The sequence below is a fragment of the Cinclus cinclus genome, chromosome Z, assembly GCF_963662255.1.
Source record: "Cinclus cinclus chromosome Z, bCinCin1.1, whole genome shotgun sequence".
In the NCBI taxonomy this organism is placed as follows: domain Eukaryota; kingdom Metazoa; phylum Chordata; class Aves; order Passeriformes; family Cinclidae; genus Cinclus; species Cinclus cinclus.
Genome location: NC_085084.1, coordinates 3998309 through 4067062, shown reverse-complemented (window position 1 = coordinate 4067062; position 68754 = coordinate 3998309). Strand labels below are relative to the sequence as shown.

Sequence of the window (68754 nt, the reverse complement as noted above, 5' to 3'; positions counted from 1 at the left end):
CAGGAGACCTCCTGAGAAAAGAGAGTGTCCTGGCTGCGGGGGTCCCACAGCAGCCCCAAGTTTCCCAGGGGTCCTGCCAAGCTGTCCTGGTTTGAAGGACAGGTGTTTGCCAAGGAAAGCAGAAGCTTCCCCTTGGACTGAAAGAAAATGTGATTCTTCCGATTATTATAATTTTGGAATTAAGAGAGCTCTCCGGCAAAGATATGGGGGTAGGAATAACAGTTCTTTACTAGTATATTTAACAAGACTAACAAGAACAACAAGAGCTATGAAATTAGCCACAAACAGAACAGTAACTCAGTCCCAGTGTTTTTTGGCTGCAGGCACCTTTTCCCTGAGCTGCAGTTCCCGGTGCTGGGGGCGGGCAGGTCCCGCAGAGCCGCAGGAGGGCTGGGGGTGATGGCAGAGCTGTCCCAGGGGGAGAGAGAGATGGAGAGAGAGAGCTCTCCGCTCACGGTGTCGGTCCCGGTGCTCGGTAGAGTGCTGGATGGTGGTAGTTCACAGCGAGAAGACAGCCGGGCAGGGTCCGATGGTGGTTTCCCGACGCAGGGATGGGACACCGGCGGCGATCGTCCTTCTCATCCGAACTCCATGGGGAAAATGGGCCGAGACCCAGCCTTCCGCTTCCTCTTCTGGCTGTTTGAATCTCGCGGGGTTTCACTCTTCCCTCCCGTCCCCTCCCCCTTGTCACCAGGGCCCAGTCAACAGGTATCTTAGCTTGACAATGGGGAAAATTCCACAGAGGAAAAAAAAAGAAAGAACTAACCCTCAACATTATCCACCCCGAATTTTCCCCTACCATCATGCCAAATCAAATTAAAAATCTTCAAATTATAGACATCCATACAGTTACAGATACAGGCACAGTATTGTAGGTAGTTCACCCTAAAACAAGGTCTCCTTGGGGGATGCATCTGGTCTTTCCATCCCTTTGCATGATCCACCAGGTACACCCTGGCCCTTGAGCAAAAACCACCCCCCGAATTGGATTGTCTTTGCTGGAGGCAGGGTTCACCCAAACAGTTTTTCCTAGCATACCTCTCATATGCACCACTGGAACCTTGTCCCCATCTGGTGTTCTCAAGGGCTCAGACTGGGCAGGGCCTGCTCGATTAGTGGAACCTCGGGTGTTCACTAACCATGTGGCCTTTGGTAGATTAATCTCCCAGTTTTTGAAAGTCCCCCCACCCAGTGCCTTCAAGGTGGTTTTAAGCAGCCCATTGCACCGTTCCACTTTCCCAGCCGCTGGTGCGTGATAAGGAATGTGGTACACCCACTCGATGCCGTGTTCTCTGGCCCAGGTGCTTATGAGGCTGTTCTTGAAATGAGTCCCATTGTCTGACTCAATTCTCTCAGGGGTACCATGTCTCCAAAGGACTTGTTTTTCCAGGCCCAGGATGGTGTTGCGGGCAGTGGCATGAGGCACAGGGTAGGTCTCCAACCATCCAGTGGTGGCTTCTACCATGGTCAGCACGTAGCGCTTGCCTTGGCGTGTCTGAGGCAGTGTGATGTAGTCAATCTGCCAGGCCTCCCCATACTTATATTTGGACCACCGCCCCCCATACCAGAGGGGCTTCACTCGCTTGGCTTGCTTGATGGCAGCACACGTCTCACAGTCATGGATAACCTGGGAAATACTGTCCATGGTGAGATCCACCCCTCGGTCTCGTGCCCACTTATAGGTAGCATCTCTGCCTTGGTGACCTGAGGCATCGTGGGCCCATCGAGCCAGGAACAACTCTCCCTTGTGTTGCCAGTCTAAGTCTATCTGTGACACCTCTATCCTTGCAGCCTGATCTACTTGCTCATTGTGTTGGTGCTCCTCATTAGCCCGACTCTTGGGGACATGGGCATCTACATGACGGACCTTTACGGGTAGCTTCTCTACCCGACTGGCAATGTCTTTCCACTCATCAGCAGCCCAGATTGGTTTTCCCCTACGTTGCCAGTTAGCTTTTTTCCATCTTTCTAGCCAGCCCCACAGAGCATTGGCTACCATCCATGAATCAGTGGAAAGGTAAAGCTTTGGCCACTTCTCTCTTTCAGCAATGTCCAGGGCCAGCTGAACGGCTTTGAGTTCAGCAAGTTGACTTGATCCACCTTCTCCTTCAGTAGCTTGTGCAACCTGTCGTGTGGGGCTCCATACGGCTGCTTTCCACTTCCGGTTCATCCCCACGATGCGACAGGAACCGTCAGTGAAAAGAGCGTAGCGAGTTTCATCTGCTGCCAGTTGGTTGTATGGTGGGGCTTCATCAGCCCGGGTCACTTGTTCTTGCTCCTCTTCATCGGCAAGACCAAAATTTTCACCTTCTGGCCAGTTTGTAATTATTTCCAAAATCCCAGGGCGATTTGGGTTTCCGATACGGGCGCGCTGTGTGATGAGGGCAATCCACTTGCTCCATGTGGCATCGGTGGCGTGGTGGGTAGAGGGGACCTTCCCTTTAAACATCCACCCCAGCACTGGTAGTCGGGGTGCCAGGAGGAGCTGTGCTTCTGTGCCAATCACTTCTGAGGCAGCTTGAACTCCTTCATAAGCAGCCAAGATCTCCTTCTCTGTTGGGGTGTAGTTGGCTTCAGACCCTCTGTAACTTCGGCTCCAGAATCCCAGAGGTCGGCCTCGGGTCTCACCAGGTACCTTCTGCCAAAGGCTCCAGGACAAGCCCTTGTTCCCAGCTGCAGAGTAGAGCACATTCTTCACCTCTGGTCCCGTCCTGACTGGGCCGAGGGCTACAGCATGAGCCATCTCCTGCTTGATCTGGGCAAAGGCTTGCTGCTGCTCAGGGCCCCAGTGGAATTCGTTCTTCTTCCGGGTGACCAGGTAGAGAGGGCTGACGATCTGGCTGTACTCAGGAATGTGCATTCTCCAAAAGCCTATGGCACCTAGGAAAGCTTGTGTTTCCTTCTTGTTGGTTGGTGGAGACATCGCGGTGATCTTATTGATGACCTCAGTGGGGATTTGGCGCCGCCCGTCTTGCCACTTTACTCCCAGGAACTGGATCTCTCGGGCAGGACCTTTGACTTTGCTCCTCTTGATGGCAAAAGTGGCTCCCAGCAGAATCTGGATGATCTTTTCTCCTTTCTCAAATACTTCCATTGCCGTGTTCCCCCACACAATGATGTCATCAATGTATTGCAGATGTTCTGGAGCTTCACCCTTTTCCAGTGCAGCCTGGATCAGTCCATGGCAGATGGTGGGGCTGTGTTTCCACCCCCGGGGCAGTCGGTTCCAGGTGTACTGCACGCCCCTCCAGGTGAAAGCAAATTGAGGCCTGCACTCTGCTGCCAGAGGAATGGAGAAAAATGCATTGGCAATGTCAGTGGTGGCGTACCACTTTGCTGCCTTGGACTCCAGCTCGTACTGGAGTTCCAGCATGTCCGGCACGGCAGCGCTCAGCGGTGGAGTCACTTCATTCAATGCACGGTAGTCCACAGTCAATCTCCATTCTCCATCAGACTTGCGCACAGGCCAGATGGGGCTGTTGAAGGGTGAGTGGGTTCTGCTGACCACCCCTTGGCCCTCCAGCTCACGGATCATCTTGTGGATGGGGATCACGGCATCTCGATTTGTCCTGTACTGCCGGTGGTGCACTGTGGAGGTGGCAATTGGCACTTGCTGCTCCTTCACCTTCAGGAGTCCCACTACAGATGGGTTCTCTGACAGTCCAAGCAAGGTGTTCAATTGCTTAATGTTTTCTGCCTCTACAGCAGCTATTCCAAAAGCCCACCTGAGTCCTTTTGGGTCTTTGTAATAGCCATTCCTCAGGAAGTCTATGCCTAGAATACACGGTGCCTCTGGGCCAGTCACAATTGGATGCTTCTGCCACTCTTTCCCAGTCAGGCTCACCTCAGCCTCCAGCAAAGTCAATTCCTGTGATCCCCCTGTCACCCCAGCAATAGAAACAGGCTCTTCCCCAACATGTTCTGATGGTATTAGGGTGACCTGTGAACCAGTGTCAACTAATGCCCTATGTTTTTGTGGCTCTGATGTGCCAGGCCATGGGATCCACACCGTCCAAAAGACCCGGTTTTCCCGTGCCTCTCCCTGGCTAGAGGCAGGGCCCCTCTAGCACTGGTTATTATTTCCTTCCTGGGCATACATGTTGGAGGTTCCCTCAAGGGGATCTGACAAATCATCCTCCCTTTTGTAATACCCTGCATCTTGGTTATGGGAAGTTGAGGCTACCTTCACTTTAGTGGAGCTCCTTTGGTTAGTGTTTCCCTCCTTGAGTTGACGCACCTGCGCTGCCAGGGCAGAAGTGGGTTTCCCATCCCACCTCCTCATGTCTTCCCCATGGTCACGCAGAAAGAACCACAGGTCCGCTCGTGGGGTGTATCCTCTCTCCCTAGCTGGGGGACGTTGGGCTTTAACTCTGGGATCTGTGACTCGCACTGGTGCTGCATTGACCTTCCTCATCTCCTCCCTCACCCCTCTTATCTCCTCCTTGAACTCCTCTCTGAGTTCCCTAATCACGGCAGAGACCTGAGCCTGCATTGGGCCATTCATTATACTCTCAAAATTTCTGAGCTTATCGGCAACAGAACCCACTGTCTCGTGGTTGGTGTCAGCATTAATGGCTGCAATGAATGTGGTGTATTGAGATGGCCCCAGGTGTGCCAGATTCCACAACATCTGCCCTGTGCACCTGACCTTGTCGGGGTCATTGTCATGTTGTCCACCCCTCCCAAAGAGTACTTCCAGTATTGCTACTTCTCTCAGCTGTTGGATCCCCTCCTCAGCGGTTTTCCAGCGCATTCTATGGTGGTGCTCCTGCATTCTCTCTCTATGGACAAACCTCTCTCTTACACTCATTAAAAGCCGCTCCCAGAGGGAAAGGGGGCCTCGTTCCCTTACGAATATGTGATCCACACCTGAGTCCTGGGTTAGGGGTCCCAAATTCCTTGCCTCAGTACCATCCAGCTGCACACCTGTACCCATAAGGTCCCAGACCCGCAGTAACCACGTTGTAAAAGCCTCACGGCCCCTTCATACAACATCTTTACGCAGAGTACGGAGACTCTCGTATGACAGGGACTCTGTGACGATCTCAACCTCTGGCTCCCCTGCTGGTTGTGAGGGCCCTGCTTTCTGATCATTATTATCTAGGTGCTTTGTTTTCACCTTAGACTTTCTAGTTTCCACGGGGGCAACTGCTGCTGGCTGTGAGTGCCCTTGCAGTTCAGCTGGAGCCTGGAGAGATGTAACATTTGTGGGTTCCACTGCTGCACCATCAGGTTCTCCCTCTTTAAGGCAGAGGGAGAGTTTCTCAAGAGCTGGGGAAAGGTACTCCTTCAGCATTTGGCCCATCTCCTTCACTAGAAACCCCACCCACTCTGGATGGTTCCTTTCTGAGGTGAGCTCTGGGGCAGAATCAGGCTCAGGGGCAACATCCTTAACCTCTGGGGCAGAATCTTTAGTCTCTGGGGCAGAATCCTTAGTCTCTGGGGCAGGGGCAGGGTCAGTCTCTGGGGCAGAGTCCTTAGTCTCTGGGGCAGAGCCAGGCTCTGGGGCAGGGCCAGGCTCTGGGGCAGGATCCCTATTCCTTGGGGGACGTATCAGGGTTGTCATCCAAGTCAATCTCCCCTCATCTCGGAATGTTAAATAGAACAGGTTTACAAGGCCTATTAGCAATGTCAGCCACTGTATGACATCATTACTGCTTAGAAGAGATTTGAACCCCTCAAAAGCTGGTGGAGCAGACCCAAAAAACTGTGTAAGGGGTTGGGACAAAATTTTCCCTGGTGTCATATCCTCACAGTATGTACCATTATTAAAGTAGCCCCAAAAACATACAGTTAGAGTGTGATAGCTCCGAATCCATGTGCCCACCTTCCAGAGGAAGTTAAAAATCCATGAATTTCTCACGTTATCAGCCCACAAAAGGAACTGGATAATAGTTACAGCAGCCTGAGTTATAGGACCCATGTTCAAGTAAGGGATTGCAAATGGGAGAGATAAAGCTGTGGCCACATGGAGCCCAAACCACGGTAAGCTGGACAACATGATGCCACCTAACACAAAACTGAGGTAACTCAAGAACTGTTATTCCTTTTTCACCCTTTTCTCTCAATGCCCTCGGGCCCCACGTTGGGTGGCCAAAATCTGTCCTGGTTTGAAGGACAGGTGTTTGCCAAGGAAAGCAGAAGCTTCCCCTTGGACTGAAAGAAAATGTGATTCTTCCGATTATTATAATTTTGGAATTAAGAGAGCTCTCAGGCAAAGACATGGGGGTAGGAATAACAGTTCTTTACTAGTATATTTAACAAGACAAACAAGAACAACAAGAGCTATGAAATTACCCACAAACAGAACAGTAACTCAGTCCCAGTGTTTTTTGGCTGCAGGCACCTTTTCCCTGAGCTGCAGTTCCCAGTGCTGGGGGCGGGCAGGTCCCGCAGAGCCGCAGGAGGGCTGGGGGTGATGGCAGAGCTGTCCCAGGGGGAGAGAGAGATGGAGAGAGAGAGCTCTCCGCTCACGGTGTCGGTCCCGGTGCTCAGTAGAGTGCTGGATGGTGGTAGTTCACAGCGAGAAGACAGCCGGGCAGGGTCCGATGGTGGTTTCCCGACGCAGGGATGGGACACCGGCGGCGATCGTCCTTCTCGTCCGAACTCCGCGGGGGAAATGGGCCGAGACCCAGCCTTCCGCTTCCTCTTCTGGCTGTTTGAATCTCGCGGGGTTTCACTCTTCCCTCCCGTCCCCTCCCCCTTGTCACCAGGGCCCAGTCAACAGGTATCTTAGCATGACAATGGGGGAAATTCCACAGAGGGAAAAAAAAGAAAGAACTAACCCTCAACACAAGCCCAGCATGTCCAGGAAAGAGGGTCCCATGCGGGTCCAGGGCCATACTGCTGCTGCCCCACCCTGCAGGAGCAGCAGCCAAGGGGCCAACACTTGCCCCTTCCCCACCCACCTTGTCTGTGGGGAAGCCACCACAGCCCAGGGAAACCCTATCCCTGTCCTCTGCCAGCAGCTGTCCCTGTCCCCAGAGCCCCAGAGTCCTCCATCCCAGCCTGCCCGTCCCCCCACCCCTCCGTTCCTATTGCAGAGCCCTGGAGTGGGCAGGGACAGCTCAGGAGCCAGGTTTGTTCTCCTACAATAGGAGTTTATTAACAGACATTGTAATTAACAAACCATCCTAGCAACAGACAAACACAAAAATATTAATAACAATAAAGTGTTTACAGTAAACAAAAAATATGGAAGACCATAAATAAAAAATACTTATAGCAAAAAACAAAACAAAACCATTTGTAACAATAAACAAACGCAAAACCAATCTTAACTCTAAATACCTTCCCAAACACATCCTAACAAACAAGAGCAAGCCGAGGCGCATCCCTGGCCAAGGGAACTCTTCCTACAGTTGTTCCCCGGTGGGATGCATGGATGGATGGATGGATGGATGGATGGATGGATGGATGGATGGATGGTCACAGGTCCCGCCCGCGGACCAAGAGCTCCCGCCGGCCGCGCCGGCTCTGCCCGCGGAATTTGCGCAGCTCCTCCTTGAACGCCGGGTGCGCCATGGGCCGATAGTCCCGGGGCTCGCAGTGGCTCTGCAACGCACGGCTCCGTCAGCCCCATTGCAGGGAAGGGGCTCAGAGCCAGAACTGCCCCTCCCCACTGCCGTGCGCCCCCCTCAGCTCCTGCCAGCGAGGGGACACCGGGAGGGGACTCACCGGGAACTGGAAGAAGAACTCGCGGTACCCCCCGTTCAAGACATAGAGCTCAGGGTACTGCAGCTGCGGGTACTCGTGGCAGGACCGATCCCTCTCCCGCAGGAACTTGCACCTGTGACTCAGGGAAAGGCCACGGGATCAGCCCCGTGCGGGGATCCAGGCGTGCCTGGGGGACGGGCAGACCCCAAAGTGCCCTCCCCCCACCGAGGCATCGCTCACATTTTGGGGCCCCTTTCAACAGAGAACTCGCAGTGGAAGATGACGATCACCCTCTTGCTGCTGTCCAGCGCCACACTGGGCTGCTCCAGCAGGAATTCCTCCACATCCCGCTGCAGCGGCAGGTTGACAGCACCCTGGGGACGGACACACGAGGCACCTTTCTCCACTCTGCCTCCCATTTCATTTTCTGCAGGGACCCACGGACGCTGCCCCACAGCCTCCCCCACTGTCATGCTCCTCTTTCCAGCTGGGAATCAACCTTTTAGGGAGTGTCTTGACACTCCCCTTGGGGCTGCTCTGTCCCTCTGGGCAGCTCTGTACCCTTCCTGAGGGGCTGCTCAAGCTCTCTGGAGGCTCAGAGTACCTCTGGTGAGGCTGCTTTACTCCTCTCTGGGAGCTCTATATCTTTGCTTCATCTCTCAGAGGGTACTCAACAAATCCCGGGCGATCCTGAACCCCTTGCTGGCGTTATGCTCAACCCCTCGTGGCGGTTCCTCCCGTTCCTCCCAGTCCCAGGAGCACAGAGGGCGGGGGGAGCGTGGAGTTCTGACCGTGATGTGGCCCCCCTCGTATTCGTAGGGGTACCGGCAGTCCACCACGATGCTGCTCTCGAGGAAGCTGCTGAAGTGCCCCGTCAGCACTGCCACCAGCTGCGGGGGGAACAAGTCACCAAGGGGGGACACACGGGGGCAGGTGGGGGGTGGAGTAGGCAGGCAGCCCCTTGGGGGGCCTGGAAAAGGGTCACTGTCCCCTTACCGTGCCAGGGGAGATGTACTTCAGGCTTGGGTCCTTCCCTTCCACCGTCGGCAGGAGGTGAGGCTGGAGGAGAGAGGATGCGGGGTCATCCCTGTCCTAGGGACACGTCCTGGGGGTGGCACCTGTCCCCCCAGCCCAGGAGCTCCCAGTGGTCAGTTCTGCACCCGCAGGAGGGGAAAGGGCAGATACATGTGGCCGTGGCATTGGCATGGACCCAGAGGAGCAGTGATGGGGCTCTTTATCCAGTGCAGGGACTGCATGCTGGGCAGTCACAGCCCTGTGTCCCCAGCCAAGGGCCACCAGCTGGCTTTGGGCTCTTGCAGGGCTCCAGTGATGGTCCCTGTTCCCAATAATGCAGCCCTGCCCCATCCTCGTGGCTCTACCATGGAGAAGTCCCCAATGAGCTCCTGCTCATCGCTGGCCAGCACTTTCTCCATCTCCTCAAGCTGGGCGGATCTGGAAGGCTCCAGCCCCACTCCCTGTGGAGACACACACAGCCCCAGATGACATCAGAGGCTCTGGAACAGCAGGGACGTGGCCCAGTGCTGCTGGACAGGCTGGTCCCACTCCTCCCCTTCCCCATCACCCACCAACTGCACCGAGGCCTCCTGGTCAGGACTGCCAGACACCCTCTTCTGCTTCTTAGCCTTGACAGGGGTGCCCCTGTGCGAGGGCTGTCCCCGCTTCAGGACGGGCCTGGGGACACTGCCGGGCAGCCAGGACGAGCGGAAGAGCTGCCGGCACTGGCTGCGCTTCCCCGCACGCTGTGGGGAGAGCCCGTGCTGCTGCCTGGGCTGTTGGGAGCCCCCAGCAGCAGGGCTGGTGCTGCTCACCAACCAGCCCCCACCTCAGGGACCTTGGGCCCCTTTGGAGACCCCGAGAGGGGACTGTGGGGCTCCATCCTATGCCAAAGGCTGCCACATACCAGCTTTGCCTCCTCCTTCTTCATCACTGGCGTGGTCAGCCCGTTCTCCATCCCCTGGCACATGGTGGCATCGCTCTGCCAGAGCACCAGCTGGGGGGACTTGGGGGAGAAGCAGAGGAGATGGTGAAGGGGACAAGTCCTGTCAGCTGCTTTCCACCCCCAGGCAGGGATGGATCCCGTACCCAAGCTCCATCCACCTCCCAGTGCATTCCAGGCTTGCAGTCAGGGTGTCCCAATGACCTCCCAGCCCGCCCATCTCCCACATCCGCAGGCCCCCACCCATGGGGAGGTTGTGGCGGCAGCTCCAACGCGTCCAGCCGCAGGATCAGCCATTCTTGGTGCCCTCCCGAGCCCTCCAGTCTCTCACCAGCAGTTCTGGTGTGCGGGAAGGGCTCTTGGCAAGAAGGTTCCTCCTGGCAGCCCCATGGCCGGCGGGCAGCCGGTCCCGCTGGCCCGGCCTCTGCAGCTTTTTGGGGCCAAAGCCCTCCTGCAGCGGGGGAAGACACGGGATCAGCACCCCTCTGCCCCCTCCCTGACCCCCAGGTCCCGCTGCCCCCTCATCCTCGGGCTCCGTCTGGCGCTGCTGCACTCTGTCCCTGCGCACCTGGAGCTGGGAGATGTCCTTCAGGACCGGTCTGGCTTCCAGCTGACACTTCTGTGGGACAGCCAGGGGGTGAGAGGTGCTGCACAGGTGCGGGATCCCTGCCCCCGCTGCTGGCTCCATCTTCCTCGTCCCTGCTCGTCCCGGGACTCGGCAGGATCCTGCACAGCCTCCAGCACCTACCGGCAAGGAGTGCATCCTCGGGCCAAGGAGCTTCCTGCTGCAAGAGGAGGGAAAGGAAAGGGTGGAATGAAAGCGCTGTGTCCCAGCCCTCTGCCACTGTCACCTCTGTCCCCTACGTCCTCAGGGTGGGGTAACAGCTCCCCGGGGCAGCCACAGCTCCCCAAAGGAACCTGGGGCAGGTACTGAACGAACACCAATGGCCTGAGTGGGACCCCAGGAGGGGCACGGGGACAGCCTGGCTCTTGGGTCTGGGACAGGGACAGCCTGAGCACGGGGACAGCCTAGCATTCGTGTCCTGCCGCAAGGACACAGCCCCTCCACTTACTCTTTGAGACGTCTCCCAGAGTTCGGCATCATTTTCTGGAAGCTGTGGGGAGAGCAGAGATGAGCTTTATGGGGGGATGGCATCCGCATCCCTGCCCAAGCAGCCCAGGTTGTCACCTCCCAGACACAGACTGGGGGACACAGCCGGGCTTAGACCGAGCCCTGCTGCTCAGGAGAGGCAGGGCCAGGGCCAGGGCCAGGGCCAGGAGGTGTCCCCGGGGGACACGGGGATGGGGCCACTCACTTTTCCCTCACGGCTGCGGAGCTCTGCTGTGTGGGGGAGTCCGGTGCCAGTGCTGCGGGAACAAGGGACAGGGATAGCCGCGGTGTGGGGATCGGGGAGCTGGCCGCAGCCCAGGACACCGGGCAGGATGGGTCCGTGCAGGGAGGCCCCCAGCAGGCGGGTGGCAGCGCCGTCGGGAGCAGCGGTCCCGCATGGAATGCTGCGCGTCACCCCGAGCAGGGTCCCCAGCGGAGCGGCTCCTGGCCGAGCCCCAGGGACCGCAGGCACGGGCTCCTGCCCATCACTCCCCAAAAAGCCTCGAGCCCCTCGGACCCCCCTCCCACACCTTCGGCACGACCCCAGAGCCAGCAGCGGTTGGGGACGGCTGTGGGGCGGAGCAGCCGCAGTCCCTCACCTGGATCCGTGGGCTGCGAGGACACCGAGTCCCCGGGGCAGTCCGAGGCCAGCGGCTCCGGGGACAGCGTGTGCCACAGCCGCGGGAGGGGCAGCGCCCCGCGTCCCCTCTGAGGGGTGTCCTGGTACCTGCGGGCGGACAAGTGTCGGTGACACGGGGCAGTGTCCGTGGCCCGGGTGCCCCTTCTTGGCCCGGCGAGGCGGGGGCAGGAGCTGAAGGAGGGATCCCAAAAAGCGTCCTTTGGCACGAGCCCCGGACAAAGGCACCCCGGCCACCCCCGTCACCTGTCCGGGACCGCCGGGTCAGCCCTATCCAGTGACAGCGGCGTGAGCGCGGCTGTGCCCGGGGAGGGCAGAGGGGAGATGGCCGCCAGCCCGCGGCCACCGCGCAGTGACATGGCCCGGGCAGGGACCGAGAGAGCGAGCTCCGGCAAGTAACCGGGGACGGGGGACAAGAGACGGCAAGAAGTAAGAGGTGCAAAGAGATGGCAGTGAGAGGCGGGAGTTGATAAAAGGCGATAAGAGGCGATAAAAGGTGACAAAAAGTGATAAAAGGTGGCCGGAGGCGACAGGAGGCGAGCAGAGGTGACAGGTGCCACCCGCGCCGCTCCCGCTTAGAGCAGTAACAGGAATAACAACACCAGCGGCAGCCGCAGCCAATGGGAGGCCGCGGCGCGCACGAGGCGACTCCCCCAGCCAATGGGAGGTCGCAGTGGGCGCGAGGGCCAAAGAGAGGCGCGCGAGGCGCTTGGGGGCGGAGCCGCAGACGAGGGGGCGGTTTCAGAGGCGAAAGGGGGCGTGTCCAGCAGAAAAAGGGCGTGGCCAGCAGGAAAAGGGCGTGTCCAGCGCTGCCCTCACGACGGGCGGGGCCGCGCCCTGTCAGTGCAGGGGACACTCGGTCCCTCCCGTGTCTCCTGCAGCGCGACAAACTTGTGCCCTAATGCCACCCTCACAACCCCGACTGCCACATGCAGCCACAAGAACGCAAGCTTGAAATCTTGGACCTTCTTAATAGCGGACTTTCTTTTTTTAAAGGCGGCTGTGCATGGCCTGCTCTGTGTACCAGCCAGAAAACTCTTATTTCTGTATTAAACGTAACCAAAATCAGTTAATTGTGCTTAAAGCTGCTTGATTCCTTTGCTCTTGCAAGCACGCCCTTGAGTCCCTAGTGTTTATTTCCCCTGTGCTTCCAGCCTGCCTCAGTTTCCTCATGGATGCGCCAGAAGTGTTGGAATTTTAAGAGAGCTAAGTAGAGACCTGGGTGGGGGGGGGGGGGGGGGCGGAAATCACAGTCTGGAACTAATCTCGCTTTTCTCCCACTTGGAGATCAAGCGTGCCGAAGGAGCCCAGCCCCACGGGTGTTTGGAGTCCAAACTTCACGGGTGTTTGGAAGGCGCTGTTCCACTGCTGAGAGCCAGCAGCTCTGACACAGCCCTGCAAAAAGCACCAGTTCCTCCTGCTAACAGCAAATTCTATGTATTTTTACGTGTGTATATATATATATATATATATATATATATATATACACACATTTATATATAGAACAGGAATTCTGAGAAAGCTCTGTGCCACTCTAGTGACATTTTATGCTGTTCAAGTATTGTCAACTGCTGCCTTAAAACATTTGAAGAGCTGAAAGGGGATTTGACACAGAATGAAGTTGCAGATGATTTTAGCAAAGATCCTCAGTTTAGCCATTTTGTGGAGTCATTTCTTCTGCTCTTCTGAGTGGCGATTTGTATTGCTGTTTTCTGCTTTATCTGCTCAGTTTTGGGGCAGGTTAAGTGGCCTTCCTTGTATGCCACAGCCCCTTTATTGCTGACCTCCACAACCTTTTCTTTAATTGAGGGCACACCTCTTGGCCCATGTGTGTGTGCAGATGCCCCTTCCAACAGCTTGAAAATAGGATTATTGATGGGCAGCTTGGGAGGGAGCAGGACACGGGTGTGGGGACCAGGAGGCGCAAATGGGGAGCCAGGAGGATTTGGGGGATATTTTTTGGGTTCTCTCGCGGGGCCAAACCAAAGCAAAGGCAAGGCCCAACACAAATATCCAGGCCACTGTCACCTGGCTGGGGAAGGGGGCGCATAGAAAAGCCCCTCTAGGGAGCGGATCAGGAATGTGGGAAGGTGGAGGGGAGGATGGAAGGATGACTGAAGCACTTGGCACTGGGTGGCCACTTGCCAGGGTCAGAATGGGGGACCCTTGTGTTAAGGACACCCACCCCTTCCAGACCCCACAGCCATGGGGATCCCACAGAGCTCTGTCCCCCAGAAAATTATTGCCACAGCCCTGGGGGTCCTGCAAAGACCAGAAGCACCCCCCTCTCATGAGGGTGACATGGCTTTGGGGGTCCCAGGCAGAGGGATGAGGTGTTACTGGCCTGGGGGTCCTGATGAGCACAGCCACACTCACAAGGGGCGTCAATACCTTGGGGATCCCATGGACAGGGGGGCTTAATGACTACAGGAGGGTTTCAGAACATGAGGGAATAATGCTCCTGAGTGTCTTGATGTACCCTAACCCCCAAATGGGGGCTGCCACACTTTCTGGGAGTCCTGCTGGGAGGAATGAGTGTCCCAGCTCAGAGGGGAATGCTGCAAAGTTCAGGAGACCTCCTGAGAAAAGAGAGTGTCCTGGCTGCGGGGGTCCCACAGCAGCCCCAAGTTTCCCAGGGGTCCTGCCAAGCTGTCCTGGTTTGAAGGACAGGTGTTTGCCAAGGAAAGCAGAAGCTTCCCCTTGGACTGAAAGAAAATGTGATTCTTCCGATTATTATAATTTTGGAATTAAGAGAGCTCTCCGGCAAAGATATGGGGGTAGGAATAACAGTTCTTTACTAGTATATTTAACAAGACTAACAAGAACAACAAGAGCTATGAAATTAGCCACAAACAGAACAGTAACTCAGTCCCAGTGTTTTTTGGCTGCAGGCACCTTTTCCCTGAGCTGCAGTTCCCGGTGCTGGGGGCGGGCAGGTCCCGCAGAGCCGCAGGAGGGCTGGGGGTGATGGCAGAGCTGTCCCAGGGGGAGAGAGAGATGGAGAGAGAGAGCTCTCCGCTCACGGTGTCGGTCCCGGTGCTCGGTAGAGTGCTGGATGGTGGTAGTTCACAGCGAGAAGACAGCCGGGCAGGGTCCGATGGTGGTTTCCCGACGCAGGGATGGGACACCGGCGGCGATCGTCCTTCTCATCCGAACTCCATGGGGAAAATGGGCCGAGACCCAGCCTTCCGCTTCCTCTTCTGGCTGTTTGAATCTCGCGGGGTTTCACTCTTCCCTCCCGTCCCCTCCCCCTTGTCACCAGGGCCCAGTCAACAGGTATCTTAGCTTGACAATGGGGAAAATTCCACAGAGGAAAAAAAAAGAAAGAACTAACCCTCAACATTATCCACCCCGAATTTTCCCCTACCATCATGCCAAATCAAATTAAAAATCTTCAAATTATAGACATCCATACAGTTACAGATACAGGCACAGTATTGTAGGTAGTTCACCCTAAAACAAGGTCTCCTTGGGGGATGCATCTGGTCTTTCCATCCCTTTGCATGATCCACCAGGTACACCCTGGCCCTTGAGCAAAAACCACCCCCCGAATTGGATTGTCTTTGCTGGAGGCAGGGTTCACCCAAACAGTTTTTCCTAGCATACCTCTCATATGCACCACTGGAACCTTGTCCCCATCTGGTGTTCTCAAGGGCTCAGACTGGGCAGGGCCTGCTCGATTAGTGGAACCTCGGGTGTTCACTAACCATGTGGCCTTTGGTAGATTAATCTCCCAGTTTTTGAAAGTCCCCCCACCCAGTGCCTTCAAGGTGGTTTTAAGCAGCCCATTGCACCGTTCCACTTTCCCAGCCGCTGGTGCGTGATAAGGAATGTGGTACACCCACTCGATGCCGTGTTCTCTGGCCCAGGTGCTTATGAGGCTGTTCTTGAAATGAGTCCCATTGTCTGACTCAATTCTCTCAGGGGTACCATGTCTCCAAAGGACTTGTTTTTCCAGGCCCAGGATGGTGTTGCGGGCAGTGGCATGAGGCACAGGGTAGGTCTCCAACCATCCAGTGGTGGCTTCTACCATGGTCAGCACGTAGCGCTTGCCTTGGCGTGTCTGAGGCAGTGTGATGTAGTCAATCTGCCAGGCCTCCCCATACTTATATTTGGACCACCGCCCCCCATACCAGAGGGGCTTCACTCGCTTGGCTTGCTTGATGGCAGCACACGTCTCACAGTCATGGATAACCTGGGAAATACTGTCCATGGTGAGATCCACCCCTCGGTCTCGTGCCCACTTATAGGTAGCATCTCTGCCTTGGTGACCTGAGGCATCGTGGGCCCATCGAGCCAGGAACAACTCTCCCTTGTGTTGCCAGTCTAAGTCTATCTGTGACACCTCTATCCTTGCAGCCTGATCTACTTGCTCATTGTGTTGGTGCTCCTCATTAGCCCGACTCTTGGGGACATGGGCATCTACATGACGGACCTTTACGGGTAGCTTCTCTACCCGACTGGCAATGTCTTTCCACTCATCAGCAGCCCAGATTGGTTTTCCCCTACGTTGCCAGTTAGCTTTTTTCCATCTTTCTAGCCAGCCCCACAGAGCATTGGCTACCATCCATGAATCAGTGGAAAGGTAAAGCTTTGGCCACTTCTCTCTTTCAGCAATGTCCAGGGCCAGCTGAACGGCTTTGAGTTCAGCAAGTTGACTTGATCCACCTTCTCCTTCAGTAGCTTGTGCAACCTGTCGTGTGGGGCTCCATACGGCTGCTTTCCACTTCCGGTTCATCCCCACGATGCGACAGGAACCGTCAGTGAAAAGAGCGTAGCGAGTTTCATCTGCTGCCAGTTGGTTGTATGGTGGGGCTTCATCAGCCCGGGTCACTTGTTCTTGCTCCTCTTCATCGGCAAGACCAAAATTTTCACCTTCTGGCCAGTTTGTAATTATTTCCAAAATCCCAGGGCGATTTGGGTTTCCGATACGGGCGCGCTGTGTGATGAGGGCAATCCACTTGCTCCATGTGGCATCGGTGGCGTGGTGGGTAGAGGGGACCTTCCCTTTAAACATCCACCCCAGCACTGGTAGTCGGGGTGCCAGGAGGAGCTGTGCTTCTGTGCCAATCACTTCTGAGGCAGCTTGAACTCCTTCATAAGCAGCCAAGATCTCCTTCTCTGTTGGGGTGTAGTTGGCTTCAGACCCTCTGTAACTTCGGCTCCAGAATCCCAGAGGTCGGCCTCGGGTCTCACCAGGTACCTTCTGCCAAAGGCTCCAGGACAAGCCCTTGTTCCCAGCTGCAGAGTAGAGCACATTCTTCACCTCTGGTCCCGTCCTGACTGGGCCGAGGGCTACAGCATGAGCCATCTCCTGCTTGATCTGGGCAAAGGTTTGCTGCTGCTCAGGGCCCCAGTGGAATTCGTTCTTCTTCCGGGTGACCAGGTAGAGAGGGCTGACGATCTGGCTGTACTCAGGAATGTGCATTCTCCAAAAGCCTATGGCACCTAGGAAAGCTTGTGTTTCCTTCTTGTTGGTTGGTGGAGACATCGCGGTGATCTTATTGATGACCTCAGTGGGGATTTGGCGCCGCCCGTCTTGCCACTTTACTCCCAGGACCTGGATCTCTCGGGCAGGACCTTTGACTTTGCTCCTCTTGATGGCAAAACCGGCTCCCAGCAGAATCTGGATGATCTTTTCTCCTTTCTCAAATACTTCCATTGCCGTGTTCCCCCACACAATGATGTCATCAATGTATTGCAGATGTTCTGGAGCTTCACCCTTTTCCAGTGCAGCCTGGATCAGTCCATGGCAGATGGTGGGGCTGTGTTTCCACCCCCGGGGCAGTCGGTTCCAGGTGTACTGCACGCCCCTCCAGGTGAAAGCAAATTGAGGCCTGCACTCTGCTGCCAGAGGAATGGAGAAAAATGCATTGGCAATGTCAGTGGTGGCGTACCACTTTGCTGCCTTGGACTCCAGCTCGTACTGGAGTTCCAGCATGTCCGGCACGGCAGCGCTCAGCGGTGGAGTCACTTCATTCAATGCACGGTAGTCCACAGTCAATCTCCATTCTCCATCAGACTTGCGCACAGGCCAGATGGGGCTGTTGAAGGGTGAGTGGGTTCTGCTGACCACCCCTTGGCCCTCCAGCTCACGGATCATCTTGTGGATGGGGATCACGGCATCTCGATTTGTCCTGTACTGCCGGTGGTGCACTGTGGAGGTGGCAATTGGCACTTGCTGCTCCTTCACCTTCAGGAGTCCCACTACAGATGGGTTCTCTGACAGTCCAAGCAAGGTGTTCAATTGCTTAATGTTTTCTGCCTCTACAGCAGCTATTCCAAAAGCCCACCTGAGTCCTTTTGGGTCTTTGTAATAGCCATTCCTCAGGAAGTCTATGCCTAGAATACACGGTGCCTCTGGGCCAGTCACAATTGGATGCTTCTGCCACTCTTTCCCAGTCAGGCTCACCTCAGCCTCCAGCAAAGTCAATTCCTGTGATCCCCCTGTCACCCCAGCAATAGAAACAGGCTCTTCCCCAACATGTTCTGATGGTATTAGGGTGACCTGTGAACCAGTGTCAACTAATGCCCTATGTTTTTGTGGCTCTGATGTGCCAGGCCATGGGATCCACACCGTCCAAAAGACCCGGTTTTCCCGTGCCTCTCCCTGGCTAGAGGCAGGGCCCCTCTAGCACTGGTTATTATTTCCTTCCTGGGCATACATGTTGGAGGTTCCCTCAAGGGGATCTGACAAATCATCCTCCCTTTTGTAATACCCTGCATCTTGGTTATGGGAAGTTGAGGCTACCTTCACTTTAGTGGAGCTCCTTTGGTTAGTGTTTCCCTCCTTGAGTTGACGCACCTGCGCTGCCAGGGCAGAAGTGGGTTTCCCATCCCACCTCCTCATGTCTTCCCCATGGTCACGCAGAAAGAACCACAGGTCCGCTCGTGGGGTGTATCCTCTCTCCCTAGCTGGGGGACGTTGGGCTTTAACTCTGGGATCTGTGACTCGCACTGGTGCTGCATTGACCTTCCTCATCTCCTCCCTCACCCCTCTTATCTCCTCCTTGAACTCCTCTCTGAGTTCCCTAATCACGGCAGAGACCTGAGCCTGCATTGGGCCATTCATTATACTCTCAAAATTTCTGAGCTTATCGGCAACAGAACCCACTGTCTCGTGGTTGGTGTCAGCATTAATGGCTGCAATGAATGTGGTGTATTGAGATGGCCCCAGGTGTGCCAGATTCCACAACATCTGCCCTGTGCACCTGACCTTGTCGGGGTCATTGTCATGTTGTCCACCCCTCCCAAAGAGTACTTCCAGTATTGCTACTTCTCTCAGCTGTTGGATCCCCTCCTCAGCGGTTTTCCAGCGCATTCTATGGTGGTGCTCCTGCATTCTCTCTCTATGGACAAACCTCTCTCTTACACTCATTAAAAGCCGCTCCCAGAGGGAAAGGGGGCCTCGTTCCCTTACGAATATGTGATCCACACCTGAGTCCTGGGTTAGGGGTCCCAAATTCCTTGCCTCAGTACCATCCAGCTGCACACCTGTACCCATAAGGTCCCAGACCCGCAGTAACCACGTTGTAAAAGCCTCACGGCCCCTTCGTACAACATCTTTACGCAGAGTACGGAGACTCTCGTATGACAGGGACTCTGTGACGATCTCAACCTCTGGCTCCCCTGCTGGTTGTGAGGGCCCTGCTTTCTGATCATTATTATCTAGGTGCTTTGTTTTCACCTTAGACTTTCTAGTTTCCACGGGGGCAACTGCTGCTGGCTGTGAGTGCCCTTGCAGTTCAGCTGGAGCCTGGAGAGATGTAACATTTGTGGGTTCCACTGCTGCACCATCAGGTTCTCCCTCTTTAAGGCAGAGGGAGAGTTTCTCAAGAGCTGGGGAAAGGTACTCCTTCAGCATTTGGCCCATCTCCTTCACTAGAAACCCCACCCACTCTGGATGGTTCCTTTCTGAGGTGAGCTCTGGGGCAGAATCAGGCTCAGGGGCAACATCCTTAACCTCTGGGGCAGAATCTTTAGTCTCTGGGGCAGAATCCTTAGTCTCTGGGGCAGGGGCAGGGTCAGTCTCTGGGGCAGAGTCCTTAGTCTCTGGGGCAGAGCCAGGCTCTGGGGCAGGGCCAGGCTCTGGGGCAGGATCCCTATTCCTTGGGGGACGTATCAGGGTTGTCATCCAAGTCAATCTCCCCTCATCTCGGAATGTTAAATAGAACAGGTTTACAAGGCCTATTAGCAATGTCAGCCACTGTATGACATCATTACTGCTTAGAAGAGATTTGAACCCCTCAAAAGCTGGTGGAGCAGACCCAAAAAACTGTGTAAGGGGTTGGGACAAAATTTTCCCTGGTGTCATATCCTCACAGTATGTACCATTATTAAAGTAGCCCCAAAAACATACAGTTAGAGTGTGATAGCTCCGAATCCATGTGCCCACCTTCCAGAGGAAGTTAAAAATCCATGAATTTCTCACGTTATCAGCCCACAAAAGGAACTGGATAATAGTTACAGCAGCCTGAGTTATAGGACCCATGTTCAAGTAAGGGATTGCAAATGGGAGAGATAAAGCTGTGGCCACATGGAGCCCAAACCACGGTAAGCTGGACAACATGATGCCACCTAACACAAAACTGAGGTAACTCAAGAACTGTTATTCCTTTTTCACCCTTTTCTCTCAATGCCCTCGGGCCCCACGTTGGGTGGCCAAAATCTGTCCTGGTTTGAAGGACAGGTGTTTGCCAAGGAAAGCAGAAGCTTCCCCTTGGACTGAAAGAAAATGTGATTCTTCCGATTATTATAATTTTGGAATTAAGAGAGCTCTCAGGCAAAGACATGGGGGTAGGAATAACAGTTCTTTACTAGTATATTTAACAAGACAAACAAGAACAACAAGAGCTATGAAATTACCCACAAACAGAACAGTAACTCAGTCCCAGTGTTTTTTGGCTGCAGGCACCTTTTCCCTGAGCTGCAGTTCCCAGTGCTGGGGGCGGGCAGGTCCCGCAGAGCCGCAGGAGGGCTGGGGGTGATGGCAGAGCTGTCCCAGGGGGAGAGAGAGATGGAGAGAGAGAGCTCTCCGCTCACGGTGTCGGTCCCGGTGCTCAGTAGAGTGCTGGATGGTGGTAGTTCACAGCGAGAAGACAGCCGGGCAGGGTCCGATGGTGGTTTCCCGACGCAGGGATGGGACACCGGCGGCGATCGTCCTTCTCGTCCGAACTCCGCGGGGGAAATGGGCCGAGACCCAGCCTTCCGCTTCCTCTTCTGGCTGTTTGAATCTCGCGGGGTTTCACTCTTCCCTCCCGTCCCCTCCCCCTTGTCACCAGGGCCCAGTCAACAGGTATCTTAGCATGACAATGGGGGAAATTCCACAGAGGGAAAAAAAAGAAAGAACTAACCCTCAACACAAGCCCAGCATGTCCAGGAAAGAGGGTCCCATGCGGGTCCAGGGCCATACTGCTGCTGCCCCACCCTGCAGGAGCAGCAGCCAAGGGGCCAACACTTGCCCCTTCCCCACCCACCTTGTCTGTGGGGAAGCCACCACAGCCCAGGGAAACCCTATCCCTGTCCTCTGCCAGCAGCTGTCCCTGTCCCCAGAGCCCCAGAGTCCTCCATCCCAGCCTGCCCGTCCCCCCACCCCTCCGTTCCTATTGCAGAGCCCTGGAGTGGGCAGGGACAGCTCAGGAGCCAGGTTTGTTCTCCTACAATAGGAGTTTATTAACAGACATTGTAATTAACAAACCATCCTAGCAACAGACAAACACAAAAATATTAATAACAATAAAGTGTTTACAATAAACAAAAAATATGGAAGACCATAAATAAAAAATACTTATAGCAAAAAACAAAACAAAACCATTTGTAACAATAAACAAACGCAAAACCAATCTTAACTCTAAATACCTTCCCAAACACATCCTAACAAACAAGAGCAAGCCGAGGCGCATCCCTGGCCAAGGGAACTCTTCCTACAGTTGTTCCCCGGTGGGATGCATGGATGGATGGATGGATGGATGGATGGATGGATGGATGGATGGATGGTCACAGGTCCCGCCCGCGGACCAAGAGCTCCCGCCGGCCGCGCCGGCTCTGCCCGCGGAATTTGCGCAGCTCCTCCTTGAACGCCGGGTGCGCCATGGGCCGATAGTCCCGGGGCTCGCAGTGGCTCTGCAACGCACGGCTCCGTCAGCCCCATTGCAGGGAAGGGGCTCAGAGCCAGAACTGCCCCTCCCCACTGCCGTGCGCCCCCCTCAGCTCCTGCCAGCGAGGGGACACCGGGAGGGGACTCACCGGGAACTGGAAGAAGAACTCGCGGTACCCCCCGTTCAAGACATAGAGCTCAGGGTACTGCAGCTGCGGGTACTCGTGGCAGGACCGATCCCTCTCCCGCAGGAACTTGCACCTGTGACTCAGGGAAAGGCCACGGGATCAGCCCCGTGCGGGGATCCAGGCGTGCCTGGGGGACGGGCAGACCCCAAAGTGCCCTCCCCCCACCGAGGCATCGCTCACATTTTGGGGCCCCTTTCAACAGAGAACTCGCAGTGGAAGATGACGATCACCCTCTTGCTGCTGTCCAGCGCCACACTGGGCTGCTCCAGCAGGAATTCCTCCACATCCCGCTGCAGCGGCAGGTTGACAGCACCCTGGGGACGGACACACGAGGCACCTTTCTCCACTCTGCCTCCCATTTCATTTTCTGCAGGGACCCACGGACGCTGCCCCACAGCCTCCCCCACTGTCATGCTCCTCTTTCCAGCTGGGAATCAACCTTTTAGGGAGTGTCTTGACACTCCCCTTGGGGCTGCTCTGTCCCTCTGGGCAGCTCTGTACCCTTCCTGAGGGGCTGCTCAAGCTCTCTGGAGGCTCAGAGTACCTCTGGTGAGGCTGCTTTACTCCTCTCTGGGAGCTCTATATCTTTGCTTCATCTCTCAGAGGGTACTCAACAAATCCCGGGCGATCCTGAACCCCTTGCTGGCGTTATGCTCAACCCCTCGTGGCGGTTCCTCCCGTTCCTCCCAGTCCCAGGAGCACAGAGGGCGGGGGGAGCGTGGAGTTCTGACCGTGATGTGGCCCCCCTCGTATTCGTAGGGGTACCGGCAGTCCACCACGATGCTGCTCTCGAGGAAGCTGCTGAAGTGCCCCGTCAGCACTGCCACCAGCTGCGGGGGGAACAAGTCACCAAGGGGGGACACACGGGGGCAGGTGGGGGGTGGAGTAGGCAGGCAGCCCCTTGGGGGGCCTGGAAAAGGGTCACTGTCCCCTTACCGTGCCAGGGGAGATGTACTTCAGGCTTGGGTCCTTCCCTTCCACCGTCGGCAGGAGGTGAGGCTGGAGGAGAGAGGATGCGGGGTCATCCCTGTCCTAGGGACACGTCCTGGGGGTGGCACCTGTCCCCCCAGCCCAGGAGCTCCCAGTGGTCAGTTCTGCACCCACAGGAGGGGAAAGGGCAGATACATGTGGCCGTGGCATTGGCATGGACCCAGAGGAGCAGTGATGGGGCTCTTTATCCAGTGCAGGGACTGCATGCTGGGCAGTCACAGCCCTGTGTCCCCAGCCAAGGGCCACCAGCTGGCTTTGGGCTCTTGCAGGGCTCCAGTGATGGTCCCTGTTCCCAATAATGCAGCCCTGCCCCATCCTCGTGGCTCTACCATGGAGAAGTCCCCAATGAGCTCCTGCTCATCGCTGGCCAGCACTTTCTCCATCTCCTCAAGCTGGGCGGATCTGGAAGGCTCCAGCCCCACTCCCTGTGGAGACACACACAGCCCCAGATGACATCAGAGGCTCTGGAACAGCAGGGACGTGGCCCAGTGCTGCTGGACAGGCTGGTCCCACTCCTCCCCTTCCCCATCACCCACCAACTGCACCGACGCCTCCTGGTCAGGACTGCCAGACACCCTCTTCTGCTTCTTAGCCTTGACAGGGGTGCCCCTGTGCGAGGGCTGTCCCCGCTTCAGGACGGGCCTGGGGACACTGCCGGGCAGCCAGGACGAGCGGAAGAGCTGCCGGCACTGGCTGCGCTTCCCCGCACGCTGTGGGGAGAGCCCGTGCTGCTGCCTGGGGTGTTGGGAGCCCCCAGCAGCAGGGCTGGTGCTGCTCACCAACCAGCCCCCACCTCAGGGACCTTGGGCCCCTTTGGAGACCCCGAGAGGGGACTGTGGGGCTCCATCCTATGCCAAAGGCTGCCACATACCAGCTTTGCCTCCTCCTTCTTCATCACTGGCGTGGTCAGCCCGTTCTCCATCCCCTGGCACATGGTGGCATCGCTCTGCCAGAGCACCAGCTGGGGGGACTTGGGGGAGAAGCAGAGGAGATGGTGAAGGGGACAAGTCCTGTCAGCTGCTTTCCACCCCCACGCAGGGATGGATCCCGTACCCAAGCTCCATCCACCTCCCAGTGCATTCCAGGCTTGCAGTCAGGGTGTCCCAATGACCTCCCAGCCCGCCCATCTCCCACATCCGCTGGCCCCCACCCATGGGGAGGTTGTGGCAGCAGCTCCAACGCGTCCAGCCGCAGGATCAGCCATTCTTGGTGCCCTCCCAAACCCTCCAGTCTCTCACCAGCAGTTCTGGTGTGCGGGAAGGGCTCTGGGCAAGAAGGTTCCTCCTGGCAGCCCCATGGCCGGCGGGCAGCCGGTCCCGCTGGCCCGGCCTCTGCAGCTTTTTGGGGCCAAAGCCCTCCTGCAGCGGGGGAAGACACGGGATCAGCACCCCTCTGCCCCCTCCCTGACCCCCAGGTCCCGCTGCCCCCTCATCCTCGGGCTCCGTCTGGCGCTGCTGCACTCTGTCCCTGCGCACCTGGAGCTGGGAGATGTCCTTCAGGACCGGTCTGGCTTCCAGCTGACACTTCTGTGGGACAGCCAGGGGGTGAGAGGTGCTGCACAGGTGCGGGATCCCTGCCCCCGCTGCTGGCTCCATCTTCCTCGTCCCTGCTCGTCCGGGGACTCGGCAGGATCCTGCACAGCCTCCAGCACCTACCGGCAAGGAGTGCATCCTCTGGCCAAGGAGCTTCCTGCTGCAAGAGGAGGGAAAGGAAAGGGTGGAATGAAAGCGCTGTGTCCCACCCCTCTGCCACTGTCACCTCTGTCCCCTACGTCCTCAGGGTGGGGTAACAGCTCCCCGGGGCAGCCACAGCTCCCCAAAGGAACCTGGGGCAGGTACTGAACGAACACCAATGGCCTGAGTGGGTGGGACCCCAGCAGGGGCACGGGGACAGCCTGGCTCTTGGGTCTGGGACAGGGACAGCCTGAGCACGGGGACAGCCTAGCATTCGTGTCCTGCCGCAAGGACACAGCCCCTCCACTTACTCTTTGAGACGTCTCCCAGAGTTCGGCATCATTTTCTGGAAGCTGTGGGGAGAGCAGAGATGAGTTTTATGGGGGGGTGGCATCCGCATCCCTGCCCAAGCAGCCCAGGTTGTCACCTCCCAGACACAGACTGGGGGACACAGCCGGGCTTAGACCGAGCCCTGCTGCTCGGGAGAGGCAGGGCCAGGGCCAGGGCCAGGAGGTGTCCCCGGGGGGACACGGGGATGGGGCCACTCACTTTTCCCTCACGGCTGCGGAGCTCTGCTGTGTGGGGGAGTCCGGTGCCAGTGCTGCGGGAACAAGGGACAGGGATAGCCGCGGTGTGGGGATCGGGGAGCTGGCCGCAGCCCAGGACAGCGGGCAGGATGGGTCCGGGCAGGGAGGCCCCCAGCAGGCGGGTGGCAGCGCCGTCGGGAGCAGCGGTCCCACATGGAATGAATACCGCGGGTCACCCCGAGCAGGGTCCCCAGCGGAGCGGCTCCTGGCTGAGCCCCAGGGACCGCAGGCACGGGCTCCTGCCCATCACTCCCCAAAAAGCCTCGAGCCCCTCGGACCCCCCTCCCACACCTTCGGCACGACCCCAGAGCCAGCAGCGGTTGGGGACGGCTGTGGGGCGGAGCAGCCGCAGTCCCTCACCTGGATCCGTGGGCTGCGAGGACACCGAGTCCCCGGGACAGTCCGAGGCCAGCGGCTCCGGGGACAGCGTGTGCCACAGCCGCGGGAGGGGCAGCGCCCCGCGTCCCCTCTGAGGGGTGTCCTGGTACCTGCGGGCGGACAAGTGTCGGTGACACGGGGCAGTGTCCGTGGCCCGGGTGCCCCTTCTTGGCCCGGCGAGGCGGAGGCAGGAGCTGAAGGAGGGATCCCAAAAAGCGTCCTTTGGCACGAGCCCCGGACAAAGGCACCCCGGCCACCCCCGTCACCTGTCCGGGACCGCCGGGTCAGCCCTATCCAGTGACAGCGGCGTGAGCGCGGCTGTGCCCGGGGAGGGCAGAGGGGAGATGGCCGCCAGCCCGCGGCCACCGCGCAGTGACATGGCCCGGGCAGGGACCGAGAGAGCGAGCTCCGGCAAGTAACCGGGGACGGGGGACAAGAGACGGCAAGAAGTAAGAGGTGCAAAGAGATGGCAGTGAGAGGCGGGAGTTGATAAAAGGCGATAAGAGGCGATAAAAGGTGACAAAAAGTGATAAAAGGTGGCCGGAGGCGACAGGAGGCGAGCAGAGGTGACAGGTGCCACCCGCGCCGCTCCCGCTTAGAGCAGTAACAGGAATAACAACACCAGCGGCAGCCGCAGCCAATGGGAGGCCGCGGCGCGCACGAGGCGACTCCCCCAGCCAATGGGAGGTCGCAGTGGGCGCGAGGGCCAAAGAGAGGCGCGCGAGGCGCTTGGGGGCGGAGCCGCAGACGAGGGGGCGGTTTCAGAGGCGAAAGGGGGCGTGTCCAGCAGAAAAAGGGCGTGGCCAGCAGGAAAAGGGCGTGTCCAGCGCTGCCCTCACGACGGGCGGGGCCGCGCCCTGTCAGTGCAGGGGACACTCGGTCCCTCCCGTGTCTCCTGCAGCGCGACAAACTTGTGCCCTAATGCCACCCTCACAACCCCGACTGCCACATGCAGCCACAAGAACGCAAGCTTGAAATCTTGGACCTTCTTAATAGCGGACTTTCTTTTTTTAAAGGCGGCTGTGCATGGCCTGCTCTGTGTACCAGCCAGAAAACTCTTATTTCTGTATTAAACGTAACCAAAATCAGTTAATTGTGCTTAAAGCTGCTTGATTCCTTTGCTCTTGCAAGCACGCCCTTGAGTCCCTAGTGTTTATTTCCCCTGTGCTTCCAGCCTGCCTCAGTTTCCTCATGGATGCGCCAGAAGTGTTGGAATTTTAAGAGAGCTAAGTAGAGACCTGGGTGGGGGGGGGGGGGGGGGCGGAAATCACAGTCTGGAACTAATCTCGCTTTTCTCCCACTTGGAGATCAAGCGTGCCGAAGGAGCCCAGCCCCACGGGTGTTTGGAGTCCAAACTTCACGGGTGTTTGGAAGGCGCTGTTCCACTGCTGAGAGCCAGCAGCTCTGACACAGCCCTGCAAAAAGCACCAGTTCCTCCTGCTAACAGCAAATTCTATGTATTTTTACGTGTGTATATATATATATATATATATATATATATATATACACACATTTATATATAGAACAGGAATTCTGAGAAAGCTCTGTGCCACTCTAGTGACATTTTATGCTGTTCAAGTATTGTCAACTGCTGCCTTAAAACATTTGAAGAGCTGAAAGGGGATTTGACACAGAATGAAGTTGCAGATGATTTTAGCAAAGATCCTCAGTTTAGCCATTTTGTGGAGTCATTTCTTCTGCTCTTCTGAGTGGCGATTTGTATTGCTGTTTTCTGCTTTATCTGCTCAGTTTTGGGGCAGGTTAAGTGGCCTTCCTTGTATGCCACAGCCCCTTTATTGCTGACCTCCACAACCTTTTCTTTAATTGAGGGCACACCTCTTGGCCCATGTGTGTGTGCAGATGCCCCTTCCAACAGCTTGAAAATAGGATTATTGATGGGCAGCTTGGGAGGGAGCAGGACACGGGTGTGGGGACCAGGAGGCGCAAATGGGGAGCCAGGAGGATTTGGGGGATATTTTTTGGGTTCTCTCGCGGGGCCAAACCAAAGCAAAGGCAAGGCCCAACACAAATATCCAGGCCACTGTCACCTGGCTGGGGAAGGGGGCGCATAGAAAAGCCCCTCTAGGGAGCGGATCAGGAATGTGGGAAGGTGGAGGGGAGGATGGAAGGATGACTGAAGCACTTGGCACTGGGTGGCCACTTGCCAGGGTCAGAATGGGGGACCCTTGTGTTAAGGACACCCACCCCTTCCAGACCCCACAGCCATGGGGATCCCACAGAGCTCTGTCCCCCAGAAAATTATTGCCACAGCCCTGGGGGTCCTGCAAAGACCAGAAGCACCCCCCTCTCATGAGGGTGACATGGCTTTGGGGGTCCCAGGCAGAGGGATGAGGTGTTACTGGCCTGGGGGTCCTGATGAGCACAGCCACACTCACAAGGGGCGTCAATACCTTGGGGATCCCATGGACAGGGGGGCTTAATGACTACAGGAGGGTTTCAGAACATGAGGGAATAATGCTCCTGAGTGTCTTGATGTACCCTAACCCCCAAATGGGGGCTGCCACACTTTCTGGGAGTCCTGCTGGGAGGAATGAGTGTCCCAGCTCAGAGGGGAATGCTGCAAAGTTCAGGAGACCTCCTGAGAAAAGAGAGTGTCCTGGCTGCGGGGGTCCCACAGCAGCCCCAAGTTTCCCAGGGGTCCTGCCAAGCTGTCCTGGTTTGAAGGACAGGTGTTTGCCAAGGAAAGCAGAAGCTTCCCCTTGGACTGAAAGAAAATGTGATTCTTCCGATTATTATAATTTTGGAATTAAGAGAGCTCTCCGGCAAAGATATGGGGGTAGGAATAACAGTTCTTTACTAGTATATTTAACAAGACTAACAAGAACAACAAGAGCTATGAAATTAGCCACAAACAGAACAGTAACTCAGTCCCAGTGTTTTTTGGCTGCAGGCACCTTTTCCCTGAGCTGCAGTTCCCGGTGCTGGGGGCGGGCAGGTCCCGCAGAGCCGCAGGAGGGCTGGGGGTGATGGCAGAGCTGTCCCAGGGGGAGAGAGAGATGGAGAGAGAGAGCTCTCCGCTCACGGTGTCGGTCCCGGTGCTCGGTAGAGTGCTGGATGGTGGTAGTTCACAGCGAGAAGACAGCCGGGCAGGGTCCGATGGTGGTTTCCCGACGCAGGGATGGGACACCGGCGGCGATCGTCCTTCTCATCCGAACTCCATGGGGAAAATGGGCCGAGACCCAGCCTTCCGCTTCCTCTTCTGGCTGTTTGAATCTCGCGGGGTTTCACTCTTCCCTCCCGTCCCCTCCCCCTTGTCACCAGGGCCCAGTCAACAGGTATCTTAGCTTGACAATGGGGAAAATTCCACAGAGGAAAAAAAAAGAAAGAACTAACCCTCAACATTATCCACCCCGAATTTTCCCCTACCATCATGCCAAATCAAATTAAAAATCTTCAAATTATAGACATCCATACAGTTACAGATACAGGCACAGTATTGTAGGTAGTTCACCCTAAAACAAGGTCTCCTTGGGGGATGCATCTGGTCTTTCCATCCCTTTGCATGATCCACCAGGTACACCCTGGCCCTTGAGCAAAAACCACCCCCCGAATTGGATTGTCTTTGCTGGAGGCAGGGTTCACCCAAACAGTTTTTCCTAGCATACCTCTCATATGCACCACTGGAACCTTGTCCCCATCTGGTGTTCTCAAGGGCTCAGACTGGGCAGGGCCTGCTCGATTAGTGGAACCTCGGATGTTCACTAACCATGTGGCCTTTGGTAGATTAATCTCCCAGTTTTTGAAAGTCCCCCCACCCAGTGCCTTCAAGGTGGTTTTAAGCAGCCCATTGCACCGTTCCACTTTCCCAGCCGCTGGTGCGTGATAAGGAATGTGGTACACCCACTCGATGCCGTGTTCTCTGGCCCAGGTGCTTATGAGGCTGTTCTTGAAATGAGTCCCATTGTCTGACTCAATTCTCTCAGGGGTACCATGTCTCCAAAGGACTTGTTTTTCCAGGCCCAGGATGGTGTTGCGGGCAGTGGCATGAGGCACAGGGTAGGTCTCCAACCATCCAGTGGTGGCTTCTACCATGGTCAGCACGTAGCGCTTGCCTTGGCGTGTCTGAGGCAGTGTGATGTAGTCAATCTGCCAGGCCTCCCCATACTTATATTTGGACCACCGCCCCCCATACCAGAGGGGCTTCACTCGCTTGGCTTGCTTGATGGCAGCACACGTCTCACAGTCATGGATAACCTGGGAAATACTGTCCATGGTGAGATCCACCCCTCGGTCTCGTGCCCACTTATAGGTAGCATCTCTGCCTTGGTGACCTGAGGCATCGTGGGCCCATCGAGCCAGGAACAACTCTCCCTTGTGTTGCCAGTCTAAGTCTATCTGTGACACCTCTATCCTTGCAGCCTGATCTACTTGCTCATTGTGTTGGTGCTCCTCATTAGCCCGACTCTTGGGGACATGGGCATCTACATGACGGACCTTTACGGGTAGCTTCTCTACCCGACTGGCAATGTCTTTCCACTCATCAGCAGCCCAGATTGGTTTTCCCCTACGTTGCCAGTTAGCTTTTTTCCATCTTTCCAGCCAGCCCCACAGAGCATTGGCTACCATCCATGAATCAGTGGAAAGGTAAAGCTTTGGCCACTTCTCTCTTTCAGCAATGTCCAGGGCCAGCTGAACGGCTTTGAGTTCAGCAAGTTGACTTGATCCACCTTCTCCTTCAGTAGCTTGTGCAACCTGTCGTGTGGGGCTCCATACGGCTGCTTTCCACTTCCGGTTCATCCCCACGATGCGACAGGAACCGTCAGTGAAAAGAGCGTAGCGAGTTTCATCTGCTGCCAGTTGGTTGTATGGTGGGGCTTCATCAGCCCGGGTCACTTGTTCTTGCTCCTCTTCATCGGCAAGACCAAAATTTTCACCTTCTGGCCAGTTTGTAATTATTTCCAAAATCCCAGGGCGATTTGGGTTTCCGATACGGGCGCGCTGTGTGATGAGGGCAATCCACTTGCTCCATGTGGCATCGGTGGCGTGGTGGGTAGAGGGGACCTTCCCTTTAAACATCCACCCCAGCACTGGTAGTCGGGGTGCCAGGAGGAGCTGTGCTTCTGTGCCAATCACTTCTGAGGCAGCTTGAACTCCTTCATAAGCAGCCAAGATCTCCTTCTCTGTTGGGGTGTAGTTGGCTTCAGACCCTCTGTAACTTCGGCTCCAGAATCCCAGAGGTCGGCCTCGGGTCTCACCAGGTACCTTCTGCCAAAGGCTCCAGGACAAGCCCTTGTTCCCAGCTGCAGAGTAGAGCACATTCTTCACCTCTGGTCCCGTCCTGACTGGGCCGAGGGCTACAGCATGAGCCATCTCCTGCTTGATCTGGGCAAAGGTTTGCTGCTGCTCAGGGCCCCAGTGGAATTCGTTCTTCTTCCGGGTGACCAGGTAGAGAGGGCTGACGATCTGGCTGTACTCAGGAATGTGCATTCTCCAAAAGCCTATGGCACCTAGGAAAGCTTGTGTTTCCTTCTTGTTGGTTGGTGGAGACATCGCGGTGATCTTATTGATGACCTCAGTGGGGATTTGGCGCCGCCCGTCTTGCCACTTTACTCCCAGGACCTGGATCTCTCGGGCAGGACCTTTGACTTTGCTCCTCTTGATGGCAAAACCGGCTCCCAGCAGAATCTGGATGATCTTTTCTCCTTTCTCAAATACTTCCATTGCCGTGTTCCCCCACACAATGATGTCATCAATGTATTGCAGATGTTCTGGAGCTTCACCCTTTTCCAGTGCAGCCTGGATCAGTCCATGGCAGATGGTGGGGCTGTGTTTCCACCCCCGGGGCAGTCGGTTCCAGGTGTACTGCACGCCCCTCCAGGTGAAAGCAAATTGAGGCCTGCACTCTGCTGCCAGAGGAATGGAGAAAAATGCATTGGCAATGTCAGTGGTGGCGTACCACTTTGCTGCCTTGGACTCCAGCTCGTACTGGAGTTCCAGCATGTCCGGCACGGCAGCGCTCAGCGGTGGAGTCACTTCATTCAATGCACGGTAGTCCACAGTCAATCTCCATTCTCCATCAGACTTGCGCACAGGCCAGATGGGGCTGTTGAAGGGTGAGTGGGTTCTGCTGACCACCCCTTGGCCCTCCAGCTCACGGATCATCTTGTGGATGGGGATCACGGCATCTCGATTTGTCCTGTACTGCCGGTGGTGCACTGTGGAGGTGGCAATTGGCACTTGCTGCTCCTTCACCTTCAGGAGTCCCACTACAGATGGGTTCTCTGACAGTCCAAGCAAGGTGTTCAATTGCTTAATGTTTTCTGCCTCTACAGCAGCTATTCCAAAAGCCCACCTGAGTCCTTTTGGGTCTTTGTAATAGCCATTCCTCAGGAAGTCTATGCCTAGAATACACGGTGCCTCTGGGCCAGTCACAATTGGATGCTTCTGCCACTCTTTCCCAGTCAGGCTCACCTCAGCCTCCAGCAAAGTCAATTCCTGTGATCCCCCTGTCACCCCAGCAATAGAAACAGGCTCTTCCCCAACATGTTCTGATGGTATTAGGGTGACCTGTGAACCAGTGTCAACTAATGCCCTATGTTTTTGTGGCTCTGATGTGCCAGGCCATGGGATCCACACCGTCCAAAAGACCCGGTTTTCCCGTGCCTCTCCCTGGCTAGAGGCAGGGCCCCTCTAGCACTGGTTATTATTTCCTTCCTGGGCATACATGTTGGAGGTTCCCTCAAGGGGATCTGACAAATCATCCTCCCTTTTGTAATACCCTGCATCTTGGTTATGGGAAGTTGAGGCTACCTTCACTTTAGTGGAGCTCCTTTGGTTAGTGTTTCCCTCCTTGAGTTGACGCACCTGCGCTGCCAGGGCAGAAGTGGGTTTCCCATCCCACCTCCTCATGTCTTCCCCATGGTCACGCAGAAAGAACCACAGGTCCGCTCGTGGGGTGTATCCTCTCTCCCTAGCTGGGGGACGTTGGGCTTTAACTCTGGGATCTGTGACTCGCACTGGTGCTGCATTGACCTTCCTCATCTCCTCCCTCACCCCTCTTATCTCCTCCTTGAACTCCTCTCTGAGTTCCCTAATCACGGCAGAGACCTGAGCCTGCATTGGGCCATTCATTATACTCTCAAAATTTCTGAGCTTATCGGCAACAGAACCCACTGTCTCGTGGTTGGTGTCAGCATTAATGGCTGCAATGAATGTGGTGTATTGAGATGGCCCCAGGTGTGCCAGATTCCACAACATCTGCCCTGTGCACCTGACCTTGTCGGGGTCATTGTCATGTTGTCCACCCCTCCCAAAGAGTACTTCCAGTATTGCTACTTCTCTCAGCTGTTGGATCCCCTCCTCAGCGGTTTTCCAGCGCATTCTATGGTGGTGCTCCTGCATTCTCTCTCTATGGACAAACCTCTCTCTTACACTCATTAAAAGCCGCTCCCAGAGGGAAAGGGGGCCTCGTTCCCTTACGAATATGTGATCCACACCTGAGTCCTGGGTTAGGGGTCCCAAATTCCTTGCCTCAGTACCATCCAGCTGCACACCTGTACCCATAAGGTCCCAGACCCGCAGTAACCACGTTGTAAAAGCCTCACGGCCCCTTCGTACAACATCTTTACGCAGAGTACGGAGACTCTCGTATGACAGGGACTCTGTGACGATCTCAACCTCTGGCTCCCCTGCTGGTTGTGAGGGCCCTGCTTTCTGATCATTATTATCTAGGTGCTTTGTTTTCACCTTAGACTTTCTAGTTTCCACGGGGGCAACTGCTGCTGGCTGTGAGTGCCCTTGCAGTTCAGCTGGAGCCTGGAGAGATGTAACATTTGTGGGTTCCACTGCTGCACCATCAGGTTCTCCCTCTTTAAGGCAGAGGGAGAGTTTCTCAAGAGCTGGGGAAAGGTACTCCTTCAGCATTTGGCCCATCTCCTTCACTAGAAACCCCACCCACTCTGGATGGTTCCTTTCTGAGGTGAGCTCTGGGGCAGAATCAGGCTCAGGGGCAACATCCTTAACCTCTGGGGCAGAATCTTTAGTCTCTGGGGCAGAATCCTTAGTCTCTGGGGCAGGGGCAGGGTCAGTCTCTGGGGCAGAGTCCTTAGTCTCTGGGGCAGAGCCAGGCTCTGGGGCAGGGCCAGGCTCTGGGGCAGGATCCCTATTCCTTGGGGGACGTATCAGGGTTGTCATCCAAGTCAATCTCCCCTCATCTCGGAATGTTAAATAGAACAGGTTTACAAGGCCTATTAGCAATGTCAGCCACTGTATGACATCATTACTGCTTAGAAGAGATTTGAACCCCTCAAAAGCTGGTGGAGCAGACCCAAAAAACTGTGTAAGGGGTTGGGACAAAATTTTCCCTGGTGTCATATCCTCACAGTATGTACCATTATTAAAGTAGCCCCAAAAACATACAGTTAGAGTGTGATAGCTCCGAATCCATGTGCCCACCTTCCAGAGGAAGTTAAAAATCCATGAATTTCTCACGTTATCAGCCCACAAAAGGAACTGGATAATAGTTACAGCAGCCTGAGTTATAGGACCCATGTTCAAGTAAGGGATTGCAAATGGGAGAGATAAAGCTGTGGCCACATGGAGCCCAAACCACGGTAAGCTGGACAACATGATGCCACCTAACACAAAACTGAGGTAACTCAAGAACTGTTATTCCTTTTTCACCCTTTTCTCTCAATGCCCTCGGGCCCCACGTTGGGTGGCCAAAATCTGTCCTGGTTTGAAGGACAGGTGTTTGCCAAGGAAAGCAGAAGCTTCCCCTTGGACTGAAAGAAAATGTGATTCTTCCGATTATTATAATTTTGGAATTAAGAGAGCTCTCAGGCAAAGACATGGGGGTAGGAATAACAGTTCTTTACTAGTATATTTAACAAGACAAACAAGAACAACAAGAGCTATGAAATTACCCACAAACAGAACAGTAACTCAGTCCCAGTGTTTTTTGGCTGCAGGCACCTTTTCCCTGAGCTGCAGTTCCCAGTGCTGGGGGCGGGCAGGTCCCGCAGAGCCGCAGGAGGGCTGGGGGTGATGGCAGAGCTGTCCCAGGGGGAGAGAGAGATGGAGAGAGAGAGCTCTCCGCTCACGGTGTCGGTCCCGGTGCTCAGTAGAGTGCTGGATGGTGGTAGTTCACAGCGAGAAGACAGCCGGGCAGGGTCCGATGGTGGTTTCCCGACGCAGGGATGGGACACCGGCGGCGATCGTCCTTCTCGTCCGAACTCCGCGGGGGAAATGGGCCGAGACCCAGCCTTCCGCTTCCTCTTCTGGCTGTTTGAATCTCGCGGGGTTTCACTCTTCCCTCCCGTCCCCTCCCCCTTGTCACCAGGGCCCAGTCAACAGGTATCTTAGCATGACAATGGGGGAAATTCCACAGAGGGAAAAAAAAGAAAGAACTAACCCTCAACACAAGCCCAGCATGTCCAGGAAAGAGGGTCCCATGCGGGTCCAGGGCCATACTGCTGCTGCCCCACCCTGCAGGAGCAGCAGCCAAGGGGCCAACACTTGCCCCTTCCCCACCCACCTTGTCTGTGGGGAAGCCACCACAGCCCAGGGAAACCCTATCCCTGTCCTCTGCCAGCAGCTGTCCCTGTCCCCAGAGCCCCAGAGTCCTCCATCCCAGCCTGCCCGTCCCCCCACCCCTCCGTTCCTATTGCAGAGCCCTGGAGTGGGCAGGGACAGCTCAGGAGCCAGGTTTGTTCTCCTACAATAGGAGTTTATTAACAGACATTGTAATTAACAAACCATCCTAGCAACAGACAAACACAAAAATATTAATAACAATAAACTATTTACAATAAACAAAAAATATGGAAGACCATAAATAAAAAATACTTATAGCAAAAAACAAAACAAAACCATTTGTAACAATAAACAAACGCAAAACCAATCTTAACTCTAAATACCTTCCCAAACACATCCTAACAAACAAGAGCAAGCCGAGGCGCATCCCTGGCCAAGGGAACTCTTCCTACAGTTGTTCCCCGGTGGGATGCATGGATGGATGGATGGATGGATGGATGGATGGATGGATGGATGGATGGTCACAGGTCCCGCCCGCGGACCAAGAGCTCCCGCCGGCCGCGCCGGCTCTGCCCGCGGAATTTGCGCAGCTCCTCCTTGAACGCCGGGTGCGCCATGGGCCGATAGTCCCGGGGCTCGCAGTGGCTCTGCAACGCACGGCTCCGTCAGCCCCATTGCAGGGAAGGGGCTCAGAGCCAGAACTGCCCCTCCCCACTGCCGTGCGCCCCCCTCAGCTCCTGCCAGCGAGGGGACACCGGGAGGGGACTCACCGGGAACTGGAAGAAGAACTCGCGGTACCCCCCGTTCAAGACATAGAGCTCAGGGTACTGCAGCTGCGGGTACTCGTGGCAGGACCGATCCCTCTCCCGCAGGAACTTGCACCTGTGACTCAGGGAAAGGCCACGGGATCAGCCCCGTGCGGGGATCCAGGCGTGCCTGGGGGACGGGCAGACCCCAAAGTGCCCTCCCCCCACCGAGGCATCGCTCACATTTTGGGGCCCCTTTCAACAGAGAACTCGCAGTGGAAGATGACGATCACCCTCTTGCTGCTGTCCAGCGCCACACTGGGCTGCTCCAGCAGGAATTCCTCCACATCCCGCTGCAGCGGCAGGTTGACAGCACCCTGGGGACGGACACACGAGGCACCTTTCTCCACTCTGCCTCCCATTTCATTTTCTGCAGGGACCCACGGACGCTGCCCCACAGCCTCCCCCACTGTCATGCTCCTCTTTCCAGCTGGGAATCAACCTTTTAGGGAGTGTCTTGACACTCCCCTTGGGGCTGCTCTGTCCCTCTGGGCAGCTCTGTACCCTTCCTGAGGGGCTGCTCAAGCTCTCTGGAGGCTCAGAGTACCTCTGGTGAGGCTGCTTTACTCCTCTCTGGGAGCTCTATATCTTTGCTTCATCTCTCAGAGGGTACTCAACAAATCCCGGGCGATCCTGAACCCCTTGCTGGCGTTATGCTCAACCCCTCGTGGCGGTTCCTCCCGTTCCTCCCAGTCCCAGGAGCACAGAGGGCGGGGGGAGCGTGGAGTTCTGACCGTGATGTGGCCCCCCTCGTATTCGTAGGGGTACCGGCAGTCCACCACGATGCTGCTCTCGAGGAAGCTGCTGAAGTGCCCCGTCAGCACTGCCACCAGCTGCGGGGGGAACAAGTCACCAAGGGGGGACACACGGGGGCAGGTGGGGGGTGGAGTAGGCAGGCAGCCCCTTGGGGGGCCTGGAAAAGGGTCACTGTCCCCTTACCGTGCCAGGGGAGATGTACTTCAGGCTTGGGTCCTTCCCTTCCACCGTCGGCAGGAGGTGAGGCTGGAGGAGAGAGGATGCGGGGTCATCCCTGTCCTAGGGACACGTCCTGGGGGTGGCACCTGTCCCCCCAGCCCAGGAGCTCCCAGTGGTCAGTTCTGCACCCACAGGAGGGGAAAGGGCAGATACATGTGGCCGTGGCATTGGCATGGACCCAGAGGAGCAGTGATGGGGCTCTTTATCCAGTGCAGGGACTGCATGCTGGGCAGTCACAGCCCTGTGTCCCCAGCCAAGGGCCACCAGCTGGCTTTGGGCTCTTGCAGGGCTCCAGTGATGGTCCCTGTTCCCAATAATGCAGCCCTGCCCCATCCTCGTGGCTCTACCATGGAGAAGTCCCCAATGAGCTCCTGCTCATCGCTGGCCAGCACTTTCTCCATCTCCTCAAGCTGGGCGGATCTGGAAGGCTCCAGCCCCACTCCCTGTGGAGACACACACAGCCCCAGATGACATCAGAGGCTCTGGAACAGCAGGGACGTGGCCCAGTGCTGCTGGACAGGCTGGTCCCACTCCTCCCCTTCCCCATCACCCACCAACTGCACCGACGCCTCCTGGTCAGGACTGCCAGACACCCTCTTCTGCTTCTTAGCCTTGACAGGGGTGCCCCTGTGCGAGGGCTGTCCCCGCTTCAGGACGGGCCTGGGGACACTGCCGGGCAGCCAGGACGAGCGGAAGAGCTGCCGGCACTGGCTGCGCTTCCCCGCACGCTGTGGGGAGAGCCCGTGCTGCTGCCTGGGGTGTTGGGAGCCCCCAGCAGCAGGGCTGGTGCTGCTCACCAACCAGCCCCCACCTCAGGGACCTTGGGCCCCTTTGGAGACCCCGAGAGGGGACTGTGGGGCTCCATCCTATGCCAAAGGCTGCCACATACCAGCTTTGCCTCCTCCTTCTTCATCACTGGCGTGGTCAGCCCGTTCTCCATCCCCTGGCACATGGTGGCATCGCTCTGCCAGAGCACCAGCTGGGGGGACTTGGGGGAGAAGCAGAGGAGATGGTGAAGGGGACAAGTCCTGTCAGCTGCTTTCCACCCCCACGCAGGGATGGATCCCGTACCCAAGCTCCATCCACCTCCCAGTGCATTCCAGGCTTGCAGTCAGGGTGTCCCAATGACCTCCCAGCCCGCCCATCTCCCACATCCGCAGGCCCCCACCCATGGGGAGGTTGTGGCGGCAGCTCCAACGCGTCCAGCCGCAGGATCAGCCATTCTTGGTGCCCTCCCGAGCCCTCCAGTCTCTCACCAGCAGTTCTGGTGTGCGGGAAGGGCTCTTGGCAAGAAGGTTCCTCCTGGCAGCCCCATGGCCGGCGGGCAGCCGGTCCCGCTGGCCCGGCCTCTGCAGCTTTTTGGGGCCAAAGCCCTCCTGCAGCGGGGGAAGACACGGGATCAGCACCCCTCTGCCCCCTCCCTGACCCCCAGGTCCCGCTGCCCCCTCATCCTCGGGCTCCGTCTGGCGCTGCTGCACTCTGTCCCTGCGCACCTGGAGCTGGGAGATGTCCTTCAGGACCGGTCTGGCTTCCAGCTGACACTTCTGTGGGACAGCCAGGGGGTGAGAGGTGCTGCACAGGTGCGGGATCCCTGCCCCCGCTGCTGGCTCCATCTTCCTCGTCCCTGCTCGTCCGGGGACTCGGCCGGATCCTGCACAGCCTCCAGCACCTACCGGCAAGGAGTGCATCCTCTGGCCAAGGAGCTTCCTGCTGCAAGAGGAGGGAAAGGAAAGGAAAGGATGGAATGAAAGCGCTGTGTCCCACCCCTCTGCCACTGTCACCTCTGTCCCCTACGTCCTCAGGGTGGGGTAACAGCTCCCCGGGGCAGCCACAGCTCCCCAAAGGAACCTGGGGCAGGTACTGAACGAACACCAATGGCCTGAGTGGGTGGGACCCCAGGAGGGGCACGGGGACAGCCTGGCTCTTGGGTCTGGGACAGGAACAGCCTGAGCACGGGGACAGCCTAGCATTCGTGTCCTGCCGCAAGGACACAGCCCCTCCACTTACTCTTTGAGACGTCTCCCAGAGTTCGGGATCATTTTCTGGAAGCTGTGGGGAGAGCAGAGATGAGCTTTATGGGGGGATGGCATCCGCATCCCTGCCCAAGCAGCCCAGGTTGTCACCTCCCAGACACAGACTGGGGGACACAGCCGGGCTTAGACCGAGCCCTGCTGCTCAGGAGAGGCAGGGCCAGGGCCAGGGCCAGGGCCAGGAGGTGTCCCCGGGGGGACACGGGGATGGGGCCACTCACTTTTCCCTCATGGCTGCGGAGCTCTGCTGTGTGGGGGAGTCCGGTGCCAGTGCTGCGGGAACAAGGGACAGGGATAGCCGCGGTGTGGGGATCGGGGAGCTGGCCGCAGCCCAGGACAGCGGGCAGGATGGGTCCGGGCAGGGAGGCCCCCAGCAGGCGGGTGGCAGCGCCGTCGGGAGCAGCGGTCCCGCATGGAATGCTGCGCGTCACCCCGAGCAGGGTCGCCAGCGGAGCGGCTCCTGGCTGAGCCCCAGGGACCGCAGGCACGGGCTCCTGCCCATCACTCCCCAAAAAGCCTCGAGCCCCTCGGACCCCCCTCCCACACCTTCGGCACGACCCCAGAGCCAGCAGCGGTTGGGGACGGCTGTGGGGCGGAGCAGCCGCAGTCCCTCACCTGGATCCGTGGGCTGCGAGGACACCGAGTCCCCGGGGCAGTCCGAGGCCAGCGGCTCCGGGGACAGCGTGTGCCACAGCCGCGGGAGGGGCAGCGCCCCGCGTCCCCTCTGAGGGGTGTCCTGGTACCTGCGGGCGGACAAGTGTCGGTGACACGGGGCAGTGTCCGTGGCCCGGGTGCCCCTTCTTGGCCCGGCGAGGCGGGGGCAGGAGCTGAAGGAGGGATCCCAAAAAGCGTCCTTTGGCACGAGCCCCGGACAAAGGCACCCCGGCCACCCCCGTCACCTGTCCGGGACCGCGGGGTCAGCCCTATCCAGTGACAGCGGCGTGAGCGCGGCTGTGCCCGGGGAGGGCAGAGGGGAGATGGCCGCCAGCCCGCGGCCACCGCGCAGTGACATGGCCCGGGCAGGGACCGAGAGAGCGAGCTGCGGCAAGTAACCGGGGACGGGGGACAAGAGACGGCAAGAAGTAAGAGGTGCAAAGAGATGGCAGTGAGAGGCGGGAGTTGATAAAAGGCGATAAGAGGCGATAAAAGGTGACAAAAAGTGATAAAAGGTGGCCGGAGGCGACAGGAGGCGAGCAGAGGTGACAGGTGCCACCCGCGCCGCTCCCGCTTAGAGCAGTAACAGGAATAACAACACCAGCGGCAGCCGCAGCCAATGGGAGGCCGCGGCGCGCACGAGGCGACTCCCCCAGCCAATGGGAGGTCGCAGTGGGCGCGAGGGCCAAAGAGAGGCGCGCGAGGCGCTTGGGGGCGGAGCCGCAGACGAGGGGGCGGTTTCAGAGGCGAAAGGGGGCGTGTCCAGCAGAAAAAGGGCGTGTTCAGCAGAAAAAGGGCGTGGCCAGCGCTGCCCTCACGACGGGCGGGGCCGCGCCCTGTCAGTGCAGGGGACACTCGGTCCCTCCCGTGTCTCCTGCAGCGCGACAAACTTGTGGCCTAATGCCACCCTCACAACCCCGACTGCCACATGCAGCCACAAGAACGCAAGCTTGAAATCTTGGACCTTCTTAATAGCGGACTTTCTTTTTTTCAAGGCGGCTGTGAATGGCCTGCTCTGTGTACCAGCCAGAAAACTCTTATTTCTGTATTAAACGTAACCAAAATCAGTTAATTGTGCTTCAAGCTGCTTGATTCCTTTGCTCTTGCAAGCACGCCCTTGAGTCCCTAGTGTTTATTTCCCCTGTGCTTCCAGCCTGCCTCAGTTTCCTCATGGATGCGCCAGAAGTGTTGGAATTTTAAGAGAGCTAAGTAGAGACCTGGGGGGGGGGGGGGGGCGGGGGGGGCGGAAATCACAGTCTGGAACTAATCTCGCTTTTCTCCCACTTGGAGATCAAACGTGCCGAAGGAGCCCAGCCCCACGGGTGTTTGGAGTCCAAACTTCACGGGTGTTTGGAAGGCGCTGTTCCACTGCTGAGAGCCAGCAGCTCTGACACAGCCCTGCAAAAAGCACCAGTTCCTCCTGCTAACAGCAAATTCTATGTATTTTTATCTGTGTGTATATATATATATATATATATATATACACACATTTATATATAGAACAGGAATTCTGAGAAAGCTCTGTGCCACTCTAGTGACATTTTATGCTGTTCAAGTATTGTCAACTGCTGCCTTAAAGCATGTGAAGAGCTGAAAGGGGATTTGACACAGAATGAAGTTGCAGATGATTTTAGCAAAGATCCTCAGTTTAGCCATTTTGTGGAGTCATTTCTTCTGCTCTTCTGAGTGGTGATTTGCATTGCTGTTTTCTGCTTTATCTGCTCAGTTTTGGGGCAGGTTAAGTGGCCTTCCTTGTATGCCACAGCCCCTTTATTGCTGACCTCCACAACCTTTTCTTTAATTGAGGGCACACCTCTTGGCCCATGTGTGTGTGCAGATGCCCCTTCCAACAGCTTGAAAATAGGATTATTGATGGGCAGCTTGGGAGGGAGCAGGACACGGGTGTGGGGACCAGGAGGCACAAACGGGGAGCCAGGAGGATTTGGGGGATATTTTTTGGGTTCTCTCGCGGGGCCAAACCAAAGCAAAGGCAAGGCCCAACACAAATATCCAGGCCGCTGTCACCTGGCTGGGGAAGGGGGCGCATAGAAAAGCCCCTCTAGGGAGCGGATCAGGAATGTGGGAAAGTGGAGGGGAGGATGGAAGGATGACTGAAGCACTTGGCACTGGGTGGCAACTTGCCAGGGTCAGAATGGGGGACCCTTGTGTTAAGGACACCCACCCCTTCCAGACCCCACAGCCATGGGGATCCCACAGAGCTCTGTCCCCCAGAAAATTATTGCCACAGCCCTGGGGGTCCTGCAAAGACCAGAAGCGCCCCCCTCTCATGAGGGTGACATGGCTTTGGGGGTCCCAGGCAGAGGGATGAGGTGTTACTGGCCTGGGGGTCCTGATGAGCACAGCCACACTCACAAGGGGCGTCAATACCTTGGGGATCCCATGGACAGGGGGCTTAATCACTACAGGAGGGTCTCAGAACATGAGGGATTAATGCTCCTGAGTGTCTTGATGAACCCTAACCCCCAAATGGGGGCTGCCACACTTTCTGGGAGTCCTGCTGGGAGGAATGAGTGTCCCAGCTCAGAGGGGAATGCTGCAAAGTTCAGGGGACCTCCTGAGAAAAGAGAGTGTCCTGGCTGCGGGGGTCCCACAGCAGCCCCAAGTTTCCCAGGGGTCCTGCCAAGCCCAGCATGTCCAGGAAAGAAGGTCCCATGCGGGTCCAGGGCCATACTGCTGCCGCCCCACCCTGCAGGAGCAGCAGCCAAGGGGCCAACACTTGCCTCTTCCCCACCCACCTTGTCTGCGGGGAAGCCACCACAGCCCAGGGAAACCCTATCCCTGTCCTCTGCCAGCAGCTGTCCCTGTCCCCAGAGCCCCAGAGTCCTCCATCCCAGCCTGCCCGTCCCCCCACCCCTCCGTTCCTATTGCAGAGCCCTGGTGTGGGCAGGGACAGCTCAGGAGCCAGGTTTGTTCTCCTACAATAGGAGTTTATTAACAGACATTGTAATTAACAAACGATCCTAGCAACAGACAAACACAAAAATATTAGTAACAATAAAGTATTTACAATAAACAAAAGATATGGAAGACCATAAATAAAAAATACTTATAGCAAAAAACAAAACAAAACCATTTGTAACAATAAACAAACGCAAAACCAATCTTAACTCTAAATACCTTCCCAAACACATCCTAACAAACAAGAGCAAGCCAGGCGCATCCCTGGCCAAGGGAACTCTTCCTACAGTTGTTCCCCGGTGGGATGCATGGATGGATGGAAGGATGGATGGATGGATGGATGGATGGATGGATGGATGGATGGATGGATGGATGGATGGTCACAGGTCCCGCCCGCGGACCAAGAGCTCCCGCCGGCCGCGCCGGCTCTGCCCGCGGAATTTGCGCAGCTCCTCCTTGAACGCCGGGTGCGCCATGGGCCGATAGTCCCGGGGCTCGCAGTGGCTCTGCAACGCACGGCTCCGTCAGCCCCATTGCAGGGAAGGGGCTCAGAGCCAGAACTGCCCCTCCCCACTGCCGTGCGCCCCCCTCAGCTCCTGCCAGCGAGGGGACACCGGGAGGGGACTCACCGGGAACTGGAAGAAGAACTCGCGGTACCCCCCGTTCAAGACGTAGAGCTCAGGGTACTGCAGCTGCGGGTACTCGTGGCAGGACCGATCCCTCTCCCGCAGGAACTTGCACCTGTGACTCAGGGAAAGGCCACGGGATCAGCCCCGTGCGGGGATCCAGGCGTGCCTGGGGGACGGGCAGACCCCAAAGTGCCCTCCCCCCACCGAGGCATCGCTCACATTTTGGGGCCCCTTTCAACAGAGAACTCGCAGTGGAAGATGACGATCACCCTCTTGCTGCTGTCCAGCGCCACACTGGGCTGCTCCAGCAGGAATTCCTCCACATCCCGCTGCAGCGGCAGGTTGACAGCACCCTGGGGACGGACACACGAGGCACCTTTCTCCACTCTGCCTCCCATTTCATTTTCTGCAGGGACCCACGGACGCTGCCCCACAGCCTCCCCCACTGTCATGCTCCTCTTTCCAGCTGGGAATCAACCTTTTAGGGAGTGTCTTGACACTCCCCTTGGGGCTGCTCTGTCCCTCTGGGCAGCTCTGTACCCTTCCTGAGGGGCTGCTCAAGCTCTCTGGAGGCTCAGAGTACCTCTGGTGAGGCTGCTTTACTCCTCTCTGGGAGCTCTATATCTTTGCTTCATCTCTCAGAGGGTACTCAACAAATCCCGGGCGATCCTGAACCCCTTGCTGGCGTTATGCTCAACCCCTCGTGGCGGTTCCTCCCGTTCCTCCCAGTCCCAGGAGCACAGAGGGCGGGGGGAGCGTGGAGTTCTGACCGTGATGTGGCCCCCCTCGTATTCGTAGGGGTACCGGCAGTCCACCACGATGCTGCTCTCGAGGAAGCTGCTGAAGTGCCCCGTCAGCACTGCCACCAGCTGCGGGGGGAACAAGTCACCAAGGGGGGACACGCGGGGGCAGGTGGGGGGTGGAGTAGGCAGGCAGCCCCTTGGGGGGCCTGGCAAAGGGTCACTGTCCCCTTACCGTGCCAGGGGAGATGTACTTCAGGCTTGGGTCCTTCCCTTCCACCGTCGGCAGGAGGTGAGGCTGGAGGAGAGAGGATGCGGGGTCATCCCTGTCCTAGGGACACGTCCTGGGGGTGGCACCTGTCCCCCCAGCCCAGGAGCTCCCAGTGGTCAGTTCTGCACCCGCAGGAGGGGAAAGGGCAGATACATGTGGCCGTGGCATTGGCATGGACCCAGAGGAGCAGTGATGGGGCTCTTTATCCAGTGCAGGGACTGCATGCTGGGAAGTCACAGCCCTGTGTCCCCAGCCAAGGGCCACCAGCTGGCTTTGGGCTCTTGCAGGGCTCCAGTGATGGTCCCTGTTCCCAATAATGCAGCCCTGCCCCATCCTCGTGGCTCTACCATGGAGAAGTCCCCAATGAGCTCCTGCTCATCGCTGGCCAGCACTTTCTCCATCTCCTCAAGCTGGGCGGATCTGGAAGGCTCCAGCCCCACTCCCTGTGGAGACACACACAGCCCCAGATGACATCAGAGGCTCTGGAACAGCAGGGACGTGGCCCAGTGCTGCTGGACAGGCTGGTCCCACTCCTCCCTTTCCCCATCACCCACCAACTGCACCGACGCCTCCTGGTCAGGACTGCCAGACACCCTCTTCTGCTTCTTAGCCTTGACAGGGGTGCCCCTGTGCGAGGGCTGTCCCCGCTTCAGGACGGGCCTGGGGACACTGCCGGGCAGCCAGGACGAGCGGAAGAGCTGCCGGCACTGGCTGCGCTTCCCCGCACGCTGTGGGGAGAGCCCGTGCTGCTGCCTGGGCTGTTGGGAGCCCCCAGCAGCAGGGCTGGTGCTGCTCACCAACCAGCCCCCACCTCAGGGACCTTGGGCCCCTTTGGAGACCCCGAGAGGGGACTGTGGGGCTCCATCCTATGCCAAAGGCTGCCACATACCAGCTTTGCCTCCTCCTTCTTCATCACTGGCGTGGTCAGCCCGTTCTCCATCCCCTGGCACATGGTGGCATCGCTCTGCCAGAGCACCAGCTGGGGGGACTTGGGGGAGAAGCAGAGGAGATGGTGAAGAGGACAAGTCCTGTCAGCTGCTTTCCACCCCCAGGCAGGGATGGATCCCGTACCCAAGCTCCATCCACCTCCCAGTGCATTCCAGGCTTGCAGTCAGGGTGTCCCAATGACCTCCCAGCCCGCCCATCTCCCACATCCGCAGGCCCCCACCCATGGGGAGGTTGTGGCGGCAGCTCCAACGCGTCCAGCCGCAGGATCAGCCATTCTTGGTGCCCTCCCGAGCCCTCCAGTCTCTCACCAGCAGTTCTGGTGTGCGGGAAGGGCTCTTGGCAAGAAGGTTCCTCCTGGCAGCCCCATGGCCGGCGGGCAGCCGGTCCCGCTGGCCCGGCCTCTGCAGCTTTTTGGGGCCAAAGCCCTCCTGCAGCGGGGGAAGACACGGGATCAGCACCCCTCTGCCCCCTCCCTGACCCCCAGGTCCCGCTGCCCCCTCATCCTCGGGCTCCGTCTGGCGCTGCTGCACTCTGTCCCTGCGCACCTGGAGCTGGGAGATGTCCTTCAGGACCGGTCTGGCTTCCAGCTGACACTTCTGTGGGACAGCCAGGGGGTGAGAGGTGCTGCACAGGTGCGGGATCCCTGCCCCCGCTGCTGGCTCCATCTTCCTCGTCCCTGCTCGTCCCGGGACTCGGCAGGATCCTGCACAGCCTCCAGCACCTACCGGCAAGGAGTGCATCCTCTGGCCAAGGAGCTTCCTGCTGCAAGAGGAGGGAAAGGAAAGGGTGGAATGAAAGCGCTGTGTCCCAGCCCTCTGCCACTGTCACCTCTGTCCTCTACGTCCTCAGGGTGGGGTAACAGCTCCCCGGGGCAGCCACAGCTCCCCAAAGGAACCTGGGGCAGGTACTGAACGAACACCAATGGCCTGAGTGGGTGGGACCCCAGGAGGGGCACGGGGACAGCCTGGCTCTTGGGTCTGGGACAGGGACAGCCTGAGCACGGGGACAGCCTAGCATTCGTGTCCTGCCGCAAGGACACAGCCCCTCCACTTACTCTTTGAGACGTCTCCCAGAGTTCGGCATCATTTTCTGGAAGCTGTGGGGAGAGCAGAGATGAGCTTTATGGGGGGATGGCATCCGCATCCCTGCCCAAGCAGCCCAGGTTGTCACCTCCCAGACACAGACTGGGGGACACAGCCGGGCTTAGACCGAGCCCTGCTGCTCAGGAGAGGCAGGGCCAGGGCCAGGGCCAGGGCCAGGAGGTGTCCCCGGGGGACACGGGGATGGGGCCACTCACTTTTCCCTCACGGCTGCGGAGCTCTGCTGTGTGGGGGAGTCCGGTGCCAGTGCTGCGGGAACAAGGGACAGGGATAGCCGCGGTGTGGGGATCGGGGAGCTGGCCGCAGCCCAGGACACCGGGCAGGATGGGTCCGTGCAGGGAGGCCCCCAGCAGGCGGGTGGCAGCGCCGTCGGGAGCAGCGGTCCCGCATGGAATGCTGCGCGTCACCCCGAGCAGGGTCCCCAGCGGAGCGGCTCCTGGCCGAGCCCCAGGGACCGCAGGCACGGGCTCCTGCCCATCACTCCCCAAAAAGCCTCGAGCCCCTCGGACCCCCCTCCCACACCTTCGGCACGACCCCAGAGCCAGCAGCGGTTGGGGACGGCTGTGGGGCGGAGCAGCCGCAGTCCCTCACCTGGATCCGTGGGCTGCGAGGACACCGAGTCCCCGGGGCAGTCCGAGGCCAGCGGCTCCGGGGACAGCGTGTGCCACAGCCGCGGGAGGGGCAGCGCCCCGCGTCCCCTCTGAGGGGTGTCCTGGTACCTGCGGGCGGACAAGTGTCGGTGACACGGGGCAGTGTCCGTGGCCCGGGTGCCCCTTCTTGGCCCGGCGAGGCGGGGGCAGGAGCTGAAGGAGGGATCCCAAAAAGCGTCCTTTGGCACGAGCCCCGGACAAAGGCACCCCGGCCACCCCCGTCACCTGTCCGGGACCGCCGGGTCAGCCCTATCCAGTGACAGCGGCGTGAGCGCGGCTGTGCCCGGGGAGGGCAGAGGGGAGATGGCCGCCAGCCCGCGGCCACCGCGCAGTGACATGGCCCGGGCAGGGACCGAGAGAGCGAGCTCCGGCAAGTAACCGGGGACGGGGGACAAGAGACGGCAAGAAGTAAGAGGTGCAAAGAGATGGCAGTGAGAGGCGGGAGTTGATAAAAGGCGATAAGAGGTGATAAAAGGTGACAAAAAGTGATAAAAGGTGGCCGGAGGCGACAGGAGGCGAGCAGAGGTGACAGGTGCCACCCGCGCCGCTCCCGCTTAGAGCAGTAACAGGAATAACAACACCAGCGGCAGCCGCAGCCAATGGGAGGCCGCGGCGCGCACGAGGCGACTCCCCCAGCCAATGGGAGGTCGCAGTGGGCGCGAGGGCCAAAGAGAGGCGCGCGAGGCGCTTGGGGGCGGAGCCGCAGACGAGGGGGCGGTTTCAGAGGCGAAAGGGGGCGTGTCCAGCAGAAATAGGGCGTGGCCAGCGCTGCCCTCACGACGGGCGGGGCCGCGCCCTGTCAGTGCAGGGGACACTCGGTCCCTCCCGTGTCTCCTGCAGCGCGACAAACTTGTGCCCTAATGCCACCCTCACAACCCCGACTGCCACATGCAGCCACAAGAACGCAAGCTTGAAATCTTGGACCTTCTTAATAGCGGACTTTCTTTTTTTAAAGGCGGCTGTGAATGGCCTGCTCTGTGTACCAGCCAGAAAACTCTTATTTCTGTATTAAACGTAACCAAAATCAGTTAATTGTGCTTAAAGCTGCTTGATTCCTTTGCTCTTGCAAGCACGCCCTTGAGTCCCTAGTGTTTATTTCCCCTGTGCTTCCAGCCTGCCTCAGTTTCCTCATGGATGCGCCAGAAGTGTTGGAATTTTAAGAGAGCTAAGTAGAGACCTGGGGGGGGGGGGGGGGCGGGGGGGGCGGAAATCACAGTCTGGAACTAATCTCGCTTTTCTCCCACTTGGAGATCAAACGTGCCGAAGGAGCCCAGCCCCACGGGTGTTTGGAGTCCAAACTTCACGGGTGTTTGGAAGGCGCTGTTCCACTGCTGAGAGCCAGCAGCTCTGACACAGCCCTGCAAAAAGCACCAGTTCCTCCTGCTAACAGCAAATTCTATGTATTTTTATCTGTGTGTATATATATATATATATATATATATATATATATATATACACACATTTATATATAGAACAGGAATTCTGAGAAAGCTCTGTGCCACTCTAGTGACATTTTATGCTGTTCAAGTATTGTCAACTGCTGCCTTAAAGCATGTGAAGAGCTGAAAGGGGATTTGACACAGAATGAAGTTGCAGATGATTTTAGCAAAGATCCTCAGTTTAGCCATTTTGTGGAGTCATTTCTTCTGCTCTTCTGAGTGGTGATTTGCATTGCTGTTTTCTGCTTTATCTGCTCAGTTTTGGGGCAGGTTAAGTGGCCTTCCTTGTATGCCACAGCCCCTTTATTGCTGACCTCCACAACCTTTTCTTTAATTGAGGGCACACCTCTTGGCCCATGTGTGTGTGCAGATGCCCCTTCCAAGAGCTTGAAAATATGATTATTGATGGGCAGCTTGGGAGGGAGCAGGACACGGGTGTGGGGACCAGGAGGCACAAACGGGGAGCCAGGAGGATTTGGGGGATATTTTTTGGGTTCTCTCGCGGGGCCAAACCAAAGCAAAGGCAAGGCCCAACACAAATATCCAGGCCGCTGTCACCTGGCTGGGGAAGGGGGCGCATAGAAAAGCCCCTCTAGGGAGCGGATCAGGAATGTGGGAAGGTGGAGGGGAGGATGGAAGGATGACTGAAGCACTTGGCACTGGGTGGCCACTTGCCAGGGTCAGAATGGGGGACCCTTGTGTTAAGGACACCCACCCCTTCCAGACCCCACAGCCATGGGGATCCCACAGAGCTCTGTCCCCCAGAAAATTATTGCCACAGCCCTGGGGGTCCTGCAAAGACCAGAAGCGCCCCCCTCTCATGAGGGTGACATGGCTTTGGGGGTCCCAGGCAGAGGGATGAGGTGTTACTGGCCTGGGGGTCCTGATGAGCACAGCCACACTCACAAGGGGCGTCAATACCTTGGGGATCCCATGGACAGGGGGCTTAATCACTACAGGAGGGTCTCAGAACATGAGGGATTAATGCTCCTGAGTGTCTTGATGAACCCTAACCCCCAAATGGGGGCTGCCACACTTTCTGGGAGTCCTGCTGGGAGGAATGAGTGTCCCAGCTCAGAGGGGAATGCTGCAAAGTTCAGGGGACCTCCTGAGAAAAGAGAGTGTCCTGGTTGCGGGGGTCCCACAGCAGCCCCAAGTTTCCCAGGGGTCCTGCCAAGCCCAGCATGTCCAGGAAAGAAGGTCCCATGCGGGTCCAGGGCCATACTGCTGCCGCCCCACCCTGCAGGAGCAGCAGCCAAGGGGCCAACACTTGCCTCTTCCCCACCCACCTTGTCTGCGGGGAAGCCACCACAGCCCAGGGAAACCCTATCCCTGTCCTCTGCCAGCAGCTGTCCCTGTCCCCAGAGCCCCAGAGTCCTCCATCCCAGCCTGCCCGTCCCCCCACCCCTCCGTTCCTATTGCAGAGCCCTGGTGTGGGCAGGGACAGCTCAGGAGCCAGGTTTGTTCTCCTACAATAGGAGTTTATTAACAGACATTGTAATTAACAAACGATCCTAGCAACAGACAAACACAAAAATATTAGTAACAATAAAGTATTTACAATAAACAAAAGATATGGAAGACCATAAATAAAAAATACTTATAGCAAAAAACAAAACAAAACCATTTGTAACAATAAACAAACGCAAAACCAATCTTAACTCTAAATACCTTCCCAAACACATCCTAACAAACAAGAGCAAGCCGAGGCGCATCCCTGGCCAAGGGAACTCTTCCTACAGTTGTTCCCCGGTGGGATGCATGGATGGATGGAAGGATGGATGGATGGATGGATGGATGGATGGATGGATGGATGGATGGATGGTCACAGGTCCCGCCCGCGGACCAAGAGCTCCCGCCGGCCGCGCCGGCTCTGCCCGCGGAATTTGCGCAGCTCCTCCTTGAACGCCGGGTGCGCCATGGGCCGATAGTCCCGGGGCTCGCAGTGGCTCTGCAACGCACGGCTCCGTCAGCCCCATTGCAGGGAAGGGGCTCAGAGCCAGAACTGCCCCTCCCCACTGCCGTGCGCCCCCCTCAGCTCCTGCCAGCGAGGGGACACCGGGAGGGGACTCACCGGGAACTGGAAGAAGAACTCGCGGTACCCCCCGTTCAAGACGTAGAGCTCAGGGTACTGCAGCTGCGGGTACTCGTGGCAGGACCGATCCCTCTCCCGCAGGAACTTGCACCTGTGACTCAGGGAAAGGCCACGGGATCAGCCCCGTGCGGGGATCCAGGCGTGCCTGGGGGACGGGCAGACCCCAAAGTGCCCTCCCCCCACCGAGGCATCGCTCACATTTTGGGGCCCCTTTCAACAGAGAACTCGCAGTGGAAGATGACGATCACCCTCTTGCTGCTGTCCAGCGCCACACTGGGCTGCTCCAGCAGGAATTCCTCCACATCCCGCTGCAGCGGCAGGTTGACAGCACCCTGGGGACGGACACACGAGGCACCTTTCTCCACTCTGCCTCCCATTTCATTTTCTGCAGGGACCCACGGACGCTGCCCCACAGCCTCCCCCACTGTCATACTCCTCTTTCCAGCTGGGAATCAACCTTTTAGGGAGTGTCTTGACACTCCCCTTGGGGCTGCTCTGTCCCTCTGGGCAGCTCTGTACCCTTCCTGAGGGGCTGCTCAAGCTCTCTGGAGGCTCAGAGTACCTCTGGTGAGGCTGCTTTACTCCTCTCTGGGAGCTCTATATCTTTGCTTCATCTCTCAGCGGGTACTCAACAAATCCCGGGGGATCCTGAACCCCTTGCTGGCGTTATGCTCAACCCCTCGTGGCGGTTCCTCCCGTTCCTCCCAGTCCCAGGAGCACAGAGGGCGGGGGGAGCGTGGAGTTCTGACCGTGATGTGGCCCCCCTCGTATTCGTAGGGGTACCGGCAGTCCACCACGATGCTGCTCTCGAGGAAGCTGCTGAAGTGCCCCGTCAGCACTGCCACCAGCTGCGGGGGACACAAGTCACCAAGGGGGGACACACGGGGGCAGGTGGGGGGTGGAATAGGCAGGCAGCCCCTTGGGGGGCCTGGCAAAGGGTCACTGTCCCCTTACCGTGCCAGGGGAGATGTACTTCAGGCTTGGGTCCTTCCCTTCCACCGTCGGCAGGAGGTGAGGCTGGAGGAGAGAGGATGCGGGGTCATCCCTGTCCTAGGGACACGTCCTGGGGGTGGCACCTGTCCCCCCAGCCCAGGAGCTCCCAGTGGTCAGTTCTGCACCCGCAGGAGGGGAAAGGGCAGATACATGTGGCCGTGGCATTGGCATGGACCCAGAGGAGCAGTGATGGGGCTCTTTATCCAGTGCAGGGACTGCATGCTGGGCAGTCACAGCCCTGTGTCCCCAGCCAAGGGCCACCAGCTGGCTTTGGGCTCTTGCAGGGCTCCAGTGATGGTCCCTGTTCCCAATAATGCAGCCCTGCCCCATCCTCGTGGCTCTACCATGGAGAAGTCCCCAATGAGCTCCTGCTCATCGCTGGCCAGCACTTTCTCCATCTCCTCAAGCTGGGCGGATCTGGAAGGCTCCAGCCCCACTCCCTGTGGAGACACACACAGCCCCAGATGACATCAGAGGCTCTGGAACAGCAGGGACGTGGCCCAGTGCTGCTGGACAGGCTGGTCCCACTCCTCCCCTTCCCCATCACCCACCAACTGCACCGACGCCTCCTGGTCAGGACTGCCAGACACCCTCTTCTGCTTCTTAGCCTTGACAGGGGTGCCCCTGTGCGAGGGCTGTCCCCGCTTCAGGACGGGCCTGGGGACACTGCCGGGCAGCCAGGACGAGCGGAAGAGCTGCCGGCACTGGCTGCGCTTCCCCGCACGCTGTGGGGAGAGCCCGTGCTGCTGCCTGGGCTGTTGGGAGCCCCCAGCAGCAGGGCTGGTGCTGCTCACCAACCAGCCCCCACCTCAGGGACCTTGGGCCCCTTTGGAGACCCCGAGAGGGGACTGTGGGGCTCCATCCTATGCCAAAGGCTGCCACATACCAGCTTTGCCTCCTCCTTCTTCATCACTGGCGTGGTCAGCCCGTTCTCCATCCCCTGGCACATGGTGGCATCGCTCTGCCAGAGCACCAGCTGGGGGGACTTGGGGGAGAAGCAGAGGAGATGGTGAAGGGGACAAGTCCTGTCAGCTGCTTTCCACCCCCAGGCAGGGATGGATCCCGTACCCAAGCTCCATCCACCTCCCAGTGCATTCCAGGCTTGCAGTCAGGGTGTCCCAATGACCTCCCAGCCCGCCCATCTCCCACATCCGCAGGCCCCCACCCATGGGGAGGTTGTGGCGGCAGCTCCAACGCGTCCAGCCGCAGGATCAGCCATTCTTGGTGCCCTCCCGAGCCCTCCAGTCTCTCACCAGCAGTTCTGGTGTGCGGGAAGGGCTCTTGGCAAGAAGGTTCCTCCTGGCAGCCCCATGGCCGGCGGGCAGCCGGTCCCGCTGGCCCGGCCTCTGCAGCTTTTTGGGGCCAAAGCCCTCCTGCAGCGGGGGAAGACACGGGATCAGCACCCCTCTGCCCCCTCCCTGACCCCCAGGTCCCGCTGCCCCCTCATCCTCGGGCTCCGTCTGGCGCTGCTGCACTCTGTCCCTGCGCACCTGGAGCTGGGAGATGTCCTTCAGGACCGGTCTGGCTTCCAGCTGACACTTCTGTGGGACAGCCAGGGGGTGAGAGGTGCTGCACAGGTGCGGGATCCCTGCCCCCGCTGCTGGCTCCATCTTCCTCGTCCCTGCTCGTCCCGGGACTCGGCAGGATCCTGCACAGCCTCCAGCACCTACCGGCAAGGAGTGCATCCTCTGGCCAAGGAGCTTCCTGCTGCAAGAGGAGGGAAAGGAAAGGGTGGAATGAAAGCGCTGTGTCCCAGCCCTCTGCCACTGTCACCTCTGTCCCCTACGTCCTCAGGGTGGGGTAACAGCTCCCCGGGGCAGCCACAGCTCCCCAAAGGAACCTGGGGCAGGTACTGAACGAACACCAATGGCCTGAGTGGGTGGGACCCCAGGAGGGGCACGGGGACAGCCTGGCTCTTGGGTCTGGGACAGGGACAGCCTGAGCACGGGGACAGCCTAGCATTCGTGTCCTGCCGCAAGGACACAGCCCCTCCACTTACTCTTTGAGACGTCTCCCAGAGTTCGGCATCATTTTCTGGAAGCTGTGGGGAGAGCAGAGATGAGCTTTATGGGGGGATGGCATCCGCATCCCTGCCCAAGCAGCCCAGGTTGTCACCTCCCAGACACAGACTGGGGGACACAGCCGGGCTTAGACCGAGCCCTGCTGCTCAGGAGAGGCAGGGCCAGGACCAGGGCCAGGGCCAGGAGGTGTCCCCGGGGGACACGGGGATGGGGCCACTCACTTTTCCCTCACGGCTGCGGAGCTCTGCTGTGTGGGGGAGTCCGGTGCCAGTGCTGCGGGAACAAGGGACAGGGATAGCCGCGGTGTGGGGATCGGGGAGCTGGCCGCAGCCCAGGACACCGGGCAGGATGGGTCCGTGCAGGGAGGCCCCCAGCAGGCGGGCGGCAGCGCCGTCGGGAGCAGCGGTCCCGCATGGAATGCTGCGCGTCACCCCGAGCAGGGTCCCCAGCGGAGCGGCTCCTGGCCGAGCCCCAGGGACCGCAGGCACGGGCTCCTGCCCATCACTCCCCAAAAAGCCTCGAGCCCCTCGGACCCCCCTCCCACACCTTCGGCACGACCCCAGAGCCAGCAGCGGTTGGGGACGGCTGTGGGGCGGAGCAGCCGCAGTCCCTCACCTGGATCCGTGGGCTGCGAGGACACCGAGTCCCCGGGGCAGTCCGAGGCCAGCGGCTCCGGGGACAGCGTGTGCCACAGCCGCGGGAGGGGCAGCGCCCCGCGTCCCCTCTGAGGGGTGTCCTGGTACCTGCGGGCGGACAAGTGTCGGTGACACGGGGCAGTGTCCGTGGCCCGGGTGCCCCTTCTTGGCCCGGCGAGGCGGGGGCAGGAGCTGAAGGAGGGATCCCAAAAAGCGTCCTTTGGCACGAGCCCCGGACAAAGGCACCCCGGCCACCCCCGTCACCTGTCCGGGACCGCCGGGTCAGCCCTATCCAGTGACAGCGGCGTGAGCGCGGCTGTGCCCGGGGAGGGCAGAGGGGAGATGGCCGCCAGCCCGCGGCCACCGCGCAGTGACATGGCCCGGGCAGGGACCGAGAGAGCGAGCTCCGGCAAGTAACCGGGGACGGGGGACAAGAGACGGCAAGAAGTAAGAGGTGCAAAGAGATGGCAGTGAGAGGCGGGAGTTGATAAAAGGCGATAAGAGGTGATAAAAGGTGACAAAAAGTGATAAAAGGTGGCCGGAGGCGACAGGAGGCGAGCAGAGGTGACAGGTGCCACCCGCGCCGCTCCCGCTTAGAGCAGTAACAGGAATAACAACACCAGCGGCAGCCGCAGCCAATGGGAGGCCGCGGCGCGCACGAGGCGACTCCCCCAGCCAATGGGAGGTCGCAGTGGGCGCGAGGGCCAAAGAGAGGCGCGCGAGGCGCTTGGGGGCGGAGCCGCAGACGAGGGGGCGGTTTCAGAGGCGAAAGGGGGCGTGTCCAGCAGGAAAAGGGCGTGTTCAGCAGAAAAAGGGGCGTGTCCAGCGCTGCCCTCACGACGGGCGGGGCCGCGCCCTGTCAGTGCAGGGGACACTCGGTCCCTCCCGTGTCTCCTGCAGCGCGACAAACTTGTGCCCTAATGCCACCCTCACAACCCCGACTGCCACATGCAGCCACAAGAACGCAAGCTTGAAATCTTGGACCTTCTTAATAGCGGACTTTCTTTTTTTAAAGGCGGCTGTGAATGGCCTGCTCTGTGTACCAGCCAGAAAACTCTTATTTCTGTATTAAACGTAACCAAAATCAGTTAATTGTGCTTAAAGCTGCTTGATTCCTTTGCTCTTGCAAGCACGCCCTTGAGTCCCTAGTGTTTATTTCCCCTGTGCTTCCAGCCTGCCTCAGTTTCCTCATGGATGCGCCAGAAGTGTTGGAATTTTAAGAGAGCTAAGTAGAGACCTGGGGGGGGGGGGGGGGCGGGGGGGGCGGAAATCACAGTCTGGAACTAATCTCGCTTTTCTCCCACTTGGAGATCAAACGTGCCGAAGGAGCCCAGCCCCACGGGTGTTTGGAGTCCAAACTTCACGGGTGTTTGGAAGGCGCTGTTCCACTGCTGAGAGCCAGCAGCTCTGACACAGCCCTGCAAAAAGCACCAGTTCCTCCTGCTAACAGCAAATTCTATGTATTTTTATCTGTGTGTATATATATATATATATATATATATATATATATATATATACACACATTTATATATAGAACAGGAATTCTGAGAAAGCTCTGTGCCACTCTAGTGACATTTTATGCTGTTCAAGTATTGTCAACTGCTGCCTTAAAGCATTTGAAGAGCTGAAAGGGGATTTGACACAGAATGAAGTTGCAGATGATTTTAGCAAAGATCCTCAGTTTAGCCATTTTGTGGAGTCATTTCTTCTGCTCTTCTGAGTGGTGATTTGCATTGCTGTTTTCTGCTTTATCTGCTCAGTTTTGGGGCAGGTTAAGTGGCCTTCCTTGTATGCCACAGCCCCTTTATTGCTGACCTCCACAACCTTTTCTTTAATTGAGGGCACACCTCTTGGCCCATGTGTGTGTGCAGATGCCCCTTCCAAGAGCTTGAAAATATGATTATTGATGGGCAGCTTGGGAGGGAGCAGGACACGGGTGTGGGGACCAGGAGGCACAAACGGGGAGCCAGGAGGATTTGGGGGATATTTTTTGGGTTCTCTCGCGGGGCCAAACCAAAGCAAAGGCAAGGCCCAACACAAATATCCAGGCCACTGTCACCTGGCTGGGGAAGGGGGCGCATAGAAAAGCCCCTCTAGGGAGCGGATCAGGAATGTGGGAAGGTGGAGGGGAGGATGGAAGGATGACTGAAGCACTTGGCACTGGGTGGCCACTTGCCAGGGTCAGAATGGGGGACCCTTGTGTTAAGGACACCCACCCCTTCCAGACCCCACAGCCATGGGGATCCCACAGAGCTCTGTCCCCCAGAAAATTATTGCCACAGCCCTGGGGGTCCTGCAAAGACCAGAAGCGCCCCCCTCTCATGAGGGTGACATGGCTTTGGGGGTCCCAGGCAGAGGGATGAGGTGTTACTGGCCTGGGGGTCCTGATGAGCACAGCCACACTCACAAGGGGCGTCAATACCTTGGGGATCCCATGGACAGGGGGCTTAATCACTACAGGAGGGTCTCAGAACATGAGGGATTAATGCTCCTGAGTGTCTTGATGAACCCTAACCCCCAAATGGGGGCTGCCACACTTTCTGGGAGTCCTGCTGGGAGGAATGAGTGTCCCAGCTCAGAGGGGAATGCTGCAAAGTTCAGGAGACCTCCTGAGAAAAGAGAGTGTCCTGGCTGCGGGGGTCCCACAGCAGCCCCAAGTTTCCCAGGGGTCCTGCCAAGCCCAGCATGTCCAGGAAAGAAGGTCCCATGCGGGTCCAGGGCCATACTGCTGCCGCCCCACCCTGCAGGAGCAGCAGCCAAGGGGCCAACACTTGCCCCTTCCCCACCCACCTTGTCTGCGGGGAAGCCACCACAGCCCAGGGAAACCCTATCCCTGTCCTCTGCCAGCAGCTGTCCCTGTCCCCAGAGCCCCAGAGTCCTCCATCCCAGCCTGCCCGTCCCCCCACCCCTCCGTTCCTATTGCAGAGCCCTGGTGTGGGCAGGGACAGCTCAGGAGCCAGGTTTGTTCTCCTACAATAGGAGTTTATTAACAGACATTGTAATTAACAAACCATCCTAGCAACAGACAAACACAAAAATATTAATAACAATAAAGTATTTACAATAAACAAAAGATATGGAAGACCATAAATAAAAAATACTTATAGCAAAAAACAAAACAAAACCATTTGTAACAATAAACAAACGCAAAACCAATCTTAACTCTAAATACCTTCCCAAACACATCCTAACAAACGAGCAAGCCGAGGCGCATCCCTGGCCAAGGGAACTCTTCCTACAGTTGTTCCCCGGTGGGATGCATGGATGGATGGAAGGATGGATGGATGGATGGATGGATGGATGGATGGATGGATGGATGGATGGATGGATGGTCACAGGTCCCGCCCGCGGACCAAGAGCTCCCGCCGGCCGCGCCGGCTCTGCCCGCGGAATTTGCGCAGCTCCTCCTTGAACGCCGGGTGCGCCATGGGCCGATAGTCCCGGGGCTCGCAGTGGCTCTGCAACGCACGGCTCCGTCAGCCCCATTGCAGGGAAGGGGCTCAGAGCCAGAACTGCCCCTCCCCACTGCCGTGCGCCCCCCTCAGCTCCTGCCAGCGAGGGGACACCGGGAGGGGACTCACCGGGAACTGGAAGAAGAACTCGCGGTACCCCCCGTTCAAGACGTAGAGCTCAGGGTACTGCAGCTGCGGGTACTCGTGGCAGGACCGATCCCTCTCCCGCAGGAACTTGCACCTGTGACTCAGGGAAAGGCCACGGGATCAGCCCCGTGCGGGGATCCAGGCGTGCCTGGGGGACGGGCAGACCCCAAAGTGCCCTCCCCCCACCGAGGCATCGCTCACATTTTGGGGCCCCTTTCAACAGAGAACTCGCAGTGGAAGATGACGATCACCCTCTTGCTGCTGTCCAGCGCCACACTGGGCTGCTCCAGCAGGAATTCCTCCACATCCCGCTGCAGCGGCAGGTTGACAGCACCCTGGGGACGGACACACGAGGCACCTTTCTCCACTCTGCCTCCCATTTCATTTTCTGCAGGGACCCACGGACGCTGCCCCACAGCCTCCCCCACTGTCATGCTCCTCTTTCCAGCTGGGAATCAACCTTTTAGGGAGTGTCTTGACACTCCCCTTGGGGCTGCTCTGTCCCTCTGGGCAGCTCTGTACCCTTCCTGAGGGGCTGCTCAAGCTCTCTGGAGGCTCAGAGTACCTCTGGTGAGGCTGCTTTACTCCTCTCTGGGAGCTCTATATCTTTGCTTCATCTCTCAGAGGGTACTCAACAAATCCCGGGCGATCCTGAACCCCTTGCTGGCGTTATGCTCAACCCCTCGTGGCGGTTCCTCCCGTTCCTCCCAGTCCCAGGAGCACAGAGGGCGGGGGGAGCGTGGAGTTCTGACCGTGATGTGGCCCCCCTCGTATTCGTAGGGGTACCGGCAGTCCACCACGATGCTGCTCTCGAGGAAGCTGCTGAAGTGCCCCGTCAGCACTGCCACCAGCTGCGGGGGGAACAAGTCACCAAGGGGGGACACACGGGGGCAGGTGGGGGGTGGAATAGGCAGGCAGCCCCTTGGGGGGCCTGGCAAAGGGTCACTGTCCCCTTACCGTGCCAGGGGAGATGTACTTCAGGCTTGGGTCCTTCCCTTCCACCGTCGGCAGGAGGTGAGGCTGGAGGAGAGAGGATGCGGGGTCATCCCTGTCCTAGGGACACGTCCTGGGGGTGGCACCTGTCCCCCCAGCCCAGGAGCTCCCAGTGGTCAGTTCTGCACCCGCAGGAGGGGAAAGGGCAGATACATGTGGCCGTGGCATTGGCATGGACCCAGAGGAGCAGTGATGGGGCTCTTTATCCAGTGCAGGGACTGCATGCTGGGCAGTCACAGCCCTGTGTCCCCAGCCAAGGGCCACCAGCTGGCTTTGGGCTCTTGCAGGGCTCCAGTGATGGTCCCTGTTCCCAATAATGCAGCCCTGCCCCATCCTCGTGGCTCTACCATGGAGAAGTCCCCAGTGAGCTCCTGCTCATCGCTGGCCAGCACTTTCTCCATCTCCTCAAGCTGGGCGGATCTGGAAGGCTCCAGCCCCACTCCCTGTGGAGACACACACAGCCCCAGATGACATCAGAGGCTCTGGAACAGCAGGGACGTGGCCCAGTGCTGCTGGACAGGCTGGTCCCACTCCTCCCCTTCCCCATCACCCACCAACTGCACCGACGCCTCCTGGTCAGGACTGCCAGACACCCTCTTCTGCTTCTTAGCCTTGACAGGGGTGCCCCTGTGCGAGGGCTGTCCCCGCTTCAGGACGGGCCTGGGGACACTGCCGGGCAGCCAGGACGAGCGGAAGAGCTGCCGGCACTGGCTGCGCTTCCCCACACGCTGTGGGGAGAGCCCGTGCTGCTGCCTGGGGTGTTGGGAGCCCCCAGCAGCAGGGCTGGTGCTGCTCACCAACCAGCCCCCACCTCAGGGACCTTGGGCCCCTTTGGAGACCCCGAGAGGGGACTGTGGGGCTCCATCCTATGCCAAAGGCTGCCACATACCAGCTTTGCCTCCTCCTTCTTCATCACTGGCGTGGTCAGCCCGTTCTCCATCCCCTGGCACATGGTGGCATCGCTCTGCCAGAGCACCAGCTGGGGGGACTTGGGGGAGAAGCAGAGGAGATGGTGAAGGGGACAAGTCCTGTCAGCTGCTTTCCACCCCCAGGCAGGGATGGATCCCGTACCCAAGCTCCATCCACCTCCCAGTGCATTCCAGGCTTGCAGTCAGGGTGTCCCAATGGCCTCCCAGCCCGCCCATCTCCCACATCCGCAGGCCCCCACCCATGGGGAGGTTGTGGCGGCAGCTCCAACGCGTCCAGCCGCAGGATCAGCCATTCTTGGTGCCCTCCCGAGCCCTCCAGTCTCTCACCAGCAGTTCTGGTGTGCGGGAAGGGCTCTTGGCAAGAAGGTTCCTCCTGGCAGCCCCATGGCCGGCGGGCAGCCGGTCCCGCTGGCCCGGCCTCTGCAGCTTTTTGGGGCCAAAGCCCTCCTGCAGCAGGGGAAGACACGGGATCAGCACCCCTCTGCCCCCTCCCTGACCCCCAGGTCCCGCTGCCCCCTCATCCTCGGGCTCCGTCTGGCGCTGCTGCACTCTGTCCCTGCGCACCTGGAGCTGGGAGATGTCCTTCAGGACCGGTCTGGCTTCCAGCTGACACTTCTGTGGGACAGCCAGGGGGTGAGAGGTGCTGCACAGGTGCGGGATCCCTGCCCCCGCTGCTGGCTCCATCTTCCTCGTCCCTGCTCGTCCGGGGACTCGGCAGGATCCTGCACAGCCTCCAGCACCTACCGGCAAGGAGTGCATCCTCTGGCCAAGGAGCTTCCTGCTGCAAGAGGAGGGAAAGGAAAGGAAAGGATGGAATGAAAGCGCTGTGTCCCACCCCTCTGCCACTGTCACCTCTGTCCCCTACGTCCTCAGGGTGGGGTAACAGCTCCCCGGGGCAGCCACAGCTCCCCAAAGGAACCTGGGGCAGGTACTGAACGAACACCAATGGCCTGAGTGGGTGGGACCCCAGCAGGGGCACGGGGACAGCCTGGCTCTTGGGTCTGGGACAGGGACAGCCTGAGCACGGGGACAGCCTAGCATTCGTGTCCTGCCGCAAGGACACAGCCCCTCCACTTACTCTTTGAGACGTCTCCCAGAGTTCGGCATCATTTTCTGGAAGCTGTGGGGAGAGCAGAGATGAGCTTTATGGGGGGATGGCATCCGCATCCCTGCCCAAGCAGCCCAGGTTGTCACCTCCCAGACACAGACTGGGGGACACAGCCGGGCTTAGACCGAGCCCTGCTGCTCGGGAGAGGCAGGGCCAGGGCCAGGGCCAGGGCCAGGAGGTGTCCCCGGGGGGACACGGGGATGGGGCCACTCACTTTTCCCTCACGGCTGCGGAGCTCTGCTGTGTGGGGGAGTCCGGTGCCAGTGCTGCGGGAACAAGGGACAGGGATAGCCGCGGTGTGGGGATCGGGGAGCTGGCCGCAGCCCAGGACAGCGGGCAGGATGGGTCCGGGCAGGGAGGCCCCCAGCAGGCGGGTGGCAGCGCCGTCGGGAGCAGCGGTCCCGCATGGAATGAATGCTGCGCGTCACCCCGAGCAGGGTCCCCAGCGGAGCGGCTCCTGGCTGAGCCCCAGGGACCGCAGGCACGGGCTCCTGCCCATCACTCCCCAAAAAGCCTCGAGCCCCTCGGACCCCCCTCCCACACCTTCGGCACGACCCCAGAGCCAGCAGCGGTTGGGGACGGCTGTGGGGCGGAGCAGCCGCAGTCCCTCACCTGGATCCGTGGGCTGCGAGGACACCGAGTCCCCGGGGCAGTCCGAGGCCAGCGGCTCCGGGGACAGCGTGTGCCACAGCCGCGGGAGGGGCAGCGCCCCGCGTCCCCTCTGAGGGGTGTCCTGGTACCTGCGGGCGGACAAGTGTCGGTGACACGGGGCAGTGTCCGTGGCCCGGGTGCCCCTTCTTGCCCCGGCGAGGCGGGGGCAGGAGCTGAAGGAGGGATCCCAAAAAGCGTCCTTTGGCACGAGCCCCGGACAAAGGCACCCCGGCCACCCCCGTCACCTGTCCGGGACCGCCGGGTCAGCCCTATCCAGTGACAGCGGCGTGAGCGCGGCTGTGCCCGGGGAGGGCAGAGGGGAGATGGCCGCCAGCCCGCGGCCACCGCGCAGTGACATGGCCCGGGCAGGGACCGAGAGAGCGAGCTCCGGCAAGTAACCGGGGACGGGGGACAAGAGACGGCAAGAAGTAAGAGGTGCAAAGAGATGGCAGTGAGAGGCGGGAGTTGATAAAAGGCGATAAGAGGCGATAAAAGGTGACAAAAAGTGATAAAAGGTGGCCGGAGGCGACAGGAGGCGAGCAGAGGTGACAGGTGCCACCCGCGCCGCTCCCGCTTAGAGCAGTAACAGGAATAACAACACCAGCGGCAGCCGCAGCCAATGGGAGGCCGCGGCGCGCACGAGGCGACTCCCCCAGCCAATGGGAGGTCGCAGTGGGCGCGAGGGCCAAAGAGAGGCGCGCGAGGCGCTTGGGGGCGGAGCCGCAGACGAGGGGGCGGTTTCAGAGGCGAAAGGGGGCGTGTCCAGCAGAAAAAGGGGCGTGGCCAGCGCTGCCCTCACGACGGGCGGGGCCGCGCCCTGTCAGTGCAGGGGACACTCGGTCCCTCCCGTGTCTCCTGCAGCGCGACAAACTTGTGCCCTAATGCCACCCTCACAACCCCGACTGCCACATGCAGCCACAAGAACGCAAGCTTGAAATCTTGGACCTTCTTAATAGCGGACTTTCTTTTTTTAAAGGCGGCTGTGAATGGCCTGCTCTGTGTACCAGCCAGAAAACTCTTATTTCTGTATTAAACGTAACCAAAATCAGTTAATTGTGCTTAAAGCTGCTTGATTCCTTTGCTCTTGCAAGCACGCCCTTGAGTCCCTCGTGTTTATTTCCCCTGTGCTTCCAGCCTGCCTCAGTTTCCTCATGGATGCGCCAGAAGTGTTGGAATTTTAAGAGAGCTAAGTAGAGACCTGGGTGGGTGGGGGGGGGGGGGTGCGGAAATCACGGTCTGGAACTAATCTCGCTTTTCTCCCACTTGGAGATCAAACGTGCCGAAGGAGCCCAGCCCCACGGGTGTTTGGAGTCCAAACTTCACGGGTGTTTGGAAGGCGCTGTTCCACTGCTGAGAGCCAGCAGCTCTGACACAGCCCTGCAAAAAGCACCAGTTCCTCCTGCTAACAGCAAATTCTATGTATTTTTACGTATGTGTGTATATATATATATACACACACATTTATATATAGAACAGGAATTCTGAGAAAGCTCTGTGCCACTCTAGTGACATTTTATGCTGTTCAAGTATTGTCAACTGCTGCCTTAAAACATTTGAAGAGCTGAAAGGGGATTTGACACAGAATGAAGTTGCAGATGATTTTAGCAAAGATCCTCAGTTTAGCCATTTTGTGGAGTCATTTCTTCTGCTCTTCTGAGTGGTGATTTGCATTGCTGTTTTCTGCTTTATCTGCTCAGTTTTGGGGCAGGTTAAGTGGCCTTCCTTGTATGCCACAGCCCCTTTATTGCTGACCTCCACAACCTTTTCTTTAATTGAGGGCACACCTCTTGGCCCATGTGTGTGTGCAGATGCCCCTTCCAAGAGCTTGAAAATAGGATTATTGATGGGCAGCTTGGGAGGGAGCAGGACACGGGTGTGGGGACCAGGAGGCACAAATGGGGAGCCAGGAGGATTTGGGGGATATTTTTTGGGTTCTCTCGCAGGGCCAAACCAAAGCAAAGGCAAGGCCCAACACAAATATCCAGGCCGCTGTCACCTGGCTGGGGAAGGGGGCGCATAGAAAAGCCCCTCTAGGGAGCGGATCAGGAATGTGGGAAGGTGGAGGGGAGGATGGAAGGATGACTGAAGCACTTGGCACTGGGTGGCCACTTGCCAGGGTCAGAATGGGGGACCCTTGTGTTAAGGACACCCACCCCTTCCAGACCCCACAGCCATGGGGATCCCACAGAGCTCTGTCCCCCAGAAAATTATTGCCACAGCCCTGGGGGTCCTGCAAAGACCAGAAGCGCCCCCCTCTCATGAGGGTGACATGGCTTTGGGGGTCCCAGGCAGAGGGATGAGGTGTTACTGGCCTGGGGGTCCTGATGAGCACAGCCACGCTCACAAGGGGCGTCAATACCTTGGGGATCCCATGGACATGGGGGCTTAATCACTACAGGAGGGTCTCAGAACATGAGGGATTAATGCTCCTGAGTGTCTTGATGAACCCTAACCCCCAAATGGGGGCTGCCACACTTTCTGGGAGTCCTGCTGGGAGGAATGAGTGTCCCAGCTCAGAGGGGAATGCTGCAAAGTTCAGGAGACCTCCTGAGAAAAGAGAGTGTCCTGGCTGCGGGGGTCCCACAGCAGCCCCAAGTTTCCCAGGGGTCCTGCCAAGCCCAGCATGTCCAGGAAAGAGGGTCCCATGCGGGTCCAGGGCCATACTGCTGCCGCCCCACCCTGCAGGAGCAGCAGCCAAGGGGCCAACACTTGCCCCTTCCCCACCCACCTTGTCTGTGGGGAAGCCACCACAGCCCAGGGAAACCCTATCCCTGTCCTCTGCCAGCAGCTGTCCCTGTCCCCAGAGCCCCAGAGTCCTCCATCCCAGCCTGCCCGTCCCCCCACCCCTCCGTTCCTATTGCAGAGCCCTGGTGTGGGCAGGGACAGCTCAGGAGCCAGGTTTGTTCTCCTACAATAGGAGTTTATTAACAGACATTGTAATTAACAAAAGATCCTCGCAACAGACAAACACAAAAATATTAATAACAATAAAGTATTTACAATAAACAAAAGATATGGAAGACCATAAATAAAAAATACTTATAGCAAAAAACAAAACAAAATCATTTGTAACAATAAACAAACGCAAAACCAATCTTAACTCTAAATACCTTCCCAAACACATCCTAACAAACAAGAGCAAGCCGAGGCGCATCCCTGGCCAAGGGAACTCTTCCTACAGTTGTTCCCCGGTGGGATGCATGGATGGATGGATGGAGGGTCACAGGTCCCGCCCGCGGACCAAGAGCTCCCGCCGGCCGCGCCGGCTCTGCCCGCGGAATTTGCGCAGCTCCTCCTTGAACGCCGGGTGCGCCATGGGCCGATAGTCCCGGGGCTCGCAGTGGCTCTGCAACGCACGGCTCCGTCAGCCCCATTGCAGGGAAGGGGCTCAGAGCCAGAACTGCCCCTCCCCACTGCCGTGCGCCCCCCTCAGCTCCTGCCAGCGAGGGGACACCGGGAGGGGACTCACCGGGAACTGGAAGAAGAACTCGCGGTACCCCCCGTTCAAGACGTAGAGCTCAGGGTACTGCAGCTGCGGGTACTCGTGGCAGGACCGATCCCTCTCCCGCAGGAACTTGCACCTGTGACTCAGGGAAAGGCCACGGGATCAGCCCCGTGCGGGGATCCAGGCGTGCCTGGGGGACGGGCAGACCCCAAAGTGCCCTCCCCCCACCGAGGCATCGCTCACATTTTGGGGCCCCTTTCAACAGAGAACTCGCAGTGGAAGATGACGATCACCCTCTTGCTGCTGTCCAGCGCCACACTGGGCTGCTCCAGCAGGAATTCCTCCACATCCCGCTGCAGCGGCAGGTTGACAGCACCCTGGGGACGGACACACGAGGCACCTTTCTCCACTCTGCCTCCCATTTCATTTTCTGCAGGGACCCACGGACGCTGCCCCACAGCCTCCCCCACTGTCATGCTCCTCTTTCCAGCTGGGAATCAACCTTTTAGGGAGTGTCTTGACACTCCCCTTGGGGCTGCTCTGTCCCTCTGGGCAGCTCTGTACCCTTCCTGAGGGGCTGCTCAAGCTCTCTGGAGGCTCAGAGTACCTCTGGTGAGGCTGCTTTACTCCTCTCTGGGAGCTCTATATCTTTGCTTCATCTCTCAGAGGGTACTCAACAAATCCCGGGCGATCCTGAACCCCTTGCTGGCGTTATGCTCAACCCCTCGTGGCGGTTCCTCCCGTTCCTCCCAGTCCCAGGAGCACAGAGGGCGGGGGGAGCGTGGAGTTCTGACCGTGATGTGGCCCCCCTCGTATTCGTAGGGGTACCGGCAGTCCACCACGATGCTGCTCTCGAGGAAGCTGCTGAAGTGCCCCGTCAGCACTGCCACCAGCTGCGGGGGGAACAAGTCACCAAGGGGGGACACACGGGGGCAGGTGGGGGGTGGAATAGGCAGGCAGCCCCTTGGGGGGCCTGGAAAAGGGTCACTGTCCCCTTACCGTGCCAGGGGAGATGTACTTCAGGCTTGGGTCCTTCCCTTCCACCGTCGGCAGGAGGTGAGGCTGGAGGAGAGAGGATGCGGGGTCATCCCTGTCCTAGGGACACGTCCTGGGGGTGGCACCTGTCCCCCCAGCCCAGGAGCTCCCAGTGGTCAGTTCTGCACCCACAGGAGGGGAAAGGGCAGATACATGTGGCCGTGGCATTGGCATGGACCCAGAGGAGCAGTGATGGGGCTCTTTATCCAGTGCAGGGACTGCATGCTGGGCAGTCACAGCCCTGTGTCCCCAGCCAAGGGCCACCAGCTGGCTTTGGGCTCTTGCAGGGCTCCAGTGATGGTCCCTGTTCCCAATAATGCAGCCCTGAACCATCCTCGTGGCTCTACCATGGAGAAGTCCCCAATGAGCTCCTGCTCATCGCTGGCCAGCACTTTCTCCATCTCCTCAAGCTGGGCGGATCTGGAAGGCTCCAGCCCCACTCCCTGTGGAGATACACACAGCCCCAGATGACATCAGAGGCTCTGGAACAGCAGGGACGTGGCCCAGTGCTGCTGGACAGGCTGGTCCCACTCCTCCCCTTCCCCATCACCCACCAACTGCACCGACGCCTCCTGGTCAGGACTGCCAGACACCCTCTTCTGCTTCTTAGCCTTGACAGGGGTGCCCCTGTGCGAGGGCTGTCCCCGCTTCAGGACGGGCCTGGGGACACTGCCGGGCAGCCAGGACGAGCGGAAGAGCTGCCGGCACTGGCTGCGCTTCCCCGCACGCTGTGGGGAGAGCCCGTGCTGCTGCCTGGGGTGTTGGGAGCCCCCAGCAGCAGGGCTGGTGCTGCTCACCAACCAGCCCCCACCTCAGGGACCTTGGGCCCCTTTGGAGACCCCGAGAGGGGACTGTGGGGCTCCATCCTATGCCAAAGGCTGCCACATACCAGCTTTGCCTCCTCCTTCTTCATCACTGGCGTGGTCAGCCCGTTCTCCATCCCCTGGCACATGGTGGCATCGCTCTGCCAGAGCACCAGCTGGGGGGACTTGGGGGAGAAGCAGAGGAGATGGTGAAGGGGACAAGTCCTGTCAGCTGCTTTCCACCCCCACGCAGGGATGGATCCCGTACCCAAGCTCCATCCACCTCCCAGTGCATTCCAGGCTTGCAGTCAGGGTGTCCCAATGACCTCCCAGCCCGCCCATCTCCCACATCCGCAGGCCCCCACCCATGGGGAGGTTGTGGCAGCAGCTCCAACGCGTCCAGCCGCAGGATCAGCCATTCTTGGTGCCCTCCCGAACCCTCCAGTCTCTCACCAGCAGTTCTGGTGTGCGGGAAGGGCTCTGGGCAAGAAGGTTCCTCCTGGCAGCCCCATGGCCGGCGGGCAGCCGGTCCCGCCGGCCCGGCCTCTGCAGCTTTTTGGGGCCAAAGCCCTCCTGCAGCGGGGGAAGACACGGGATCAGCACCCCTCTGCCCCCTCCCTGACCCCCAGGTCCCGCTGCCCCCTCATCCTCGGGCTCCGTCTGGCGCTGCTGCACTCTGTCCCTGCGCACCTGGAGCTGGGAGATGTCCTTCAGGACCGGTCTGGCTTCCAGCTGACACTTCTGTGGGACAGCCAGGGGGTGAGAGGTGCTGCACAGGTGCGGGATCCCTGCCCCCGCTGCTGGCTCCATCTTCCTCGTCCCTGCTCGTCCGGGGACTCGGCAGGATCCTGCACAGCCTCCAGCACCTACCGGCAAGGAGTGCATCCTCTGGCCAAGGAGCTTCCTGCTGCAAGAGGAGGGAAAGGAAAGGAAAGGGTGGAATGAAAGCGCTGTGTCCCACCCCTCTGCCACTGTCACCTCTGTCCCCTACGTCCTCAGGGTGGGGTAACAGCTCCCCGGGGCAGCCACAGCTCCCCAGAGGAACCTGGGGCAGGTACTGAACGAACACCAATGGCCTGAGTGGGACCCCAGCAGGGGCACGGGGACAGCCTGGCTCTTGGGTCTGGGACAGGGACAGCCTGAGCACGGGGACAGCCTAGCATTCGTGTCCTGCCGCAAGGACACAGCCCCTCCACTTACTCTTTGAGACGTCTCCCAGAGTTCGGCATCATTTTCTGGAAGCTGTGGGGAGAGCAGAGATGAGCTTTATGGGGGGGTGGCATCCGCATCCCTGCCCAAGCAGCCCAGGTTGTCACCTCCCAGACACAGACTGGGGGACACAGCCGGGCTTAGACCGAGCCCTGCTGCTCGGGAGAGGCAGGGCCAGGGCCAGGGCCAGGGCCAGGGCCAGGAGGTGTCCCCGGGGGGACACGGGGATGGGGCCACTCACTTTTCCCTCACGGCTGCGGAGCTCTGCTGTGTGGGGGAGTCCGGTGCCAGTGCTGCGGGAACAAGGGACAGGGATAGCCGCGGTGTGGGGATCGGGGAGCTGGCCGCAGCCCAGGACAGCGGGCAGGATGGGTCCGGGCAGGGAGGCCCCCAGCAGGCGGGTGGCAGCGCCGTCGGGAGCAGCGGTCCCGCATGGAATGCTGCGCGTCACCCCGAGCAGGGTCGCCAGCGGAGCGGCTCCTGGCTGAGCCCCAGGGACCGCAGGCACGGGCTCCTGCCCATCACTCCCCAAAAAGCCTCGAACCCCTCGGACCCCCCTCCCACACCTTCGGCACGACCCCAGAGCCAGCAGCGGTTGGGGACGGCTGTGGGGCGGAGCAGCCGCAGTCCCTCACCTGGATCCGTGGGCTGCGAGGACACCGAGTCCCCGGGGCAGTCCGAGGCCAGCGGCTCCGGGGACAGCGTGTGCCACAGCCGCGGGAGGGGCAGCGCCCCGCGTCCCCTCTGAGGGGTGTCCTGGTACCTGCGGGCGGACAAGTGTCGGTGACACGGGGCAGTGTCCGTGGCCCGGGTGCCCCTTCTTGCCCCGGCGAGGCGGGGGCAGGAGCTGAAGGAGGGATCCCAAAAAGCGTCCTTTGGCACGAGCCCCGGACAAAGGCACCCCGGCCACCCCCGTCACCTGTCCGGGACCGCCGGGTCAGCCCTATCCAGTGACAGCGGCGTGAGCGCGGCTGTGCCCGGGGAGGGCAGAGGGGAGATGGCCGCCAGCCCGCGGCCACCGCGCAGTGACATGGCCCGGGCAGGGACCCAGAGAGCGAGCTCCGGCAAGTAACCGGGGACGGGGGACAAGAGACGGCAAGAAGTAAGAGGTGCAAAGAGATGGCAGTGAGAGGCGGGAGTTGATAAAAGGCGATAAGAGGCGATAAAAGGTGACAAAAAGTGATAAAAGGTGGCCGGAGGCGACAGGAGGCGAGCAGAGGTGACAGGTGCCACCCGCGCCGCTCCCGCTTAGAGCAGTAACAGGAATAACAACACCAGCGGCAGCCGCAGCCAATGGGAGGCCGCGGCG

General features: G+C 58.6%; 2 protein-coding genes and 4 pseudogenes across 2 annotated transcripts; all 6 read right to left on the bottom strand.

Moving 5' to 3' along the window:
- Positions 1–7428: 7428 nt before the first annotated feature.
- LOC134056808 (M-phase inducer phosphatase 2-like) lies at positions 7429–11720 on the bottom strand (annotated as a pseudogene).
- Positions 11721–35289: 23569 nt separating this feature from the next.
- LOC134056496 (M-phase inducer phosphatase 2-like) lies at positions 35290–39591 on the bottom strand (annotated as a pseudogene).
- A 2941-nt stretch (positions 39592–42532) lies between these two features.
- On the bottom strand, positions 42533–46828 carry LOC134056856 (M-phase inducer phosphatase 2-like; annotated as a pseudogene).
- Positions 46829–49754: 2926 nt separating this feature from the next.
- LOC134056237 (M-phase inducer phosphatase 2-like) lies at positions 49755–54050 on the bottom strand (annotated as a pseudogene).
- Positions 54051–57005: 2955 nt separating this feature from the next.
- On the bottom strand, positions 57006–61311 carry LOC134056688 (M-phase inducer phosphatase 2-like). The gene is made up of 14 exons (XM_062513551.1): positions 61199–61311; positions 60731–61042; positions 60273–60314; positions 59939–59975; positions 59708–59812; positions 59530–59638; positions 59155–59285; positions 58820–58993; positions 58613–58708; positions 58230–58292; positions 58025–58123; positions 57474–57607; positions 57255–57366; positions 57006–57131 (listed from the first exon to the last, which is right to left on the bottom strand). The coding sequence occupies exons 1-14, from the start codon at positions 61309–61311 to the stop codon at positions 57006–57008; spliced, it is 1653 nt and encodes a 550-aa protein (XP_062369535.1).
- A 2862-nt stretch (positions 61312–64173) lies between these two features.
- On the bottom strand, positions 64174–68477 carry LOC134056686 (M-phase inducer phosphatase 2-like). The gene is made up of 13 exons (XM_062513548.1): positions 68365–68477; positions 67897–68208; positions 67437–67478; positions 67107–67143; positions 66690–66809; positions 66323–66394; positions 65952–66161; positions 65781–65876; positions 65398–65460; positions 65193–65291; positions 64642–64775; positions 64423–64534; positions 64174–64299 (listed from the first exon to the last, which is right to left on the bottom strand). The coding sequence occupies exons 1-13, from the start codon at positions 68475–68477 to the stop codon at positions 64174–64176; spliced, it is 1536 nt and encodes a 511-aa protein (XP_062369532.1).
- Between the last annotated feature and the right edge of the window lie 277 nt (positions 68478–68754).

Bases quoted from the DNA above. Each gene is read 5' to 3' on its own strand.
- LOC134056688 (XM_062513551.1), bottom strand. From the start codon at position 61,311: ATGTCACTGCGCGGTGGCCGCGGGCTGGCGGCCATCTCCCCTCTGCCC. The intron at 59,639-59,707 runs GCAGCGGGACCT...CTGCTGCAGGAG, and splicing joins CGGAGCCCGAGGATGAGGGG to GGCTTTGGCCCCAAAAAGCT. The intron at 57,132-57,254 runs GTGAGTCCCCTC...CGTGCGTTGCAG, and splicing joins AGTTCTTCTTCCAGTTCCCG to AGCCACTGCGAGCCCCGGGA.
- LOC134056686 (XM_062513548.1), bottom strand. From the start codon at position 68,477: ATGTCACTGCGCGGTGGCCGCGGGCTGGCGGCCATCTCCCCTCTGCCC. The intron at 68,209-68,364 runs GTGACGGGGGTG...GTCCGCCCGCAG, and splicing joins GACCCGGCGGTCCCGGACAG to GTACCAGGACACCCCTCAGA. The intron at 65,461-65,780 runs GTAGAGCCACGA...TCTCTCCTCCAG, and splicing joins TCATTGGGGACTTCTCCATG to CCTCACCTCCTGCCGACGGT.